Source organism: Carassius auratus, chromosome 36, assembly GCF_003368295.1.
Source record: "Carassius auratus strain Wakin chromosome 36, ASM336829v1, whole genome shotgun sequence".
Taxonomy (NCBI): domain Eukaryota; kingdom Metazoa; phylum Chordata; class Actinopteri; order Cypriniformes; family Cyprinidae; genus Carassius; species Carassius auratus.
Window position 1 is genome coordinate 15,890,912 of NC_039278.1, and position 66,197 is coordinate 15,957,108.

At 34.7% G+C, this 66,197-nt stretch overlaps 2 protein-coding genes and 1 long non-coding RNA gene across 3 annotated transcripts in view; 1 reads left to right on the forward strand and 2 right to left on the reverse strand.

Moving 5' to 3' along the window:
- The first annotated feature begins 893 nt into the window (after positions 1–893).
- Positions 894–2,339, forward strand: LOC113055711 (uncharacterized). Its single transcript, XR_003277565.1, has 3 exons — positions 894–984; positions 1,276–1,332; positions 1,719–2,339. It is a non-coding gene; the product is annotated as an uncharacterized LOC113055711 (long non-coding RNA).
- A 5,653-nt stretch (positions 2,340–7,992) lies between these two features.
- Positions 7,993–27,364, reverse strand: LOC113055408 (GTPase IMAP family member 8-like). Its single transcript, XM_026221707.1, has 6 exons — positions 27,304–27,364; positions 26,548–26,591; positions 10,234–10,902; positions 9,246–10,031; positions 8,853–8,957; positions 7,993–8,683 (listed from the first exon to the last, which is right to left on the reverse strand). Exons 2-6 carry the CDS (start codon positions 26,555–26,557, stop codon positions 8,550–8,552), a joined length of 1,704 nt encoding a protein of 567 aa, XP_026077492.1. The 5' UTR covers positions 26,558–26,591; positions 27,304–27,364; the 3' UTR covers positions 7,993–8,549.
- A 6,588-nt stretch (positions 27,365–33,952) lies between these two features.
- The window catches only part of LOC113055409 (interleukin-17 receptor D), a 43,446-nt gene continuing 11,201 nt past the window's right edge, over positions 33,953–66,197 (reverse strand). The window contains exons 2-13 of the mRNA XM_026221709.1: positions 51,885–51,948; positions 49,972–50,097; positions 44,573–44,691; positions 44,353–44,473; positions 43,516–43,560; positions 43,255–43,406; positions 40,106–40,171; positions 39,968–40,022; positions 39,773–39,883; positions 38,339–38,523; positions 36,071–36,986; positions 33,953–34,752 (exon numbers count right to left, since the gene is read on the reverse strand). Coding sequence (XP_026077494.1) covers positions 34,634–34,752; positions 36,071–36,986; positions 38,339–38,523; positions 39,773–39,883; positions 39,968–40,022; positions 40,106–40,171; positions 43,255–43,406; positions 43,516–43,560; positions 44,353–44,473; positions 44,573–44,691; positions 49,972–50,097; positions 51,885–51,948 — 2,079 coding nt within the window. The 3' untranslated portion in view covers positions 33,953–34,633. The remainder of the gene's footprint in view (positions 34,753–36,070; positions 36,987–38,338; positions 38,524–39,772; positions 39,884–39,967; positions 40,023–40,105; positions 40,172–43,254; positions 43,407–43,515; positions 43,561–44,352; positions 44,474–44,572; positions 44,692–49,971; positions 50,098–51,884; positions 51,949–66,197) is intronic.

The window sequence follows — 66,197 nt, forward strand, 5'->3', positions numbered from 1 at the left end:
TCCCTCTGGCGGTTGGATGAATGAATGGCGGATGCTGATGTTACAGAATGAGAAAAAATTAAAAAGGGTTTAGGCATAAAAACAAGTGTAATATTGCTTTAAATTGATTTTTTCCACACACAAAAAAAGAATAAATAAATAAATAAATAAAACGTTTTTTGTTTAACTTAATTACAATTTTGTTTTTGTTTAAAAAAATAAATATCATAACTTTTTTCCTGATTTATGGAAGAGACCCACCAAAATGTCATTCTGTGTAATATTCATGTCAGGCATATTTACAACAAAAATCAATTAATGACATATCAGCCCAAATACTAATTAGATGTAATTTTACATTTAAAAAATGTCACTATCCTAGGATTTGTCCATTTGTCAGTAATATTTTTGTACTAATTAAAGCACAATAAAATTTAATATGCTCCTGTATTCTTTTATATATTTTAATATGTACACGTCAGAATAAGCATGTATTGTGATAAGCAAAAATATTGTGTTACACTGAATGACAATCTAACATTATTTCAACCAAATTTTGACATTTTATTCTCTAAAAAGTTATTTGAAATGTTAAAAGTTCACTTTACTTGCATTTAATGTGCTTTCTATGGACATAAAATCACTTTTGTAAGTTTCTTTTCATGCAGACATCTTATAACGTCTTTGACCCACATACATAAAAAAAGCAGATATAAAATCTTCCAAATAAGATGCAAAATATACAGTAGATAATATCAAAACATTTATTTGAAGGGTATTGGGTGGGGCATGGGTTGAGGATGAGTCAGTAAAAAATTATTCATTGCAGGTCTTCTTGCTTTTTCTCTTTCACTTTCAGTTGATGCTCTATATATAAGGAGATGCAGAACTGACTAGACACAGATCCTGCATCGGTCCATCAAAGACCTACTGAGACTGAGAACTTGTGGCACCCTAAAATGTCTGAAAACTGACCATTAAGCTATAACGGGCATGATGGAAGTGGTAAGTGAATTTAAATAGATGGTCTATATTTATTGACATTAAAAAAACTTTTGATTTTTTTTTTACATTTACATAACACTGTATGTATGTCTAAATAATCCAATCTCTGTATATGGAATAATTAATGTTTGACATATTTAAAACATATATGAAATGAGTTTTTAAAACCAACGTGTTACATTTACAATGTTGTAATGTTCAGTGACAAATAATAAATTCATATAAAGTGTGTTTTTTTTCTAAATGTCTGTCTGTATGCACTGCATTAGAGCTAATTTGTTTTATTTGCAGATGATGACTCTGATATACCTTCTATCAAACAATTCCACCGTGAAGAAGATGAGAGGGGTAAGTGTATTGTAATAGCTGGTCTGTATTCACTGAAACTGACTTTGCATAAACTCTAAATTTTAGCATTTTTTTGTTAATTTCATTTTATGTATTTATTTACTTCTTACTTTTCTCAATGCAGTTTGTGATATGTTTCTAAATATTCCCAAAAAACAAATGTTATATATTAAATAAAAAATATAGTATTACTAACACACTATGAAGATGCAGGCAAACCTCAGACTGAATCACACCAAATACAGAAATATTCTCTCGCAAGGTTGAGTAAAACCAAATTTTTACATTTACAATGTTTAGTTCAAAATGGCATACATTTATATAAAGCTTTTCGAAACATCTGTGTCTGTTTACACTGCATTAAAACACATCTGTTTCTTTTGCAGATGAAGAATCTTCTACCAAACAGACGCAGAACCGTGACATTAATGAAGTCGCAGAGGCTACTGTAAAAAAGCCAAAAGCTCAAGATATGATATCTAGAATTAACACGACTGACAGATTGAACAGACAACAAAATACCATTCAGGTTGGCAATTATTATGTTAAAAATGAATCTTATTTTTCAGATTTGACAGACTTTAGATTATTTGCAGAAGTTGCACAAGCAGGACGAGCTCGTGCTGAATACAGCATATTTGAGGCAGAAACCAAAGGTCCAAGCGCCTCAGCTGGTGCTGGAGTCAGTCCGGTTAAAGTCGAAGCAATGGCTCGAGCTGAAGTCGCCAGTGCATCAGCTAGTGTCGGTCCAGTTGGTGTGAAAGTGGGACTTGGATTTGACACGGGTGCATCTGCTGGTTTGGATGGGGTGGAGGCCAAAATCCTGGGAACTGGATTCTCAATTGGTCAAAAAAACAGCATATCTGTTCTGGGTTCAGAAGCATCATGTTCAGTCATGTAGTCATAGAGGTATTAATTACCTTGGAATATTGATGTGTAACTTTTTACTACTGAACCATGAAGAAAAAATAATAATAATTGTAACCAGTTATAAAGCATAATTAGTACCGTCATTGATTTATAATACACAGAATTATACTTTAACAAAACAAAAATAATGTTGTTTTCAGATTTTATAATTCTACAAATGTCACGACTTTTGTTTTCATTTCAGAATAAATATTTGTATTTGATTATGCATGTTTATGGTTATTGCTTTTCTCTTCAGAGCTGTCATTCCAAGCTTTTATGTTAAAATAATGTCTTCACTTTGGACTTCTGCATCAATCGTAGAAGTCACCAAAATATCTTACATGCAAAGCATATCATTAAAGGAACAGTGTACCAAAAAAAAATTATTTTCATGACATGGAAACTGATTTGTGCTTTTGTTTCATCTAGATTGGATTATTGCAACTCATTATATTTGGGGCTGTCTAAAAACCTGCTCTCGGGTTGCAGCTAGTACAAAATTCTGCAGCTAGACTGTTGATGGGCACAAGGAAATAATCCAGTATTTCTCCGGTGCTGGCGTCTTTGCATTGGCTTCCTGTTGATTTTAGGAAATCAATCAATCAATCACCTTTATTTATATAGTGCTTTAAATAAAATACATTGCGTCAAAGCACTGAACAACATTCATTTGGAAAACAGTGTCTCAATAATGCAAAATGATAGTTAAAGGCAGTTCATCATTGAATTCAGTTATGTCATCTCTGTTCAGTTGAAATAGTGTCTGTTTTTATTTGCAATCAAGTCAATGATATCACTGTAGATGAAGTGACCCCAACTAAGCAAGCCAAAGGCGACAGCCAGTTCTCCTCTGACCAGACGAAACCAGTAGTTCAGTTCCAGGCTGCAGCAAAGTCAGATTGTGCAGAAGAATCATCTGTTTCCTGTGGTCTTGTACTGGTGATCGTCTGAGAAAAGGTCTTTACAGGGGATCTGTATCTGGGCTCTAGTTGTCCTGGTCTCCGCTGTCTTTCAGGGCAGTAGAGGTCCTTTCTAGGTGCTGATCCACCATCTGGTCTGGATACGTACTGGATCTGGGTGACTGCAGTGACCCTCTGACCTGGATACAGACTGGATCTGGTGGCTACGGTGACCTCGGAACAAGAGAGAAACAGACAAATATTAGCGTAGATGCCATTCTTCTAATGATGTAGAAAGTACGGTGTTATGTGAAGTGTTTCCGGTTCCGGTTCACCTAATTAATGCAGCCTAAAAATCCTTTAACGGATTTGGATATTAAAAGCATATTAGTATGTTATGTGTATGCCAGGTTAAAGAGATGGGTCTTTAATCTAGATTTAAACTGCAAGAGTGTGTCTGCCTCCCGAACAATGTTAGGTAGGTTGTTCCAGAGTTTAGGCGCCAAATAGGAAAAGGATCTGCCGCCCGCAGTTGATTTTGATATTCTAGGTATTATCAAATTGCCTGAGTTTTGAGATCGTAGCGGACGTAGAGGAGTATAATGTAAAAGGAGCTCATTCAAATACTGAGGTGCTAAACCATTCAGGGCTTTATAAGTAATAAGCAATATTTTAAAATCTATACGATGTTTGATAGGGAGCCAGTGCAGTGTGGACAGGACCGGGCTAATATGGTCATACTTCCTGGTTCTAGTAAGAACTCTTGCTGCTGCATTTTGGACTAGCTGTAGTCTGTTTACTAAGCGTGCAGAACAACCACCCAATAAAGCATTACAATAATCTAGCCTTGAAGTCATAAATGCATGGATTAACATTTCTGCATTTGACATTGAGAGCATAGGTCGTAATTTAGATATATTTTTGAGATGGAAAAATGCAGTTTTACAAATGCTAGAAACATGGCTTTCTAAGGAAAGATTGCGATTAAGTAGCACACCTAGGTTCCTAACTGATGACGAAGAATTGACAGAGCAACCATCAAGTCTTAGACAGTGTTCTAGGTTATTACAAGCAGAGTTTTTAGGTCCTATGATTAACACCTCTGTTTTTTCTGAATTTAGCAGTAAGAAATTACTCGTCATCCAATTTTTTATATCGACTATGCATTCCATTAGTTTTTCAAATTGGTGTGTTTCACCGGGCTGCGAAGAAATATAGAGCTGAGTATCATCAGCATAACAGTGAAAGCTAACACCATGTTTCCTGATGATATCTCCCCAAGAGTAACATATAAAGCGTGAAGAGTAGCGGCCCTAGTACTGAGCCTTGAGGTACTCCATACTGCACTTGTTATCGATATGATACATCTTCATTCACTGCTACGAACTGATGGCGGTCATATAAGTACGATTTAAACCATGCTAATGCACTTCCACTGATGCCAACAAAGTGTCAAACGCAGCACTAAGATCCAATAAAACTAATAGAGAGATACAACCACGATCAGATGATAAGAGCAGATCATTTGTAACTCTAAGGAGAGCAGTTTGAGTACTATGATAAGGTCTAAATCCTGACTGGAAATCCTCACATATACCATTTTTCTCTAAGATGAAAATGCATTTGATATTTAAACAAAGCGACGGAGGATGGAAAAATGAGAACTGTGTTGGGCTGAAACTAGCTAAAACACTTGCACCGTTCCTTGCGCAGCATTGCACCGGGTGTATGATAGGGCCCATTGTGTTACTACTAGTCCTCTGAGAACATCTCAGAGTTTTTGCTTTTACATGTTTGAAAGGAGTGAAATTATTTCCTGATTAAATTAATTCCATGTGAAGCCAATAAACTCAGGAACTCACACAAAACAGATGCCATGCAGCATGCAAAACCATAAAACAATAAAACCGATCTGGAGAAGAGATCTTTAAGGACAGTAAACAACACCTCATTCTCAATCTCAATCTCATTGTTCATTTATGACCCTCTTCTTCCCTCAGCTGATTTTTACAGCTGATTTGAAAACGTCTTTGTTTCTGTTCTGAGTATATAAGGGAAGTGACAAAACAATACTTTGGGAACCTGTAGTCAGAAAAACCCTCATGCAGTGTGTGAGAGTCTCTGGAGCATCCTTGTTGATCCTGGAACAACATTCCAATCAACCAATCAGAATTGATATATAACTTTTCAGGAAATATCTGTTTTAGGTTTACAATCAGGGTTAGGTGCTTCTACACCCTTGTTAATCGCATATAATTTCAAACTGATTTTAGGAATTAATTATAGGTAAAGTTAGGTTTAGGGGTAGGGTTTGGGTTAAGTCTAAATTCTTAGACAATAATGTTGATACAGGATCATCAAAAGATACTGGTCCAGGAACATGTTTTACTTGGCAAAATCAAGGCGACCCTTCAGTTTATAAGGCTCTTAATGATTTAACCATGCCATCTCTGAATGTCTTAAGGTCAGGTTTTTTTTAATCACTCATCATTAGAACCCATTTACACATGGCTTTCGATTCTGACTTGTACTTGCTCTAATGAAAATGCCATAATATAGTTCTTAAAAGAATAGTAATTATAATTATAATTATAATTGTTATAATAAGGCTAACCTATTATAATTTTTTTTATTAATCTGTACATCATTTGTTTTGAATAACAAAAGCCTGAACATTAACATGCCACAGTTGATAAATCTACAGGGAAAAATCTATTCCCTTAACAAGTGGTAGACCGATATATCACAAATGCCGATATATCGGCCGATATTTGCCATTTTTCAAATACTGGCATCGGCTGATAAGTTTAAGCTGAGAATGCGGCACCTGAGCACACACACTCTCTCTCTTGAATGGTTAAACAAAGGAATTAATGTAAACAGAAAGTATTATAACGACTGCTTATATATTATTAGTAATAGAAAGGCAAACATTATAATACTTTCTTGTTTGCAATGCTTTAAACTTTAAACTCGTGATGCATTTGCCCAATGTCATGTCATTTTACTGTGTGCTGTAAAATGATTATTATCCTCGCTTTATTTGAAAATATGATTCCCAATGCACACAAACTTCCCAAAATACGGAGTTCCCTGTTGGTTATAGTATTTACTTCCTTTTTAATTATATTTTTATTAAATATTTATTTGTGAAAATACTTTGTCATCTAAAGTATGTTTATTTTACACATTTATTTATTTTGTAATATTTGTCAAATTATTTTACATTTCTTAAAGGGGGGGTGAAATGCTATTTCATGCATACTGAGTTTTTTACACTGTTAAAGTTGGATTCCCATGCTAAACATGGACAAAGTTTCAAAAATTAGGTTGTACGTTTGAAGGAGTATTTTTGTTCCAAAAATCACGCTCCCGTAGAGCAGAGCAGAGACATTCACTGATCAGAGCGAGAGCGTCGCGAAATGTCACAAAAGGAGTGTGTTTTTGGTTGCCAGGGCAAGACAACCCTGCACAGATTACCAAAAGAGAAACAGCATTAAGGGACATTTGGATGGAGTTTATTTTTACAGAGCATCAACGGAGTTGTGCAAGTGTTTGTGTTTGTTCCCTGCATTTCGAAGATGCTTGTTTTACAAACAAGACCCAGTTTGACGCCGGATTTGCATATTGTTTATTTCTTAAGGATAACGCAGTCCCAATGAAAAAGGGTCACGATCGTGTGTTGGAACCGCAGGCGGTGAGTAAAACTGCTTCAAATATCTCTGTGTTGTTAACTTAGCTATCGGCGCGTAAGCACATCAAGTAAACAACATGCGATGTTGGCATCAAACTGCACTTTCCACATGTACAGCTTAAAAAAAAAAAGGAAAAAAAAAAGACGACATAAAGTGGAACCAAAACCGCTAAGCAAATATATACAGTTTCAGTACATACCACATAGAGACGTCGTTGCTGATGCTGCTCTTGTTAAATTTCAGCCTCTGGATCTGATTCTGGATCATAAATATACGCTGAATCTGACTGTTAGCCATGGTTTATATTGGATGTTTTTTCCTCACGGTAATGTCACAGCTTCCAAACACTCTGAACACAAAAGCTTACTCGCACTCGTGATTCTTTAGCTCCGCCCACACATCACGCCTCCAGCCGCTTGTGTTTTTCCGGGAAAAATCGGTACAGACTATCTTTCGCTTATAAATATAATAAAACTAAAGACTTTTTTGAGATATGAAGGATGCAGTACTACTCTATAGGTACTCAAGATTAACAGGATATTGAGTGAAAACGAGCAATAATTATATCGGCTTTATATCGGCTATCGGTCACCTGCTTTCCAAGATATCGCTATCGGCTGTCAAGAAAACAATATCGGTTGACCACAACCCTTAACAGATTATCTATTCTAAATTCTACAACAAGTTCAGCAAAATATACTTCAATAAATAAGCCTACAAACTAAAGTAATAAATTATTTTGGTAAAGGTGGTCAGTAGTAGTTTAAAAATATATTAATATATGTCAGTGCTGGTGCAAGTTTATGTTTTCTCCTCTTTTTAGTAATAGAATTTTTTAATATAATGTTCGACTTTCTCAATTGCATTTTAAAGTGGCAATATTTCAACAGAATTAAAATAGATTGCACATTTTACCATCAGCTTCACGATAGGAATGGCTGGGTTTGAATAATTAATTAATAGCCTGATTTTAGGTTTCTATTAACCATGGTATAAACATTGGGGCATTGTTCTGACTATTTTTGCTTATTAGAGGGCTTACCATACCACTTAGTATGGTCACTGAATCAGACAAGTCAACATTCATATCTATCAAAATACAGTAACCCTCTTTATTTCATAACTGACTTTAATGTATAATAAAGTGACTCGTGTGATGTGCGAACTCCTCTTTATTCTTTATTTTACTAAGCATACTAATCATATTGATCACTGTCATCTCCATTTTGTAACTCTTAAAATCTTTTCACTAATCTTTTCTGGAAACTTTAAACTTCTGCATCAGTCTTTTTCCTATTTATTCCGTGCAAGAAACTGAACATTATTTACAACATTACCTGTAATCCAGAGCCTCAGGACAAAGTTCTTCTACACATAATCATGCAATGATGTATTGTATACACAATTATATTATGAAATAAACTGGTAACAGGAACAAAGGAAACTGAAAATAATACTCAGGAAAATAGAACAAACAAACTAAAAGTCCATAAAAACTAAACTGAAACTAATCAAAAGACTGTTCATTCATTCAAGTTACTCATAATTTTCATGAAATTATAATATAAAGTGATAGTTTTTAGATATCTTACAAAATTATTCAATAGAAATATTAACATATTCCTCACATAATTATTAAATGCATTCAAAACAAATAGCTAGTTTGTATTTGCTATAAACTGCATGTGTATAAACATGTTTGAAGAGTGTTTCATTCTGCAAACTGTTCTTTACGTCTTTTTATGTCTCTGGGCTCTGGATCTTCTAGACTACTGATGATGGAGCTTGATCCACATCCAAATAAGTATTCATCACATCTTTGAAGCCACTCCGACACCTTCTCCCCTGAATATGAAAATGTGAGGGTTAGAAAATATGTTCTCTGACAAGAATATACATTTCAAGACATATTATCATTCTACATTAAATAAAAATTAAGAAATAAATATATACTTCAAGCAATGAAAATTCAGGTCAAGAAAACATATATTCTTAAAAATCTAAAATAACTCACCAGACGATGCTTTATTCTGAATGTCTAAGAGTGCATCCATTAAAATTACTTCAAATCTGCTTCCTTCTCTCCGTATCTTCTCCTTGAGATCGTCATCAGCTGAGACTGAAAAGAGGAAAGAGTACACAGAGTTTGTCTTTAGAAACTTCCTAACATATTAACATTTAAAATGTACTATGAAAAGTAAACTAATTGCTAAATTAGAATATAAGCTGTTCTTAGAAAAAAAACTATGAATGGCCAATCAATACAAAGGTAAAAAGCCTATTTAACTGTGTAATGATGAGACTGATGAGCTGTAAAAGGGGTGTATTGTGCTTGGTTCTAATTGCTGCTAACAGCTATTATCAGTATTGGTAAGGTAAATTGCAAGTAATTTTAATAATGACTTACAGACTGGAGGGTCTGACATGCTTCTGTGACTTTGGGCCTTTGACTTTTCACATGGAGTTAAATTCTTTATTTTACTTTTGATCCCATTTATCCTGTTGTTAAACTCCTGCTGTAGTAACTGCAGCACATGGTCCTCGTCCAGATTTATTTCTTCATCTTGTTGTATATCAGTATCATGAATGTTTTCTTCTTCGGCACACTGAGGTTTGAAGCAGAACAGACTGTTTTCTGCCACCATCTCATCAATCTTCTGGAACAACTCTGTGACTTGATCTCGGTTTTTCTTGTTTGAGTTGTCAAAGACGTGATATCTGTTCCTGCATTTCTCAACAAGCCACTGAAGAGCTTCACCCTCACTCTCAATGTGCTGCTCGACTGAGATGTCTGGGAATCTGTCGCCCCATGTGAACAGAACTATGGTGTGTCTCCAGACGTCTTCTCCAAGAGTGGCCATGTACTCTGTAATGACTCTTTTCAGTTCATTCTTGAATGAATTATCAATAGGAATCACAAGGATTATGGCGTGAGGGAACTGCATTTGTTGTGATTGGTCTACACTCTCCAGGATTCCAGCTCGTGCAAACTCTGGGTTAAATTTAGAAGAGAAATACTTCCACCAGCCTGGAGTGTCTAACACAGTTATTGTCCTGCCATTTACAAATGTACACTTCTGTTTGCTTTTAGGAAATATTTCATCATTGAAGATGGTGTTTCCGGTTGAACTCTTCCCAGACAAAATCCAACCCAGCAGAACAATCCTCAGTTCTGAGAGCGGAGCCACAGCGTCTTCAAGAAGAAACAAACATAAAAACTACAAAATTTATTATGAAAGTCATAATAAAGAACTGTGCAATGAAGTATGGGAATGATGTAGTAATCAAACCATGTGACATACTCTTATATTTGAGCTTTATTTTCAAAACTCCAATATTCATGAATTAATATAAATTAAATCCAAAAGTTGAACTGATAGTATGCCTGTACTTACTTATTTCTGTCAGCAGGTTTCTTTTGTCCTGCAACCTTTTTTGTCTGACTTTTGCTCTTCTTTCATTCTCATCCCTCTTTCTCTGAATGTCAAGCAGCGTGTCATCTTGTGTTTCAAAATGCTTGCCATTGTTTGCTGCCACAATATCATCAATTTTGACAAGTAGCTCTTTGACTGCATCACTTTTGTTTTTGAAATCGAACGCATGGTATCGTTTTCCACATCTCTGTAGGATCTGCTGCAGATCTTCTTGAATCTCTATGTGCTTCTCAATGGATTTGTCCTCTAGTGAAACAGCTCCTGTAAAGATCACTATTGTGTGTTTCCAGACTCTCTCACCAAAGAGACCAAGGTGTTCTTCAGTGCTGAGTCTGTTTTCTTCAGTAAAAGGCAAACTGAGATTAATGACTATGAGAAAGACGTGAGGCCCTGTTTCAGACAGGAAGACACTGCAAACCACTTCCTGTTTAACCACCTCTGGTGAGTCTTGCAAAAAAAGTTTCTCCCACCAACATGCAGTGTTGATCAGAGTTATCTTCCTTCCATTCACTTCACCCTCTCTCTTCACAGACTTCACAAAGTGTTTGACAGGCTCAACTTCACCTAAAATGCTGTTTATCACTGAGGCTTTGTCAGATTTCTGCCACCCCAGAACAACAGCTCTTATTTCTGTCAGAAAAGAAACATGAGGACATTGGAAAAATTAAACTTCAAATTCCCTTTTCAGTTGTACTGTGTTATTATTTTAACAAAGTAAAGTCTGAGGTCATTTAGCAAATAAAACAAACAAGAATTATTTTACAAACTATTCTATGGAGGTAAAATAATGACTAATCCATTTGAAACAAAAAAGCATGTTGAATAGCGTTATTTAATTAATGAATTGATAGTGCATTGCATTAACAGTGCATGCATTTTAATGCATTGTATTTTATTTTTATGGGCTGCTGAAATTCAACATAGTTGTATACAACCATGTCAAATTACAGCGCCTGTAAATACAACTCATTAAAATGCAAGCACTGTTAATGCAATTCTTTCCCCCATTTCAATTAGTGCAATTAGGCTACATTTTTGTTTCAAATACATTAGTCATTTATTTTTACTACCATACCATTCTGTCTGGTTTAAAATATAATCACAGTCAGACTTTTTTTTAAATGTGGTTAAACAAATTGGATTTTAAGTTGTGTTTCTGTCATTCTGGACATAACATTAATACTCAAAGTTACAATGGTGCACAAGATAAACTGTCAAGTATTCTGTTTTGTTTACAATAGAGAATGTATTAATAAACTGAGTCTTACCTTGTTCCGTCTTCCTTGTTTTCTTATGCATTATCCAAATTAAATCTTTAAGAAGGTAAAAAAGCTTAGTGAAAAAAAAGATTTTATTAAATAATAATATATTAGACTGACACCCAGGATGAATGCAAGTACACTTCAGCATGACAGGTTGGTGCTCAAATATAAGGCTGGAATACTTTAACCTGTTTCTTTCCACATGACTAAATGTGCTCTGTATAATCTTGTAAAATGCACGAGTTAAGAGATAAAAAGCTTTTATATACCTTATTTTGTTAATTAAGATACTTAATCTGACTTTCAGTTTAGCCATTCCTGAATGCAGCATTCTTTGACGTGTTGAATTATTTAATAATGAAACAGGAAGGCAGGGTGGGACATTAAATAGCCAATAGTGTTTAGTAAATGTTTAATCTAACCATAGTTGTAGTAAAAATACATTTTAAAAGATTCTCTCTATTAGATTTAATATAAAAACTATATCCAGCGTTTTCCCCATGACACTTAACTTAACACTGTAAACAATCAGCAATTACTGATGCACTTATTCAAATTATAGCTCTATTTATCCAGTAATAATCTCTTCACCCCTCAACCATCAAAAGAAAACAAAGATTTTAAAGGTTTTATCAAATTACTTACAGCAGAAAATGAATTAGCAATCCAGATGCAGGGCACAATGTTCATGTAAAAATCAAACTTCCTGTTAACAAGGCAAGACTATCACTTTACACGTTGTCTGCTTCAGAACAAAACAGGAAGCCTGGCACCAGAACTGTGACCAAAGTGTCGCTGTTGAGCAAACGTTCGCGTGCACACATTAGAGCAGACCTGTATTTGTGCAGTCTATGGAGCAGACGCTGAAGCAGAATGATCCACATCAGAAGAGCCGAGTGCTGTTGTAAAACATGTTACATGACTAACACTAGAGAAAACATACTTTGGACAAGCTAGATATTGTCATGAGCATCTAAATCAGGTCTTGTCAACTCTGGCCCTCGAGATCCAACTTGATCAAACTCACCTGCCTCTAACTCTCTACCCAGATACTTTAGCACTGGTTATAATTACCACATTCTGATTGTCTGATGAATGCAGACATATCTCCATTTTTATTAGTTTACTGTAATTACCCAATAATACTGAAGATCTTGTAGTGCTATCTGGGATATGATACCAAGGGCAAGAGCCTATATTATTTAGGCACTTAGAGGCTATAGTTTGACAGAATATTCTAACTCAACATGTTTATTTCTTACTCCTACACAGTTTATCACCCTCTTAATGACTTGATCTGTGCCATCTCTGAACGTCTGAATGCCTGTTTTTTTCACCACTTATCATTAGAACCCATTTACACATAGCTTTCGATTCTGACTTGAACTTGCTCTAATGAAAATGCCATACATTTCTCCTCTCCTCTCTCTTGCTCCAGTTTTTCACAAGTTCATCAAACAACTGTGGTAAGAATATTTCATCAAGCATGGTGAGTAATGGCTTTGGCTGCTATCGTTATTTGCACCTCTTGTCACATGTACAGTTTATCTATCTCTGTCGCAGATGAGGGATTCACATGTGATAAATGCAGGGAAACAGTTAGGCTGACAGAGAAGATTTCAGAATTAGAGACACACATCCAAACTTTAATTGAGGACAGTAAGAATGTTAGGGCTCTAGATATGGCTTTGGATGCGTCTAGCTCAGGGATTCCTGTACATTGTCCGGTTCCAGCAGAGCCCCTGCAGCAGGGCAACTGGGTGACGGTGAGGCAGCGTAGTCGTTGGGTCAAAACACCGCTCTTCTGTTCCGATCAAAACATTAAACAGGTTCTCCCCACTCAGTGATGCACCCACTGAGAAACCTGATGAAAGTGTTCTAGTTATTGGGGATTCTATTGTACGGAACGTGAATATAGAGACACCAGCCACCATAGTCAAATGTTTACCGGGAGCCAGAGCGCCTGACATCTTGGCAATTTTAAAAGTGCTGGCTAATGCTAAACGTAAATACAGTAAGATTGTTATTCATGCCGGCGCTAATGATGTTCGATTTCGCCAGTCGGAGATCACTAAAAATAACTTTAAAGAGGTGTGTGAACTTGCAAGCACGATGTCAGACACTGTAATATGCTCTGGTCCCCTCCCTGCTTACCGTGGTGATGAGATGCATAGCAGATTGTCATCACTCAATGGCTGGATGTCTAAGTGGTGCCCACAGAATAACATAGGTTTCATAGACAATTGGACGAGCTTTTGGGGCAGACCTGACCTGTTTAAAAGAGATGGTCTTCATCCCTCCTGGGGTGGCACCAGTCTTCTCTCTAGAAATATGGCAAATAGTCTTAGTGTTTATACTTGACTAACTGGGGCCCAGGTCAGGAAGCAGACAGACTGGCTAAACCGACCGTCTGCTAGCTGCCTCCCGTCACAGAGGTCAGTTAATTCTCAGCACATAGAGACTCTTTCACCTAGATATCACACTATAGAGACTGTGTCTGTTCCACGAACTAGAAAATACAAAAAACGTCCAAACCAAGTTAAGGTTAACAATTTAATTGAGGTTCAACAAATAAAAAACATGCAATATGGATAAACAAATGATAAAGCTTGGCTTATTGAATATCAGATCCCTTTCTACGAAAACACTTTTTGTAAATAATATGATAACTGATCATAATATAGATGTGCTCTGTTTGACAGAAACCTGGCTAAAACCTGATGATTACATTATTTTAAATGAGTCCACCCCCCAAGATTACTGTTATAAACACGAGCCGCGTCTAAAAGGCAAAGGGGGAGGAGTTGCTTCAATTTATAACAACGTTTTCAGGATTTGCAGGCTTCAAGTATAACTCGTTTGAAGTAATGGTGCTTCATATAACATTATCCAGAGAAACCAATGTTAATGATAAATCCCCTGTTATGTTTGTACTGGCTACTGTATACAGGCCACCAGGGCACCATACAGACTTTATTAAAGAGTTTGGTGATTTTACATCTGAGTTAGTTCTGGCTGCAGATAAAGTTTTAATAGTTGGTGATTTTAATATCCATGTTGATAATGAAAAAGATGCATTGGGATCAGCATTTATAGACATTCTGAACTCTATTGGTGTTAGACAACACGTTTCAGGACCTACTCATTGTCGAAATCATACTCTAGATTTAATACTGTCACATGGAATTGATGTTGATAGTGTTGAAATTATTCAGCCAAGTGATGATATCTCAGATCATTATTTATTTCTGTGTAAACTTCATATAGCCAAAACTGTAAATTCTACTTCTTGTTACAAGTATCGAAGAACCATCACTTCTACCACAAAAAGACATCTTCCTGATGTATCCAAATTCCTTAGCATATCATACAGTTGATCCTTTACGTATTGCTTGGAGGGAAAGTAACCTATCCTACAGAAAAGCATTAAAAACTGCTAGATCCGATTACTTTTCTTCTCTTTTAGATGAAAACAAACATAACCCCAGGTATTTATTCAATACAGTGGCTAAATTAACGAAAAATAAAGCCTTCCCACCACCACAGCAGTTATGACTTTATGAACTACTTTACTTCTAAAATCGATACTATTAGAGATAAAATTGCAACCATTCAGCCGTCAGCTACCGTATCACATCAGACAGTGCACTATAGACCCCCTGAGGAACAGTTCCACTCATTCTCTACTATAGGAGAGGAAGAATTGTATAAACTTGTTAAATCATCTAAACCAACAACATGTATGTTAGACCCTATACCATCTAAGCTCTTAAAAGAGGTGCTTCCAGAAGTCATAGGTCCTCTTCTGACTATTATTAATTCATCATTGTCATTAGGATATGTCCCCAAAACCTTCAAACTGGCTCTAATAAAAAAAAACACAACTTGACCCCAAAGGACTATTTAATTATAAACCAATCTCGAATCTCCCTTTTCTGTCCAAGATACTAGAAAAGATGGTATCCTCACAATTATATTCCTTCTTAGAGAAAAATGGTATATGTGAGGATTTCCAGTCAGGATTTAGACCATATCATAGTACTGAGACTGCTCTCCTTAGAGTTACAAATGATGTGCTCTTATCATCTGACTGTGGTTGTATCTCTCTATTAGCAGTGTTGGACAGTAACGCATTATTAGTAACGCATTACTGAAACGCAGTTCCATTTGACAGTAACTAATACTGTAACACATTACTTTTTAAATAAATTAACTCTGTTACCGTTACCATATGGTGCACTGTACATTACTTTTTTAAAAATTAATTTTGACTGAAGTGCAACCTAACCTGTTTGCAGCAGCGACGCATTGTAGGATTGGTGGATGCCAACCACTGTAAACACGAAGACGCATGGTGGCGTGTTTCCGTTTATTCAAGTATGTGCAGCAGTCATGGCGAGTCAAGGAGAGAGCAACACGAGTTTCTCAAAGTGGAAATATGCTCATTATTTCACTTTAGTTGAATTAGTCAAATGTAAGCTGTGTCTTTCTGGTTCGAATGTCCAGATTTCGTAAACCGTACCCTCGGTTTTTGAATCTGTACCCACGAATTCATAATCTGCGCGCACATTTGCATACGTTCGCAATCCGTTCCCATGGATTTGTAAACTGTAGCCTACTTATAGATTCATGCAGCACGCTCCACGTGTTAACATACAGTTTTAATGAATATTATTATGTGGAATGGGTCTACAGCAAAGTGTCTTAAGTGACTCTCTGTGTGTTTTTCTCATACAGGTGAAACTGTTGAAAACATGCAGCCTGTCTCTACTGTTGAGTCGCCGGCTTTCAGTCAGCTGCTCCTTATCATGATAACATAGATTTCATTTTTAAAGAGCATTTACATGTATGTGTGTGTATGTATGTTTCTCGAAATTGATTCTGAATAATTCAGATATGCTTTCATTTATTTATTTCAAAATGTTTTGTGTTATGTTGTCCATTTTTATGTTGTCCAGATCCTTTTCCTATTTGGCGCCTAAACTCTGGAATAACCTACCTAACATTGTTTCGGGAGGCAGACACACTCTTGCAGTTTAAATCTAGTTTAAAAACCCATCTCTTTAACCTGGCTTACACATAACATACTAATATGCTTTTAATATCCAAATCCGTTAAAGGATTTTTAGGCTGCATTAATTAGGTAAACCAGAACCGGGAACACCGGAGCTGTGGCCGTAAGGTCTCCGGTGCCTGTCGAGGCGGCAATCCCTGAACCCGGTGGTGGACACCGGAAGTAAGGGATGCTGTCAAGCTGAAGAAGGAGTCCTATCGGGCCTGGATGGCTTGTGGGACTCCGGAGGCAGCTGACAGGTACCGGCAGGCCAAGCGGACTGCAGCCCGGGTAGTCGTGGAGGCAAAAACTCGGGCCTGGGAGGAGTTCGGTGAGGCCATGGAGAAGGACTATCGGTTGGCCTCGAAGAGATTCTGGCAAACTGTTCGACGCCTCAGGAAGGGGAAGCAGTGCCCTACCAACACCTGTTGACCTCAACTGGGGATATCGTCGGGCGGTGGAAGGAATACTTCGAGGATCTTCTCAATCCCACCGACTTGTGTTCCGTTGAGGAAGCAGTGGCTGGGGACTCGGGGGGGCACTCGTCCATCACCCGGGCTGAAGTCATCGAGGTAGCTAAAAAGCTCCTCGGTGGCAAGGCACCGGGGGTGGACGAGATCCGCCCCGAGTACCTCAAGTCTCTGGATGTTGTGGGGCTGTCTTGGCTGGCACGCCTCTGCAACATCGCATGGCGGTTGGGGACAGTACCTCTGGACTGGCAGACCGGGGTGGTGGTCCCTCTTTTCAAGACGGGGGACCGGAGAGTGTGTTCCAACTATAGGGGGATCACACTTCTCAGCCTCCCTGGAAAAGTCTATGCCAGGGTACTGGAGAGGAGAATTCGGCCGATAGTGGAACCTCGGATCCAGGAGGAACAGTGTGGTTTTCGTCCCGGTCGTGGAACACTGGACCAGCTCTATACCCTTTCCAGGGTGCTGGAGGGTTCATGGGAGTTTGCCCAACCAGTCCACATGTGTTTTGTGGACTTGGAGAAGGCATTCGACCGTGTTCCTCGCGACATCCTGTGGAGGGTGCTCCGGGAGTATGGGGTCGGCGGCTCCCTACTTAGGGCTGTTCGGTCCCTGTACGACCGGAGCAAGAGCTTGGTTCGCATTGCCGGCAGTAAGTCAGACCTGTTCCCGGTGCATGTTGGACTCCGGCAGGGCTGCCCTTTGTCACCGGTTCTGTTCATAATTTTTATGGACAGAATTTCTAGGCGCAGCCAAGGGCCGGAGAGTGTCCGGTTTGGGGACCATACGATTTCGTCGCTGCTTTTTGCGGATGATGTTGTCGTGTTGGCATCCTCAGACCAGGACCTTCAGTGTGCATTGGGACGGTTTGCAGCCGAGTGTGAATCGGCTGGGATGAGAATCAGCACCTCCAAGTCCAAGGCCATGGTTCTCAGTCGGAAAAGGGTGGATTGCCCACTTCAGGTTGGTGGAGAGTTCCTGCCTCAAGTGGAGGAGTTCAGGTATCTTGGAGTCTTGTTCACGAGTGAGGGAAGGATGGAACGTGAGATTGACAGACGGATCGGTGCAGCTTCTGCAGTAATGCGGTCGCTGTACCGGTCTGTCGTGGTGAAGAAGGAGCTGAGCTGTAAGGCAAAGCTCTCGATTTACCGGTCAATCTACGTTCCTACTCTCACCTATGGTCATGAGCTGTGGGTCATGACCGAAAGGACAAGATCCCGGATACAGGCGGCCGAAATGAGCTTTCTCCGTCGGGTGGCTGGGCGCTCCCTTAGAGATAGGGTGAGAAGCTCGGTCACTCGGGAGGAGCTCAGAGTAGAGCCGTTGCTCCTCCACATCGAGAGGAGCCAGCTGAGGTGGCTCGGGCATCTATTTCGGTTGCCTCCTGGACGCCTACCCAGGGAGGTGTTCCAGGCACGTCTCACCGGGAGGAGGCCCCGGGGAAGACCTAGGACACGCTGGAGGGACTATGTCTCCCGGCTGGCCTGGGAACGCCTCGGGGTCCCCCCGGAAGAGCTAGAGGAAGTGGCTAGGGAGAGGGAAGTCTGGGCGTCTCTGCTTAGACTGTTGCCCCCGCGACCCGGCCCCGGATAAGCGGAAGATGATGGATGGATGGATGGAGAACCGGGAACACTTCCCATACCATCCAATGTGCTTGCTACATCATTAGAAGAATGGCATCTACGCTAATATTAGTCTGTTTCTCTCTTATTCCGAGGTCACCGTAGCCACCAGATCCAGTCTGTGTCCAGATCAGAGGGTCACTGCAGTCACCCGGATCCAGTACGTATCCAGACCAGATGGTGGATCAGCACCTAGAAAGGATCTTTACACCCCTGAAAGACAGCGGAGACCAGGACAACTAGAGCCCCAGATACAGATCCCCTGTAAAGACCTTGTCTCAGAGGAGCACCAGGACAAGACCACAGGAAACAGATGATTCTTCTGCACAATCTGACTTTGCTTCAGCCTGGAATTGAACTGCTGGTTTCGTCTGGTCAGAGGAGAACTGACCCCCAACTGAGGCTGGTTTCTCCCAAGGTTTTTTTCTCCATTCTGTCACCGATGGAGTTTCGGTTCCTTGCCGCCGTCGCATCTAGCTTGCTTAGTTGGGGTCTCTTCATCTACAGTGATATCATTGACTTGATTGCAAATAAATGCACAGACACTTTTTAAACTGAACAGAGATGACACCATTGAATTGAATGAAGAACTGCCTTTAACTGTCATTTTACATTATTCACACACTGTTTTCCTAATTAATGTTGTTCAGTTGCTTTGACGCAATGTATTTTGTTTAAAGCACTATATAGATAAAGGTGACTTGACTTGACTTGACTATGTGGGTGGATTTTGTGTGTGTCTCTCATCAGCACTGATTGTTTCATGTGGGCGTCTCCGTTAATTGTTCATCTACACCAGCTGCTACTCATTACCCCATCCCTACTTATTGCCCTGTCTTTCGTCTTGTGTTTGTCAGAGCGTTGTATGCAGTCCCTGTGTTTATGCCTGGTCTCCCATTCCTGTTCTTTGTTCTTCTCATCGTTGGATCGTCTTTGTCTTCTGAACCCCATCCACTCCTCACCTTCCACGGATATCACCCTTCACCTCCACAGCTCGATCATCTCAGTTCCTGTGTCACGCTCTCCTACTGCCTCTCCTCACCGCCACGTCCTCGATCACCATCGGACATTGTCACTCCCCGGATCGCTATCAGACTTCGCCTCACCTACCTATCATCCTGCTTCATGTTACTTGTTTGTTTGACTGCTTTATGAAAGAGAGCTGGAAGAGAGTTATGGGTGTGGGAGAACTGAGACCAATGCTGTGCCTCATTCCACTCCCTCTCAGAAGAGCTGAAGAGAGTTTTTGACCGGGCAGTGGCCATCAAAGAGGCGGCCCGAGAGCACACGGACCTCAAGCAGGGGAATCACTCCATGGCAGACTATTCCATCCAATTCCGCACCTTGGTGGCCACGTGCAAATGGAACAAGGAGGCAGACAATGTCAGACGAGTGCTCTAGAGATTACTAGAGAATGGGCTTTTTGTCAAGGCGGAGAAATGCGTATTTCATGCACAGTCTGTTCCCTTCCTAGGTTACACCATCTCGTCTGAGGGAATACGTATGGATCCTGACAAGGTTAAGGCTGTGATAGATTGGCCAAGTCCAGATTCCCATAAGGCCCTACATCGGTTTCTGGGGTTCGCCAACTTTTATCGGCGTTTTATTTGCAATTTCAGCCAACTAGTCTCACCTCTGACTGCCTTGACCTCCCCCAATATTGCGTTCAGGTGGTCTAATACAACCGAAACTGTATTTTCCAACCTCAAGAGCCGCTTCATTTTGGCTCCCATCTTAGTAGCCTCTGATCAGTTTGTGGTGGAGGTTGACGCATCAGAGGTGGAGTAGGTGCAGTTCTTTCCCAACGTGCTGCCTCAGATGACAAGATGCATCCGTGCACGTTTTTTTTCTCATCGATTATCTCCTGCTGAATGTAATCATGACATTGGTAACATTGAGTTATTGGCCATCAAATTAGCATTGGATGAGTGGCGTCATTGGTTGGAGGGGTCGGGGGTACCTTTTTTTTTTTTTTTGGTCACTGTTATTTTTCCCTATCGTACCGCCTGGGTTCCAAAAAACGTCAAACCCAATTTTGTTTGTCACGTCTTTTTGACTCCCAAGTGTATTTTACCTGAGAGTATAGTCATCTCATCACTCATATGGGAGGTCGAGTCAAAGGTCAAACCGGCATAAGAAGGGGTAACGCCTCCGCCTGGGTGCATGCAGAATCCGTTGTTAGTTCTGGAGTTACCGTCCGACATTTTTCAGTGGGGTCACTGCTCCAATGTCGCTTATCATCCAGGGATGAGCCACATTACCCTCAGCCAAGGAGATAGCGGTTATTGTAATTGATCACATCTTTTGGTTACATGGCCTCCCGGTAGACATGGTTTCTGACAAGGGATCCCAATTTGTGTCCAAATTTTGGAAAGAGTTTTGTAAATTATCAGGAGTGACGGTTAGTCTGTATTTGGGTTGTCATCTACAGAGCAACGGTCAGTCTGAGCAGGCCAACCAAGGTTTAGAGAGAACGTTGCGATGTTTAGTCTCCAAGAATCCTTCTTCCTGAAGTCAACTACTCTCTATGGTTGAGTACCTTCATAACTCGCTACCAGTGTCAGTCACGGGCCTCTCCCCATTTGTCCCGAGGTGCCAACGCACGTGGACCAGAGCCCGCGACACTCTGCTCCAGGTGAAGGCACGCACCAAGGCCAAGGCCGATCGCCACCATTCTAAGCCTCCCGTATGCATCGTGGGTCAAAAAGTGTGGCTTTCTACCAACGACATCCCGCTCCGTTCGGTTTCTAATAAATTAGTTCCCAAATTTATTGGCCTGTTCCCTGTCACCAAGGTTATTAGTCCGGTGACTATCCGCATCAAACTACCTCCAGCGTACAGGAGGATTCATCCCGCCTTCATGTGTCCAAAATTAAACCTGTGTTTTATTCACAAATTAACCCACCCACCCTGGTTCTGATTCGTAGATGGGGAACCCACCTATTCAGTCAATCGTATTCTTGACTCGAGACAGAGGGGACGAGGATCCCAGTACTTGGTGGACTGGGAGGGTCACGGTCCGGAGGAAAGGAGTTGAATACCTACTAGGGACATACTGGATCACTCCCTGATTGATGATAACAATCGACAGGTAGGGTCGTCTGGGAATGACAGGAGGCATTCCTAGAGGGGAGGGTACTGTCACGCGGTTTGACCTTTGACCTCATGCGGGCATCTCCGTTAATTGTTCATCTACACCAGCTGCTACTCATTACCCAATCCAAACTTATTGCCATGTCTTTCATCTTGTGTTTGTCAGAGTGTTGTAAGCAGTCCCTGTGTTTATACCTGGTCTCTCGTTCCTGTTCTCTGTGTTCTTTTCGTCGTTGGATTGTCTTCGTCTTCTGAACCCCATCCACTCCTCACCTTCCACGGATATCACCCTTCACCTCCATGGCTCGCTCAGTTCCTGTGTCACGCTCTCCTGCTGCCTCTCCTCACCGCTACTTCCTCGATCACCATCGGACATTGTCACTCCCCGGATCGCTATCAGACTTCGCCTCACCTACCTATCATCCTGCTTCATGTTACTTGTTTGTTTGACTGCTTCATTAAATATCATTGACTTGCACTTTCTTCCTCCCCTTCTTCCGCCATTACAGTTAGTAATAGAAAGGCAAACAAACATTATAATACTTTCTTGTTTGGCATCAGCATTGAACAAATACTCATTTATATAATTTTCTGATCTTCTGAAATTTGCTTTTTTTTATGCAGCATGATCGCTTGTTCTCTGTGTGATGGTCGGTCCGTGTGAATTTAATGCTTTAAACTTTAAAATTTAAACTTGTGATTTGAAATTATGCATTTACCCATTGACATATTTGTCATTTTTTTTATTGTGTGCTGTATATAAAATGATTATTATCCTTGCTTTATTTGAAAATATGATTTCCAATGCACACAAACTTAATATGAAGTGCCCTGTTGGTTATAGTGTTTAATTCCATTCTATTTTTATTCAATATTTATTTGTGAAAATACTTTGTCATCTAAAGTATGTTTATTTTATACATTTATTTAATTGTTTAATAGCTGTCAAATTATTTAAAAAGTAATAATTATATCGGCTTTATATCGGCAATCAGTCCCCTGCTTTCCAAGATATCGGCATCGGCATCGGCTGTCAAGAAAACAATATAGGTTGACCAATGACCACTATCCTTAACTATTCTAAATTCTACAACAAGTTCAACAAAATGTGACGCAATAAATTAGCCTACAATAAAACATTATAAATTATTTTGATAAAGGTGGTCAGAAGTAGTTAAAAAATATTTTAATATACATCAGTGCTGGTGCAAGTTTATGTTTTCTCTTTTTAGTTAATGTGCATTTTTATATAATGTTCGACTTTGTCAATCACATTTTAAAGTGGTAATTTATCAACAAAATTAAAATATATTGGACATTTTACCATCAGCTTAACATAGGAATGGCAGGATTTTTATAATTAATTAATAGCCTGATTGTGGGTTTCTATTAACCATGGTACTGTATAAATATTTGGGGGTTGTTCTCTCTATTTTTGCTTATTAGAGGGCTTACCATAGCACTCAGTACGGCCACTGAATCAGACAAGTCAAAATTCATAGCTATCAAAATACAGCAACCCTCTTTATTTCATAACTGACTTTAATGTATAATAAAGACTCGTCTGATGTGCGAACTCCTCTTTATTCTTTATTTTACTAAGCATACTGATCATATTGATCACTGTCATCTCCATTTTGTAACTCTTATAATCTGTTCACAAATTATTTTGGAAACTTTCTGGAAACTTTAAACTTCTGCATCAGTTATTTTCCTATTTATACCATGCAAGAAACTGAACATTATTTAAAGCATTACTACCTGTAATCCAGAGCCTCAGGAAAATTTTCTTGTACTTCTTCTTTGATGTTTTATGGTTTGCAAACCCATGCACTTTTAGTGCCAGACAGTTAATTTAAACTGGTTCATTTCACTAGTTCGTTCACATAATCATGCAATGATGTAATGTAAACACAATTATATTATGAAATAAAATTTTAACGGGAACAAAGGAAACAGGAAATAATACTCAGAAAAATAGAACAAACAAACTAAAAGTCCATACAAATTTAACTGAAACTAAACTTGACTGTTCATTCATTCAAGTTACTTAACATTTTCATGAAATTATAATATAAAGTGATAGTTTTTAGATATCTTACAACATTATTCAATAGAAATATTAACATGTTCCTCGCATAATTATTAAATGCATTCAAAACAAATAGCTAGTTTGTATTTGCTATAAACTGCATGTGTATAAACATGTTTGAAGAGTGTTTCATTCTGCAAACTGTTCTTTTTTACGTCTTTTTATTCCTCTGGGCTCTGAATCTTCTAGACTACTGATGATGGAGCTTGATCCACATCCAAATAAGTTTTCCTCATATCTGTGAAGCCACTCCAACACCTTCCCATCTGAATATGAAAATGTGAGGGTTAGAAAATATGTTCTCTGACAAGAAAATACATTTCAAGACATATAATCATTACATAAAAATTCAGAAATAAATATAAACTTCGAGCAATGAAAATTCAGGTCAAGAAAACATGTAATCTTAAACATCTAAATAACTCACCAGGCGATGCTTTACTCTGAATGTCTAAGAGTGCATCCATTAATATTACTTCAAATCTGCTTCCTTCTCTCCGTATCTTCTCCTTGAGATCGTCATCAGCTGAGACTGAAAAGAGGAAAGAGTACACAGAGTTTGTCTTTAGAAACTTCCTAACACATTAACATTTTAAATGTACTTTGAAAAGTAAACTAATTGCAAAATTAGAATATAAGCTGTTCTTTTCCTTTTTTTGCATGGCAGAAAAAAAAACTATGAATAGCCAATCAGTACAGACGTAAAAAGCCTATTTAACTGTGTAATGATGAAACTGATTTTCTGTAAAAGGGGTGTAATTGTGCTTGGTTCTAATTGCTGCTAACAGCTATTATCAGTATTGGTAAGGTAAATTGCATGTCATTTTAATAATGACTTACAGTTCGGAGGATCTGGCAAGCTTCTGTGACTTTGGGCCTTTGACTTTTCACATGGAGTTAAATTCTTTATTTTACTTTTGATCCCATTAATCCTGTTGTTAAACTCCTGCTGTAGTAACTGCAGCACACGGTCCTCGTCCAGATTTATTTCTTCATCTTGCTGTATATCAGTATCATGAATGTTTTCTTCTTCGGCACACTGAGGTTTGAAGCAGAACAGACTGTTTTCTGCCACCATCTCATCAATCTTCTGGAACAACTCTGTGACTTGATCTCGGTTGTTCTTGTTTGAGTTGTCAAAGACGTGATATCTGTTCCTGGATTTCTCAACAAGCCACTGAAGAGCGTGACCTTCACTCTCAATGTGCTGCTCGATTGAGATGTCTGGGAATCTGTCGCCCCATGTGAACAGAACTATAGTGTGTTTCCAGACGTCTTCTCCAAGAGTGGCCATGTACTCTGTAATGATTCCTCTCTGTTCATTCTTGAATGAAGTATCAATAGGAATCACTAGGATCATGGCGTGAGGGAACTGCATTTGTTGTGATTGGTCTACACTCTCCAGGATTGAAGCCCGTGCAAACTCTGGGTTAAATTTAGAAGAGAAATACTTCCACCAGCCTGGAGTGTCTAACACAGTTATTGTCCTGCCATTTACAAATGTACACTTCTGTTTGCTTTTAGGAAATATTTCATCATTGAAGATGGTGTTTCCGGTTGAACTCTTCCCAGACAAAATCCAACCCAACAGAACAATCCTCAGTTCTGAGAGCGGAGCCACAACGTCTTCAAGAAGAAACAAACATAAAAACTACAAAGTTTATTATGAAAGTCATAAGAACTGTGCAATGAAGTATGGGAATGATGTAGTAATCAAAAAAAATGTGACACACTCTTATATTTGAGCTTTCTTTTCAAAATTCCAATATTCATGAATTAACATAAATTCAATCCAAAAGTTGAAATGATAGTATGCCTTTTACTTACTTATTTCTTTCAGCAGGTTTCTTTTGTCCTGCAACCTTTTTTGTCTGACTTTTGCTCTTCTTTCATTCTCTTCCGTCTTTCTCTGAATGTCAAGCAGCGTGTCATCTTGTGTTTCAAAATGCTTGCCATTGTTTGCTGCCACAACATCATCAATTTTGACAAGTAGCTCTTTGACTGCATCACTTTTGTTTTTGAAATCGAACGCATGGTATCGTTTTCCACATCTCTGTAGGATCTGCTGCAGATCTTCTTGAATCTCTATGTGCTTCTCAATGGATTTGTCCTCTAGTGAATCAGCTCCTGTAAAGATCACTATTGTGTGTTTCCAGACTCTCTCACCAAAGAGACCAAGGTGTTCTTCAATGCTGAGTCGGTTTTCTTCAGTAAAAGGCAAACTGAGATTAATGACTATGAGAAAGACGTGAGGCCCTGTTTCAGACAGGAAGACACTGCAAACCACTTCCTGTTTAACCACCTCTGGTGAGTCTTGCAAAAAAAAATTATCCCACCAACATGCAGTGTTGATCAGAGTTATCTTCCTTCCGTTCACTTCACCCTCTCTCTTCACAGACTTCACAAAGTGTTTGTCAGGCTCAACTTCAACACCTAAAATGCTGTTTATCACTGAGGCTTTGTCAGATTTCTGCCACCCCCAGAACAACAGCTCTTATTTCTGTCAGAAAAGAAACATCACATCATTGGAAAACAACTTTTGCAATTATTTTTATAAAGCAAAGTTGGAAGAGATCATCTTGCAAGTAAATAGTACACAAAAATATTTTACAAACCACCCTGTGTAGCTAAAAATATAAAAATTTGATTTTGAAAAATAAAAAAATCTTACTGTGAACTTTACCTGCTTTCATCTCCCTTGCCTTCTTACGTGTGATCCAAATAAATCTTTAAGAAGGGGGAAAAAACTAGCATGAAATATAAAAATATACTAGTCATCCAGGAAGAATGCAAATATACTTCAGCTTTATGGGCTGGTGTTTAGAAACAAGGCAGCAGTATCTTAACCTGTGTGATTAAATGTGTACTGCATGTAATCTTACAAAATGCATGAGTAAAAATATTTGATTGATAAAAAGTAAAAAAAAAAAATTTTTAGACTCTTTGTTAATTTATCATTGATTTGACTTTAGATTTAGATTCACCGTCTCTTGAAGAATGCAGAATTATTGTGGTGAAGTAGAACAGATACTTCCTGTTTTTCTGTGTTTACCATCATTTATCATCTTGTCACAGCCAAACCGATCAAGATACCAAACATCCATTCATAATTTAGCATCTTCATTTTCTTGGCTTAATGCTGAACAAAGAAAATTCAACATGACTCCAAAATAAGTACTAAATTTGGTACATATATGTCTAATGTTTATTTAGGTAAAAGGAGGCACTACAAGACCCCCCGCCGCACCTTGTCAAAAAGCCAAAAGTTTTAAAATCAAAGCAAAGCATTCAAAACCTTGAGAATAATAATAATACTGATAATAAAAAAAGTAAAAGTGCCTTTTGCACTTTCAATGCTCTCAGAAAACTGCCATGTTCAACATATTAAAAAATCTGTGTTAAACACTTTTTATTAAAACATGTAAGTCTCACATCTCACCTGATCACGCTCCTGAAATGACTAACAAGTATCTGACAGACAGCAGCTAAACTCAGCTCTTCAAAGTGAAACCAAAATATCAACGTGAACATCAGTCATTCCAAAATAAAAGTCACAGAAGAGCAGCATCACTGCATCATTTGAAAATAAACAGTTCATCCAAAAATGAACATGATGTCATTATTTCACAACCTCATGTCTTCCTAAACCAAAAACTGGTAGTTTACATAAATATTACACGTAGACAAGTCTTTCAGAAATACCAACTGCTGTATTATTAGCCTGATTAAATACATGTTAAATCACTAAAACACAGTTTAATAAAACACAAAGATTCAAGGCTTACTATGAGAATTAATTTGCATACTTATTTATTTTTTTGACACAAGACTAAATTCATGCACCTCAAAGAGCTAAATATATAGGCTATTAAGTAAGTGCAATTTGAAAATGACAGCTTATGAAATGCTTCAGAAATATGAGACAATGATAATAATGCATATTAACATGCAATTATATAATAACTATATAATAACTATATCAAGTATATAATGAGACACACATTAAAGCACATACTGCTGACTGCATTTCACTATTAGAAATCATCATAATGTTCAGGCACACTGATCTGACAGCAGGCGTTTGGGAATATAATTGTTTCCTGGCATTGCAATGAAAGAGAAGGAGAAAATGTGCAAAGAAAAAATGTTAACTGCTTTGCTACAATTCAAATATAATACAAGACAAAAAAAACTGACACCATATTTACACAAGCAATTAAAAAAATTAAAAAAGCTTCTTTTTGAAACACCCATTCACTGCTATTATAAAGCTCGGAAGAGTCTATTTTTTATATTCCTGCAATTGGATTCGTCTGAAAGAAGAATGTCATATATACTGTAGACCACAAATTCATATGTGTTTTTTTCCGGAAAACCAAAATATTAAGATCGATAGTTTCGAAGGCTTCAGTCAAGTCCTATAACATTAGATCTGACAAGACTCCAGAATCAGCATTTAACAATATAACATTTTTCAATCCTTAAAGTGCTGATTCTGTACTATGTTTTGTCCTAAAACCAGATTGAAAAACAAAACCAAAACCAAAACTGAATTATTTTCCAAGAATGATTGTAGTTGAACTTTATCCTGGCGTACACATAACACACTATCACTTTCTCATACTATAATTCAAATCCTGTTAAAGGATTGTTAGGTTGCATTAATTGGATCAACCAGAACCAAGTATTCCCACACTTCCCAAAACACCCAATGCACTTGTTACATTGTAAGAAGAATGGCATCTACGCTAATATTAGTCAGTTGAATTCTTATTCCAAGGCCAAGGACAGATCCCCTGCAAAAACTTTGTCACCTTAACGGCCATTGGCACAAGACCACGGGAACCAGGCTTTGTACACGCTCATGCTTTGCTGGATTGATTTCTGAAGAATTCTTTAAGCATCTCAAGAACCTTTTTTGTGGAATAGACCAATTACAAAAATCCCTTTTGGTACTCTTATTTTTAAGAGTGTGAGTGTGTGTACGCATGTGTGTATCCAGATGTTTGTTTAGGAATCTCTCATGCTCATTCATGCTTAAAATAGATTGAGGATTTACTTCACAGAATGAGAAAGTGAAACAGTTGATCCACAAGGACTTGTCATTGTTTGACTCATTGTGTGGGTGTTTAGTCTTTCTGAGTCATTAGTGTATTTCTAGCAAATAACAGATCAAATCAGCCATAAATATTATTATAATTTCAGTATTTATAATTTAATATTATATTTTTACTGTGCAATAAAATTATATTATAATTTAACACACCAGAAGCAGCTAATCAAGGTGTTCAGGGCTACTTGATAATTACAGACAGGTGTGTTGGAGCAGGGCTGGACCTGAAGTCTAGGACGGGTCTAGCATAGCCAGACCTTAAGACTGATGGATGTAGGTCTGGAATCTATGGCAGCTTTCATTGGCTAAGGCCCAAAAACAAAACAAAAAGTTATGCACATAAAAGTTATTAATTACTACAGCAACAGCAGAGTATTTTTTCAGAAAGAAACATCTTGGGTCCAATTCGATTAATATTAAAATGAAGTGATGAGTGATAAAGATGCTGATGTTGTTGGTTCTCTTATTTTAGATTTTATAATTGTACAATTGTTGAGATGGTTGTTTCTATTTGGATTATATTTGGATATGCAGGTTTGTTTAATTCGATTACGCCAGCAGCAGTTTGGATGCAACAATCGCAAAGATTTCAGGGTGACACCAAAACTGCAAAGACTTCAGATGATGCCAACCTGGGATCAACATACAAAACTGTCACGTATTATCCTTATATTGTAATCGAGAACAAGCTATATCTGTTGTCTAACATGCTTGTGTGTATCTACTTAGCTGAACACATAATCTTAACTAACCATATAATGTGCTATACATATTATATACGGACATTGCTCTGATAGTTCATCTCTGGCTTATTACAGAATACCCCTTTTTTTTTACTATAAAAGAAGAATGGTATTTTAAAGCTGCTTAAAAGCAATATGTATTGTGAAAAGTGTAATACAAATAAACCTGAATTGAATGTTTATTGCTTCTCTCTTCAATACAGTCATTCCCATTGTAACTGTGTTCACAGATCTTTCTGGAGACTTTTAATATCAGTCCTTCTCTATTTATACAATAATCTAAAAAAAAAAAAAAAAATTATATATATATATATATATATATATATATATATATATATATATATATATAATTTTGTTATAATTAATAATAATTATAACAATTATTTTGTTCAAACAATAAGGCCGCAGCTGTGTTTGTCTCAATTAATTTCCAAAAGACCTGCATAAGTGTTCATTCATAACTACTGATGGCAGAAATTAAGCTTTTTGAACCTTCAGATCCACTGAACCAATTGCTTGGTAACGAAGGCTTTGAAAATGTATTGCATGTATTTAAAGCAATCCACAATCTATTCTAAACATTATATCTCCTTTTCCTTAACTAGGAACTCAATTTCAATTTGGCACTTTTTTCTATAATTGTCTTCGGTTATGTGACCACCAACAAAAATGCAAGATTTGGGTGTATTTTTTTATTTTTTTTTAATAATTATTTCATCCTTATGACAAAAGATAATTAGGTTGAAAGTTCTATAGCTCTTAAAACTTACAGACGTTTCTAGCTTTTACATTTCCAGAGTTATGAACCAAATGCAAAAGTGCGTACAGTATTATAGAACTACGATCCAGAATCGTCTTCATCTAAATTCAAGGTCAGGAGCAGCTACTGATGAAAATACAAAATACAATTTGTTATTCAATAATGTTTCAACTTTATAGGTCTATTACTAGCTTTGCTTTGAAACTGCAATCGACCATTAGAATTCAAGATTACATTCATTTTACATTGCATTGCCAAATATTTATAGTGCATGTTCTTGGAGTTGGGGTTACATGACTGTGATTATGGAATTGTGATATGGAATGTAAAAATGTTAATTGTTAAAAACTTATTGGTGATTGACCAAAGCAAATGGCTCTGATTTTATTTTATTTGGATGTAACGTATATGTGAATGCACAAATAAAGCATGTATTCATTAGAAAGCATCTGTATCATAATCCTCAGATCCAGTCAGATACAATGATCTGACAGCAGATGTTTGGGGACATAGTCATTTCCTGGCACTGCAATAACAGTGAAGGAACAGGTCATGATCTGAGAAAACAGACAAGAACACATCAGAAATGACTACAGTATTTAAGAGCTCCCAACTTTAAAACACAGTAGTTAAGAAAGCTAGAAGTATATTTATTTTTAACACATGTTAAAAATAATGAGATCAGTTAACAAAAATTCTAATTGTTTTACATGCAAAATATTTCATTTAATTTATGTATTGATTTTTTATTTTTTTTATTTTAGTTGTTTTGGAAATAATGCAAATAGTACATATTGGTACATTGCATATGCCTAAAATATATGTGCATAACCAGTTTAAAAAAATATATATATGTACAGATCATTTTTATTAATATTTAACTAAAAATACAATAAAAAAATATATTCAATTACACATTAATTAATTTACATGCAAAATATTTAATTGGACAAAATGCAAGTGTATATTAACATTTAACTAAACCACCAAAAATGATCTATTTATGTAAATATGTAAATTCAATCACACATGAATTAATTTTCATTTTTAATTATCTTAATTTTTTTATTGAACAAAATGCAAATATTGCATATTAACATTAATTTACATGCACAATATTTTATTTGATCTTATTTCATTAGACAAATGCAAATAGTATTTAACAATATTTACACTGGGGTGCAAATTGCATATGCCTTAAATATTTGTGCTTAACCAGAAAATGTAGTGCTTTTCACTTCGTTTCAAGAAATAAATATTCTACATTCACAAAACACACTGAAAATACAAACTCTGAACTCTCACATAACTATTATTAGATGTGATTTCTCACCGTTGCATTAGACTGCAAAGCACAGTCGGTCAGATTCACACTGGTGTGATTCTCACAGACGGTCTGTTCAGCTCGTATCTGGAGCATGTATTTAACCCTTGCAGGAGGATAGAGCTGCAACAAACACAATATTACACAAATACATCAGAAGAAAGGAGAAGTACGTTATATGATGATCTTGACTCTTACCTGAGCTGTGTCTGATAAGATATCCACCACTTTAAAAGCATAAGGGTAGCTACTCATGTGATTATGGACGTCCATGGCAAAGTTTGCAACCTTCATGACATTATGGTCGTAATCTAGTTTCAAACTGTCTCCTGTGACAATAAAAGCTGAGAAGATGGACGCAAAAAGAGTGAGAATGCAAACCATGTTGGCAGGTTGTGAATCAACAAAAGCAAAGGCAAAATCATCTGGGTGGGTGTATCAGTAAGAGGGTGGAGACATTAACACACCTCTATTTATCTGCTGCATCCTGCTGAGGGACTGACGCTCACGCTCGAGTTCAACACTGACTCATCAAACAGAAAACATGTTCTCATGTTCTTCACTGCAGCTGCACTGATGTGTTTACACCATCTTTCAGGTCACATGACCAGACCAGCTGCATGCATCAGGACCCGACACTGAGCAGCCCACAGCATCTCCTGCTTAAAAAGACTTAAGCATTGATTCTTTTTGGCTTTAGATGGTCTAAACTGCTTCTGAGCACTATAAACTATCAATCCAAACCACTCTGATCAGTATAAGCCGGGTGGAGCTAGCTGATGAACCACTCCAGGCTGGTTTGAACAGCAGGCAAGTGTTAATATTTGATAGAAATCATCCACTTGTGCATGCTGTGTTAACTTAACATGTCAAACTGAAGAGCACTGCTGTTTTGTCTTTGAAAACAAATTCCTTGACTTTGCACTGGACATCTTGGAGTTTTTCTTAACCCTTTCTATGTCTTCTGATTTCCTTTAGCATTTTATGTGCACAGAAAGTTCATTCTTTGGGACTGAGGAGCTCAAACAAGAAGAGTGCAGAATCAAGAAAGCTTTAAGTACTTAACTTCTGACTGAAAAGGTTAACCTATCAGATTACCACAGCTTTTATTTTCACTCGCTCAAGATGAGCAGCTGGTAAATATTTACTTGTTTTCCAGGTTTATGGCTGAATAGGGAACCTCACAATCTGGAGGTCATTGCAGATCAGTGGCCAGTCATTATTTGCAAACCACAAGTTCAGGTAACATTATTTTACAGGTCCAGATATCTATGGTTCTCCGTTTAAACAAAACTAGCCGTGTTTTAACAGCAAACATAGTTTAACTCTGGTAATTTAGGTAAACCAAGACATGTGTAAAACTATACTTTATAGACAAAGCTCAGTGCTGTAACTGTAAACTTAAACTATTAAAACCCATTTGTGTTGACTGATATAAATCTGAAATAAAATAAAACAAAAATTACATGGAAAACTTCACTTAAGGAAAATTCAAACTTGGCAACTAACTGAAATAAAATTATAAAAAATAAAAGTTGAAATACTAAAAATGATTAAAAAATAAAACTGAAATAAAAAAATTAAAGAATTTTTTTTAATAACACTACAAAATATAGAAATAAAAGCTATGACAAATTACTTATATTATTCATTTTATATATATATATTTTTTTTTTTGTCAAAAAAGCTAGAGGAGGAGATTTCAACACATACAGCATCTATTCATAGAGCAAACACAGCCTGAAAATCTTTCTGAACACACCTGGTGTGATTTATAATGATGCACTCACATCACTGGCAGGTACACACTCTGTTCGACATCAAATTGCCGTAATTGACGTAATGAGAGAAATAGGCCTTTTGTGTTCAATAGAAAAACTCTGATCTTTGAGTTGAGCTCATGAAAAATGGGGGCAAAAACAAAAGTGTTGTTTATAATTTTGTTCAGTGTATATTATTTCATTTTCATCACTTAAAATGTCACATCTAAAGATTTTAGTCCCTTCTCTGTTATTTCTTTCTATATGCATATTTTAGCGCACTAAACCCACTGTTAGTATATATTTACAGTGTAAACCATAAAGAAATCTTTAGATTTTAAGCATATTACACATTTCAAATACAGGAAACTTCACGGATAACTCATAATCAATGCATATAAATCTTAGTTTTATTAAGTCATATCTCCTACATTAGAGTACTATAAAACAGTACAAAGTTTATATAATGTAGAAATCACATCTAATATTCTAAAACAACAATTAAAAAAAAACTGTACAAAACCTGGATAAACAAAGTACACAAGTAAAACTCATGAAGTTAACAACATGACACATCTCATTTTTTTAGTTTGTGCTTCCCTTTGTCATAAAAAACATTACCCCTACTCTAATCTCTTTATGATGCGGTCCTTTTAAAACTTATTAAGCCCTAAAATCATTAAAAAGCTGTCGATATGCTTTTAAAATCGAACGTAAACTCTGAACAACCCCAAGCACGCTAATGCAATAAATAAAAGTGAAATTAAAATGTTAAAATGACTCACATTCAGCACAACCCGCTCATGTCTACAGCTTCATGGCACTTTTAAGGCAAGAAGGTCTGGATTTTGTAGTAACATACACAACAGACACGGATGCATGCTAAATACACAACCACTTTGGTTAAAAAGCGCCTTGACAAAACACGTGCCTGCAGTTTTCAGACACCTCAATGTTCAATCCCTTCCAATCTGTGAAAGGTTTTCCCTGATGAGGGATTTTGAAGACTTGTCTAAGTCTGTGGTGAGTACAGGAATTAAAGTGGCGATGCAGTTACAGCTGAAGGCCACTAGGTGGAGGCAGCGGCTCTGAGTCCTTCGCTCTGATGGATGATGTGATGGAGCTCTGCTTTGCATATTGTAGAAGCTGCGCAGTGCAGAGAGCTGACAGCAGGGGGCTCCTCATCACCTAAAAAACACAATCACAGGGTTAAAAAAAAAAAACTATTCGCAAAGTATAATCTAATAAAAGTAATTAGTTAGCATTTAAGTGATACAGTTTAAATGTAATCAAACGTATCAATAAAGAAATATATTACTATTGCATTCATAAATATGATTTAATAATAATTATTATTTTTTACCACTGTTATTGTTACTGTCAATAAATAAAAAAAATTAACTAAAATTAATTAATCAATAAAGAAATAAATTACTATTGAAATAATAGTACAGTACTTTAAAATAAAAAATGAATGTTAAATAATATTTATAATAGTTAACAGTCAGTTAAACTTTACAGTAAGTTGATGTAACTAATAAAAATACTACAATTGCAATCGTAAGAACATACTGTAAAAAAGGTATTTATTATCTATTTCAAAATCATATTTAAATTGTATTATTTAAATTATAAAATGTAACCAATTAATTAAAAAAATAAAAATATTATTATAATTATATATATATATATATATATATATATTTTTTAAATTTTACATAGTCATTTAATTTATAATAAAAATTATGAATATAAATATATATGTAATATATGTAATAAAAATATACAATATTACTGCTGCACTGTACAATAAAATTATATTATAATCATTATTATATTCAAAATATGTTTATTTTATAGTTATTTAAATTAATCTAAATTTAGAATGCAATAGTACTACTGAACTGCAAAATAAGATAAAACATTATTTCACAGATTAACAGTAAAATTACAATACTAATATACACTACTAAATATGGATGTCTTCATTGGAAAGATGGTTGACATTGCACTTTCAAATGCAAAATATTGCATATAAAAGGCCATATAAATAATTTAAAAAAAAAACACAACCCTATGTGAAGCTCAATGAACTACTTAGATGTCAGAATATATTTAAATTGCATATATTAAAAAATGTGCATATATATATGTGTGTGTGTGTGTGTGTGTGTGTGACCCTGGAGCACAGAAGCAGTCTCTGGGGTATTTTTGTAGCAATAGCCAAAAATATATTGTATGGGTCAAAATTACTGATTTTCATTTAATGCAAAAAATCATTAGGATATTAAGTAACGATCATGTTCCATGAAGAGATTTAGTAAATTTCCTACCATAAATATATCAAAACAGTATTTTAGTATTTTAGTAATATGCATTGCTTAGAATTCATCTGGACAACTTTAAAGATGATTTTCTCAATATTTGGATTTTTTTTCCATGGTCACATATAAATATATACAACTAAATAACATATTTATATCTGCTAAATGTGTTATATTCCTACCAAGTCCTGAGGAGGAGGACACGCTGTCGGCCAGAGACGAGTTGTCGGGGTCCGGCGAGAGTCCGTCCATCAGTGGGATGGAGAGCTCGGAGGACGGGACGGACGAGTCGTAGATCCCCGAGTCTCTGGGCATCTCCACCGGACTGACCGATCCGTCGGGACGAGACGAGCCCGCGTCCTGATGAGACGAACCCTCCCCGAGATCCTCCTGAGACAGACTCCGAGACAGCGTCAGGACGTTGCTCCTCACGGGACACTCGCTCTCCGACGGGTGTTTGAGCTTCACCTCGTTCAGGACGAGCCCCGAGTCCAGCTTCTCTGGAGGAGGGAGGCGTTTATTCGGGAGCGGAGGCGGCATGAGCTGCTTCTGGAACCAGTCGGGCTCCTGCTCCGCGAGCTGGTGCATGTTACAGATGGCCACGTACAGCGAGCGGCCCGATTTACTGCGGAAGTAGTTGCGTTTGCTGACGTTGGGCGGCTGTGGCTCGCGGTCGGTCAGACTGAGCTGGCGAGAGTGGAGCCGGGCGAACAGAAGAGGAAGCTGGTCCATCAGTTTGTATTTAGGCGCCAGGCTGAGACAAGTCGGTATGTCGCTCTCGTGAGAGTAGTCGAAGTACACCGACATGAAGCGCGAGAGGTCCGAGGACTTCTGATGCTCCTCTCTGAGTTTTTCTGAGATCATCGCTGTGGCCACGATGAACAGGTCTCTGTTTCCGGCGGAGGAGTCGGATGCGGTCGGTTCTCGGTTGTTCTCCTTCGACGTGGCTTTGCCTTTACGGTGGCGTTTCTCCACGAAATACTTCAGGCCTTTGGAGCAGACGGTGATGATGAAGTGAGCCTCGTCGATACGCCGGCTCAGCCACGACATCTGACCCTCCTTACAGATCTCCAGGTGCTCCCAGAGATCCAGCGCCACCTGAGCGTTCACACACACACACACGCAGACACACACACACACACACACACAGAGACACACACACACACACACAGACACAACACACACAGAGACACACACACGCAGACACACACACATGCACGCACATACGCAGACACACACACACACACACAGAGAGACACACATTAGACACATTTGAAACTATTTTACTGTATAAAAAAATTATGATATTATTAGCATTGTAATTATTTTATAAAAATATTTAAAAACTAAACAATAATATATATATATATATATATATATATATATATAGTAGTGTAAAAAAAAGAGTATTTAATAATCATAAATACAAATATTTAATTGTACTGTTATATAAAAAAATAAATAAACGATTCAATAAATAAATGTTACTTTAATAATACTATTGTACTGTATTTAATAATAATAATAACATATTTAATTAAATTATATTACTTTATATAGATAATACAAATTATTATTATTATTACTCAAAATATTTTATTTTGTTCATTATTTAAACAAAAATAAATCAAGAAACCTACAACTGCAATAAAACTGTGATAATAATACAACACTGTCCAACAGAAAACAAATATTTAGTAACATTGATATCATAATTTTAATTTGACAAAACAACAGTAAAATTACGATAATACTATTTATGAATGTCTTGATTTCTTAGCTTTTAAAACATTTTTCTTTTATTTTGGTGGAAAATCTCTGAGAGACTTTAAAGCTTGTTAGTTAATAAATAAACAATAGTTCATTGAATTAGTGCAAGTTAATTCACTGTGCATAAAACTAATGTTAAATTATATATATATATATATATATATATATATATATATATATATATATATTTCTTTTTTATGCAATAGTAAATGTTGAAATTTACAACTAATATTACTGAACATTGTAGAAGTATTTATTATTATTGTTAATGTTAGATATAACTTGAAATAACTTGGGTTCCTTCTGCCACTAGAGGGCGTCAATGGCAAACATTTCAAACCTGTCAAACTATTTTTAGTCTCTTCTGCTCACCAAGGTTGCATTTGTATGATCAAAAATACAGTAAAATTTTGAAATATTATTACAATTGAAAATAACATTTCTATTTGAATATATATATTTATTTCAGCATCATTACTCCAGTCATCAGTGTCACATGATCTTCAGAAATCATTCTGATATGCTGCTGGAAACTGATACATTTTATGTTTCAGGATTCTTTGATGAACGGAATGTTCAGGGGAACAGCTTTTATTTGTTTTGTAACATTCTAAATGTCTTCACGGTCACTTCTGATCAACTGAATGCATCCTTGCTGAAAGTTCTGAACCGAGCCTGACCTCACAGCCGCAGAAGTCCTGCAGGAAGAAGGCGAAGCTCTGGACGACGGCCAGGTGTTTGGGACAGTCTCTGCTGGAGTAACAGAGGAAGATCTTGGGTCTGGGCCAGGGTCTGTCTGAGCTCAGCGCTGTGGTCTGAGATGAAGACTCGGAGCTCTCCTCGTCCAGGTGGGAGTAGATGTTCTCTGCAGAAAAATTCAGATCAGAGACGGGAATCCAACCAGGATCAAATCAGATTTGTAGCGAGTGGAAAAAAAGCACATTTATTGTTTCCATATGATGAGAGCTGCTTTTAGAGCATTGGAAGAACTGAAAGTAAAGCCTAATTTGTCCATGTTAGAGAAACAGATGTTTTTGTCTTACATCACCCCCCAAATCCACCTTCACAAAAATATACCATGATAACCATATTTTAGCATAGAATACCAGTTATTGAAAAAAATCCCATAAACTTGGAGGCTTAACGCATCTAGAGCAGGATTATTTTAACATTATATTGTATTGTAAAATATTTCCATTTCTTGAAATGTAACGGTAAGGTTCAAACCATTAAAAAATACTAGTCATTATTTTACATAAAATAAACCACTGAAAATAACATTCATTTTTTATTTCAGCAGGTCACTAAAACCATAAAAAATTATTTTTGTTACTTCAAATAAAATGAAAATGTGTTTCAGCTAGTTTTTCATTCATTTAAATAAAAGTTAACTGAAATAAAACAAGTTTTTTATTTTATTTTATTGTGTACCTTGAAATACAGTAAAAAAGTTAACTAAAACTAAACTACAAAAAAATAAATACATTTTTATTTCAGGTAGTTGACTAATGTTAATGTTTCATTAATAAATGAAAACTAAAACTATAATTACTATACAATTTATTTGTTATTTCATCTTCTCAATTACTATTACCAGTAGTATTTATTATTTAATATATTTATTATTATAATATTATAATTCTTATAATATAAATTATTATTAATATTAATAATAATCATCATCAGAATAATTCCAAAAAATGATATAAATACATATTTAAAAAATTGCATTGGTAATAATTATTTACATTAATATTAGTAAATAATAATTAATAAGTACTACTACTAATAATAATAGTAATAATAATATATTATAATTATTATATTAGTTATTATTATTAGAATATACATTTTATATTTTAAATTATATTTTGGAAACCAAGGTGTTCTATGAGGTTTTAAGAGGAAAATCTTCACAAAACATTGGAAACTGAGCATCATTTGCTTCTGTAGGATGCCTTACACATGAACACTAAGTTAAAACGAGCAGAGCTGCAGCAGAATGGCGTGAGCGCAAACGCTGAGACTCCATCGCGCATTAATCCTCATAAATGCCGTCAGATTACAGAGATCGTCTTACAGAAACCCGAGCCTCACTAATGCCGGACACACACCTTGCTGTTTCTTGCGACACATGACGGTGAAGAGAGTGGCGAAGGCTGACATGATGACCAGCGGGACGGTGATGGCCATGGCACGGATCGGTCCGGCCCACGGAGAATGCACTGAAACAAACACAAACAACATCTGATCAGTGCCAAAACAGACGCTAAACATTCAAAAGAAATAATACGAGCGAGTCTTTTTACCTTGGCTCACGTGGTACTGCGTCTGTCTTCTGGTCGTGTTGTTGTCATCGCGAAGCTGCAGGAATCACAAAGCAGATTAGCTGTTAAATTGTTCAATGAAACTCAATTAACTGCGCGTGAAATGAATTACGCTCAAACCTCAATTGCGTAAGTTCCTGGAGTGACGTCTTGTAAAACACATGTAGTTTTGGGACCATTTTGCTCCTGCAAGAAAAACGGAGACATTGTTACAAATGTGCAATGCATTTTATTTTTTAAAATGACATGCAATGATAAAATAAGATCTGGGTCATTCAATAAACCAAGAGCTACTTGTGGCTTTCATTAACAAATCTTGAAACAACTTTAGAGTAATAGTTCATCCAAAAATCATGAACACTTCCTCACCAGATCATCTGAGATGAAGACGAATTTGTTTCTTCATCACATTTGGAGATTTTTAGCATTGCATCACATGCTCTGCAGTGAATGGGTGCCGTCATAACGAGAGTCTGAACATCACAGTAATTCACACCACTCCAGTCCATCAGTTAATGTCTTGAGAAGGCATTTTTAACATCATACTGTTACTTTCAGCTAAAATAAAACAGTTCCTCCAGTGAAAAAGTGCATCTTCTGTTGTCTCTCACATCAAAACCAAGCCACATATTTGTTTAGGCTTGTAAACTGTGCTTGTGATCCATGCAGATTTCTCTCCTGATTCAGACCAGAGCACATTATTATGGATTATGAACTCACATTTTAGCTTGAAGCAACCTTAATGATGGATTTTTTTTCTTACAATCATGCAGCTTTTTTAATTGATGGACTGGAGTGTTGTGGATTATTGTGATGTTTTTATCAGCTGTTTGGACTCCCATTCTGACGGCACCCATTCACTACAGAGCAAGTGATGCAATGCAACATTTCTCCAAATCTGATGAAGAAACAAACTCATCCTAATCTCGTATAGACTGAAGCAATAAGCTCCGTGAAGCCGTGGTTTACAGTGAATTTATAACAACAAAGCGGCATTGTTAGTTGTTATAAATTTACTGTAAACCACAGCTTCACGGAGCTTTTATAAAACGGTTATTCCACGGTTATTATTAGTAAGGTTTCACAGAATAAAACAGAGCAAATAAAGTGTAATCAGATTAATTCAAACAATATTCCTCCACCAAACAATGTAGCTCCTCAGAAACAGTTGTGGTTCCAAAAAAAGTGGTTGCCGAGCAACACACAAACGTAAACAAAGGTGTATGTTACTTTGTAGCATAATTTACAACAGCTTCAAACTTGGCTCAGCCAATCAGAATCAAGGAGCGGAACTATCAGTTTTATAATAGGGTTCCTATTGCACTCAGTTCGAAGCCTGTGGTGGGAAAGTGAAACGATATCAATGATCTCACAGAGATCCATAGAGCGTCTGAACTCTGGAATCCCCCGTTGGTGGCGGCGCTCACCTCAAATTTCACCTCTTTCTATTACTGCTACAAACAATGGCACCCGGCCCGGCCACAGATATGACCACTGTGCTCTTCTCAAAAAGCCAGGACAATGATTTACACCCTCTGATAGGAAGAAGATGTGAATAACACGGTTCAAAAGAACCAGGTCGTGTTCCAAAATGACACAAATATGAAACACCTCATGCTGGTGTTGAAATAATAAAACCTCTAAGTGAAATCAATCCCGACATCGTGATTCCAAGAGAATAAAGACTTTGCTTCAGCAAAAGCCTTTCAGAGATAACTCACGAAACACCATGAAAGTGCACATTTAATCATGGAGGGAAATGTATCTTTCCGTTGTTAATTAGCAATTTAGTGTGTCAGTTATTTATTTTTAAATAAAATTAATGATGAACTTTCAATACTTATTTTCTCAAATACTATTATTAGTAGTATTTATTATTATCTATCATATAATAGTTATGCTAATTATAACAACTATTATGAAACTAATACATTATTAATACATATTTAATTCACTGCATCAATAATAATTATTGACATTATTATTAATAAATATTAATTAATAACTACTGTTTATTATAATAACAGTAATAACAATTTAAGCAAAATTTTATAAATCAAAATAATTTTTTTGAAATTTTGCAAAATATCAATAATTATTGAAAATGATTACATAAAATATTATTATTATTATTATTATTATTATTAGAATATTCATTTTTATAATTATTATACAATTTATTTGTAATTTGATCTTCTCAGTTACTATTAGCAGTAGTATTTATTATTTAATGTATTTATTATTAATTATAATATTATCATTATTATAATATTTATTATTATTAATTGTAATAATAATAATCATCAGAACAAATCTAAAAATATATAATGAATACACATTAAAAATTATTGCATTGATAATAATTATTTACATTATTATTAATAAAAATAATTAATAAGTACTAATACTAATAATAATAATAATAATTAAAATAAAAATTTGAAGTATATAATATTAGTTATAATTATTATTATTATTAGAATATAAATTCTTATATTATACATTTTATTTGTAATGTGCATTTTTGGATTTCTATTACTAGGATCATTTATTAACTTTACTATTATTATTATTTATTAGATAAATAAGTATATTATTAAATTAATTAATAATGATGATATAATCACTCATTTATATTCTTGTCACATGTCTTCAAAATATGTCTTGGGCTTCCATTTCTTTACATTATTTTTTTTTTTTGGCTAAACTCTCAATTGAACGCCGTTTCTCTGTATGGAGAAGAGCAGCTTGAGCATACAGTCCTTCTCACAGAAGAAAGAATGTCAAATGCATTTAAATGACACAAGGGTAGGTAAATCTTGATCTGTTTTCAGCTAAACTATCCCCTGAAGAACCCAAAATACATGCCCTTTGCAAAAAAAAAAGAAAGACAGATAGCCGTCTCCCAGCACACTTTCTAAGTGACAGAGCGCTGCTGTAAAAGCTCTCTGCTCTTTACATCTCCGTCTCTAACACGACCAAAGCGTGGAAAGCAGCAGAACACGTCCATTTCCCAGAGCTGCAACTCACCGGAGAAGACTATGTATGATTCCAGCTGTCTGGGAAGAGCATTAACCCTGAACATCTCACGTCCAGCTAGAAAAACCGTGTGTGCAAAGCTAACAGTATGCAAACAATTACAGTGCAATTGTGATGCAAACGTGCAAATGATCAGGAAACACTCCTCGGAATGACATAAGAGTGAGCATTCGGGGTGAATTACGAATGCAATCCTGGATTTTCCAATGCAATTACTGTAAACTGCTCACAGGTTTGCAGCGCTTGAGTCTGAAGGGTCCCTCCTGTCGGAGCTTGTAGTACAGGTAGTAGATGGTGAAGCCGAACGTGGAGGGGGCGTGGTCAAACACAACATGCAAATTAGATCCGAGCTGAGAAACATTCAGCATCTTGGGCTTCCAGACTGTCAGGGAAGAGAGAGAAAGAAGAGCACGGTTGGTTTCGGCTTCGTTAGAGGACACTGTTTCACAGATCGATTGGATTTGACATCGTTCTCTCTCTAAAGAACTCACATGGTTTGCAGACGAGGTTATCTGGCCCAAGAAGCACTTCACAACCTGGGAAATACACAAGGAATAAAGCAGAGAAATTACTTTTTGCACAATTTTTTCCAAGCAGTCAAGTCAGTTTAAAAATGCATTAAGTAAAAATATGATTGTAAAAATAATAATAATTATATTTTATAAATTATTTTAATTATAAATATTTATAAAATACGTTGTGAAAAATATAAATGTCTAATAATAATAACAACAGCAACAAATTATATATTTTAAAATAAATTATACAATTATTTTATTAAATTGATGATTATATTATAAACACTCAAATATACATTTGTCATTTTGTGTACCATATTATTACATAATGAAAATATATATAAAAACCTCAAATTAATATTTATATATATAACATAGTAATAAAAAATAAAAGATACATATGAAAAATAAATTATATTTATAAATCACATTTAATTATAAATTTGTAACCCTAACAGGATGTGTTTTAATTATTTTTAAAACTACATTAATTTTAAATAAATAAAAATATTTATTTTCCAAAAGCCTAAAAAGATATGGCAAGATATTTTTTTAGAGTATGTTTACTTCTGTGTAAAAAAAAAAAAAAAAAAAAAAAAGATCCATCATTTATTTATCCATTAAGCTAGAAATATAAGACAATAACTAATAGTAAATAATAAGTAATTTCTCATTTTGTGTACCATAATATTTTTAATAAATAGTTTTTTAGTAGCATTAATATTTATAAATATTGAATAATAATAATAATAAATATTTTATCATGTATTTTTTTTCTAAAAGTAGGACAAAAGTAGGCTTAACACTCACTGTTAGTGCGCAGAAAAGACGGCGGAAAGAAGCTGTCGTTCAAGAAGGTGGGAAACGGTACGATCCGGACCATGAAGTCCGTCTCAAAGGTGAGACCGGTGAAGGGCTGTGAGCTCATCCTCTGGTGGAAAAATACGAAACGGTGCCAAACAGATGAATATGAACATACAAATGAATTCCCACTGAACTGCGTGTCGAATCTAAAGCATGTCATACTTACGATGGTTTTGTAAGAGAAGTTGAGCTGTCGTGGATCCTTCAGGATCATGTGCTGGCACTGCTTTCCCTCGGGATTCTTGTCCTCCAGATACACTCTGAATCCCTTCACATGCTCAATACCTAGCATCGATTAAAGGGGATTAGATCAAATAAAAGCACTGATATCAATCCAGATGATTGCAGGACACCTGTGCAACCGATGGCTTTGAAAATGCATCAATTATCAACCAATTCATGTTTGCATTGTACCAAAAAAAACATACTAAAAAGCATAAAAAAGGATATATTTTTGCATTTTATTTTTTCCTGGAGACACTTTTTAATATAACTCAATGATTTTTGCCCCAAAAATGTAAGTGTAGTTTCAGATAATTTCAGATAAGATTGTGTTAACTGATGCAGTTCACATTTTTTGAGTAAACCACATCCTAAAAAGCATTAAAATTGCCTTTTTTTTTGGACTTATGTCAGTCAAAGTGTATTGGCTCAAAAATGTAAATGTAGCTTTTCATGGCCATTTTTCACTCTTTCTGATCTGAATAAACATGCTGTTTTTGCTACTGTACCTTTAAGATACTCAGATAGACTGTGAAATTCATACTTATCGAATAGATCCCAGCCTAAAAGCATTAAAAGACTTATACATTTTTTTGCTTTTTGGAGCTTTTAATGACCACTTTCACCCTTTCAGATCTGAATAAAACCGGCTGATATGCAACTGTGCCTTCTGTTCACAGATGCATTTTTAGATCAAATCACATCCTTAAAAAGCATTAAAAGGAACACGTTTGCATTTCTATTTGTATTTTTTTGGACCTGGTTTTAAATGTTAGTCAAGGTTTATCGTCTCAAAATATAAATATAGTATTTTATGGCCATTTCCACCCTTTCTGACATGTATAAAAAGGTTGTTTTTGCTACTGTACCTTTAATATTTTATATTATAGAATCAATAACATACCAAAAAGTATTAGAGGACACATCTTTGCAGTTTCTTAATTAACTGATTTATTTAGGGACTATGGATGAAAAGAAGCCAATTTGGCTAAATCTGACATATGTTTACATTTGTGTGCAGTGTCTCTCATTTAATAAAAAAAAAAAAGTTATATATAATATTTATTTTAATTTTTTATTATTATTATTAATTAAATTATTTTTTATTTATTTATTTATTTATTTATTTATTTATTTTTTTAGATAATGTTTAATGACTCAATGTTGGAAATGTAGCTTTTTACTACCATTTCCCACCCTTTCGGACCTAAATAAACAAGCTGTTTTTGCTACTGTACCTTTAAGATTCTCCGTTAACTGGTGCAGTTCTTGGACAAAGCACTGAAGATGCAAATATAGCTGAAATGTAGATTTTTACATCTTATAATAAGTTTATAAGATCGGAAACACCAAAGACAGCTGTAAACCTGCTTGAGTCCCGCCATTAACTTTCAGGACTGGGAACTGCATGAAACTGTTCCATTTTTTTTGAACCATCCTTTCTTTCCCTCGGTTTCTTTATTTTATTAGCACCTCAGAAGACAGAGCGGACGGGAGCGTGCGTGCCAGCCGAGCGTTCCCGTGCCCTTTAAAGTGTGCCAGCATGCCTCCCTTTAATTAGATTTGGGTCTTATCAGTTGCAGAGGGAAGAGGGGAGAAGAAAAGGCTCCCGCACACATTCCGTGTGGTTCTGATTACCGCTGCGGGGAGCGGCCTGATGGGACGGGTGTAACTCCACACCTCCACCAGCTCACAGATATCATCAAGAGAGAGCCGCCCCGTCACACACACCCTTCAAAAACACCAGAGAAGCTGGAGAAAAAGCTGTGGAACCGGTTGAGCGTCTCGTTTTCCTTCAGCTCTTGTAGAGGGTTGCTTTAAGTAATCAAAAATAATAAGTATTATGAACTAATAATTTTTAGCATTTATTAATCAAGGTTGATGTCATTTCTAGTAATGCACTGATGATGTTTTCAGTTGATGTTTCAGTTTCAGTTGATGTGTGAACAAAACTTCACTAAACATTCAAGCATGTTTGAATAAATGTATGCAATGAAACAAGTTTGTATTATATCCGAAGTAAAAAAAAATTTTGAGTCAAAGATTTTTTTTTTTTAAAATTATAATAATGTTTTAAATGATTGGAAAGAAATTATTAAAGATTTAAATGCATAAATTAAGTTGATTATTATTAAATTTGATTAATTAATTGAAACATTATTTTAGATTTTTTTTGGGGGGGGGGGGGTGTATTTTTGGCTAAATTAAATCTCTCTCTACAAAAATGCATTTTGGTTCATCACTATTAAAATATAAATTTTCATTTTATGTACAAACATATAATAACAAAAACAAAAAAGAGATTTCTAAATAATATTAATCTAGATCATGGATTTTCAAACTTTTTTTTTTTTTTTTTTAACCTAAAATCTGCAAGAGAAGCATCTTCTGCGAAATTAATATTTCAGTAATTAAAAAACAGATTTTACACGTTCATGGTTCTCTAACAATGGTTAATGGTCACATTAAATGAATAAACAAGAGCTTTTTTATGCATATTTACATATATAAAAATAGTTTTGCTCTCAAACACAGTATAATTGATTTAATTAAAAAGACACAAATGTGACTACATTTGAAACCAAATGCTATTGCTTCTGGTTTGTCACAGAACGGAACGAAAAGAGAACTGATGAAGATATTTTTTGTCCTTTTTGGAGGTTAAAACACATTGCTGGTCACAATAAGCTTTCATTGCATGCAAACAAGCATCTTCAAGACCTTTCTAAAATATCTCTGAGGATGAATAAATGATGCATTTTCATTTTTTAGGTGGACTGTCCCTTTAAGCTCAGTGCATGAGGACAGGCCCCACACCCAAGGCTTTCTTCTTTGAGTTTCTTTAATATACACCTGAGCTGTGTCAAGTCCTGCCCCAGTCAAAAGGATTAACCTCCAGCGAACAACAGGCCACATTGTCCCACTCGTCATCCGAAAGCTCGCATTACCAAGTTCAATAGCGCCCTGGCAGACGGAAGCGAGGGACATCCCCGTCTTTCTCTCAGCCACACACGCACACATTCCTCCCAGGACAGAAATCACAGCACTGCTGTGTGCCGATCTCTTCCCGTCCAGTGCACGGATCCGTGAGACTGTCAGGGCTGAAGAATAATGCGTCCCGGGAGGAGGGAACCTGCGGCTTTGATCAGGAAGAGCAGGGACTGTCTTTGAACAGCCTTTCTTTGAGCTCTTGTTCCATTCTCTCCAGACAGGAGATGGACTGAGATAAATCACCCTCATGTGCAACCACCTGTGCAACACACATGCACTTTACAATGCGCTTTGTTCTGGGTTTGTGCACGCTAATGGAGAGAGCAGGCGCGCAGAACTCTGTTTCAGGACTGTGTGGAGACACAAACTTCTCCAAACTGAACCACAAACAGTGACCAGAATATTATTTTCACAGCAGGTCAACTTCGCCATTAAGAATCTATTTTGTATTTTTTGTGTTTATGTTTTTGACAGTAGTTTCTTCTGCTCATCAAGCCTGCATTTATTTGATCAAAAATACAGAAAAAGAATGTAATATTGTGATATATTATTACAATTTAAAATAATTGTTTTTAAATGAATTATACTTTAAATTATAATTTATTTCTATGATGCAAAGCTGAATTTTTAGGATCATTATCACATGATCCTTTAGAAATCATTCTAATATGATGATTCATTATCAAAGCTGGAAACAGTTCTGCTGCTTGATATTTTTTCAGAACATGTGATACTTTTTTAGGATACTTTGATGAATAAAAAAATAAAAAAATAAATAAAAAAGAAGCTATGTTTTTAAAATATAAATATTTAGCAATAACAATATACACTACTGGTCAGTAATTTGGGGTCAGCAATTATTTTTAAATTTTTTTTTTTTTTATAAAATCAATACTTTTATTCAGCAAGGATGTGTTAGATTGATAAAAAGTGATAGTAAAGAAAATATATTATTAGAATATATATTATTATAATTTTTTTTTTTTAATAAATGCAGTTCTTTTTAACCCTTTATTGATCAAATATATTCGACAGCAGAACTGTTTCCAACACTCATAATAAATCAGAATATTAGAAGGATTTCTAAATGATCATGTGATCGACTGATGTTACATGTGACACTGAAGGCTGGAGTAATGATGCTGAAAATTCAGCTTTGCATCACAGAAATAAATTATTTGTTTAAAGTATATTCAAATAGAAAACGAGTATTTTAAGTTGTAATAATATTTCACAATATTACAGTTTTTTCTGTATTTTTGATAAAATAAATGCAGGCTTGATGAACAGAAGAAACTTCTTTCAAAAACATTAAAAATAGTAATGTGTCCAAACTTTTGGTCTGTACTGTATATATTATCAGTCTTTATTATAGGACAAATTCACACTAAGTGCAACTACTAAAAAAGCAAAAATAATTAAAATATATAGATATAAATATACACAAATATAAGTAAAATTTAAATCTGCCAAAAAATTAACATTTTATATATATATATATATATATATATATATTATTTATTTTTTTGTTCTAAAATCCTGTCAAATGTGCACAAATGACTAGCTACTACTGAATATTGTAGAAACATAATTTTCTGTAAAGTTGCTTTGTAACGTTTTGTTTTGTAAAAAGCGCTGTACAAATAAACTTGAATTGAATTGAATATATATATATATATATATATACATATATATGTATATATATATATATGTATATATATATGTATATATATATAAGAAATTAACCTAAAAGCAAATAATAAGAAAAAAGTAAAAAATGGGAAATAAAGTATAAAAATACAAGAAATATATATTAACATATATAAAATCTAACAAATGACAGTGCAAACTAAAGTGCAAAAAATGAAAGAAAAAAAATTGAAAGAAACATTACATAAATTATCAGTAGTTATTATTTAAGACAAATTCACACTAAATGCAAAAAATAAAAAATGTAAGTGCAAAAAAAACAAATATTACTATATAAATATATAATAGAACAAATTATACTTAATGCAACTAAGTGCAAAAATGTAATATGTATTAAGAAATACACAAACATAAACATGCATATATATACACACACACACTTTGTTTTGCATATATTATTTGCATTTAGTGTAATTAGTCATACACACACACGCATATGCCCACCCTTCTTTAATATCTGACTAAATGCAACAATTCTTGGTTGCATTTTAAGTGAATCTGCTAGATAATACAGTCTGATGTCACCCTAAATCTGAACCTCTTTGTGATTACGTCATGTCTCTTTACGACTGTTGTTAACTGCTTTTGCAAATGTCGGGTGTTTCAAAACAGTTTCTCCAACACAGCTGAGAAGAAACCTACCGAGCGGGCTGGCCATCCAGTGGACCACCACAGCCGCCTGACTGTCACAAGACAAATGAGTGAAGCTGATGTTGTTCACTTCGTGGATGGCGTGTTTCCCCAGCAGATTCCAGTTCAGAGAGCAGTCTAATTGGGACAGAAAGAGCAGGAACACAAAGAGAGAGAGAGAGAGAGAGTCAGGCAGTGTTTCTCAGTGAGAACATCGGAGAGATTCTTTGGCAAGCGCCGAGAGAAAATATGCAGCAATATTTATGTGAGGAGACGCTCTTTCCCTCCCCCTTCCTTCCTTCCTTGCTTCTTTCTTTGACTCGTCTCTTTCACCTCGCCGGCTGCAGATATAAGCAGGTATAGGAAGAGGAGCAGCCCTTTGTGTCCCCCAAACCCCATCGCGTTATTATTTTACCCAATCCCTATTGTGATGCTAACCAGAATCTGTGTTCCCGTTCAATCACACACAATGGAGACTGAATGCCGAGGAGAAACGGGGATTAGCTACAGGATGAGAAACTTGACTTCTCACGGACAAGAGCTCACCAAGCTTGACTGAGACAACTTTTGGCATTTACAAGAGAATAAATGCTATATTAATCCAAGCAGAGAGAATCAATTAGGGTGAATCATACAAAGAACATTCCCGGTTCATATTCCACACCGAAAATCACTTTATATAACATTTATATAAAAGAATACATTGTTTTAAATGGAGAGAGTGTCATTTCTTTGTCTCTAGCGTCACCGAATTGAACAATAATGACTGTTTTCAAACAGGTTGCGTAAATACCCTTCCCTGCTTTCTATTGGCTGGCAAACCGATAGTCCCGCCTCAATCTCATGCGATTGGTTAAACCAATGTTTCTCAAATAAATTTAGCAATGTTGCGACGTTTTGAGAATAAATACTGCAACGTCAAAAAATGTGACAAACACAAAATTTAAAGAAAGTTAAGAATCTTTTTTTATTGTTATTACTTTAGACATTGTTTTTAGTGAAAATTAAGCACCAATTTTTTTCTTATTAAAATAAAAAAATTTTTTTTTTGGAAAATTACAATAATTTAAAAAAAAAAGTCATTACCATAATGCAAAATAAATAATTATATATTATTTAAATTGTAAAGATCAATCAATATCATGTGTACTGCCTTTCTTTAGCTGATTTAAATAAAAATATATATATTTAAATTTTTTCACAAACAATTATCATAATGCAAAATTAAATAAAAATTGCAGTGTTGATGCATTAATGTAGTATGTGTACTGCCTCTTTTTAATTTACTATTTTGTTTATTTTAATATATGCAGATTTAAAAAAAAATATTGAAAAAATATTTTCCTAAACAATTCTTATTACCATAATGCAAAATAAATAATTAAATGAAGTTGTAAAGTATTGATGCATCAGTGTAATATTGTACTGTCTTTTTATTTTATGTTTTGGTTCGTTTTACTTAATGATTTAATTAATAAGTTTAAAAAATAATAATTTTCCCAAACAATTTTCGTTATCATAATGCAATTTTAATTCACACCAAATTTAGTTTATTATGCTTTTATTTTTAATTTCTCGCTGATTAAAAAAAATTATTAAATCAATCACACACACACACACACCTTTATATATAAATATATATATAATTTATCAAAATGTATCAATAATGCTTGAATAATATAGTATAATAGAGTATCCAATGAGAAAATAATATTTTTTTGGGAAAATAATATTTTTTGAGTTTGTATTATAAGAGTTTGTTTTGTGATTTGAGAATGAAAGCATCCAGATGCAGTTTATGAGACTTTTAAATAACATCAAAATCTTAAAAGAACTGATGGGGGTCAAAATAAAGTTATTTTGTTTGTGCAAAATAAGATTATTAACTGTACAGTTAGACACGGTCTGATAATAAAGCATCTTACTGTCGTATCGAAACGTGACTCCGAGTTTGCGTCCGCTGTCGTCTGCGCTGGAAAACTGCGTTCCCTGCAGAGAAAGAGAACGGGACACGGTTTAGAAAATGAATGAGACATGAATGCAACATCTGAAGTTGACTGTAAAGGCAGCGTTGAGGCCGTGCAAGAGAAAAAACAGCGACTTGTGTAATAAAAAAGAGAGTTCAAGCCTTGAAAAGCAGCAGCACTTCATGTGGTGACAGCCGAAGCACACAATCCCACAATTATGAGACTCCTGGCACTCAACAACACAGCGCTCGGTGCCAAAAGACTAATATAACCCTGTCGTAACGCACAATACAGCACGGGCTGACCCAGAATCAGCCGTGTGATTCTCAGGTGAGATAACGAAGGGACTCCAGAGCAAAGAAGTCAAAACAAAACGCTTGCGTGACAGACGCTGCGTGAGACTCCAGCTCTGTTATCAGTGTGCAAGATCAGGCCGGATGTCTACAACAAAAAGAAAGATACATGAAACAGGGATTATCAAATAAAGCCAGCGTATTTCAAGAGAAAAGTCAGGGGTGAAGGATCCTTGCAGACATTGAGTGACACTAAAGAGACCTTGTAAATCACTAAAGTGATCTTATCGTCTTCCTCGTCTTATCTGGGATAAAGGAAGTCATCTGACATTGTTGGACGACACACGATTCACTCCGAGCCAACAGACGAGAACTAACACAACCTCAACAATAAGATACAAAAGCATGCAAAACAAAGAATATCAGTGATCGCAGGATACTTGTTCAGGATAGTTATCGCTAAATATTTATTTTGAAATTAAGATGTTCAACAAGGACCTCCCATGCTTGAGTGAAAATATTTGCATATCCTTGAATCGGGGTATATTTGTGTTTTTTGTGTTATAATTAGATGAGGCTTTGTTAAATCACTAAAACTAATATATAAATCTTAGAAAGTTTGAAAAAAAAGTTAAATGCTTTATATATATATTTTTTTAATTATGCAATATGCATTTCTAAAAATAATATTAATAAAATATTGTATTTGTTATATAATTTTGTTAGGAATATTTTTGAACATACGCTGTTTATTTGAGCTGCCATTTGTCTGTTTCAGTGTTTATTAATCACAGTATAATTTAATATTACAGTTTTGGGTAATATTTTGAATTAGTTTTTATTTTTTATATTTTATTTTTCAGTTTTTTTTTTATTTTTTATTCAGTAATAATGTTGATTTAAAAAAAAACTTTTTATTAATACCATTTAGGTTTTATTTATTTTTATTTGAGTTTTTATTTATTTTCAGCTTCCAACTTCAGCTGCCACTTCAAAAAATTATTTTTACAATGTATACAAGGGACAAAATGCATATTATAAATGGATTAAATTAGGACACAATACAGAAAATTACTTTATTTTCAAACATTTTACCATGGTAAAACTGTATTTTTAATCAATAACCATGTTAATACCTAAATACAGTATCTTATTGAAAATATAACAATGACAGCCACTGATTTCTTAGTTATTATTGCCCTGTAAAATGAAAACCGTCAAAACGATACAAACACACCTCATAAATTGCATCAGCATCTGTATCAACACATAATGCACCTGTCTGTGTCACTCTGAGAAAGCAATGTTCAATGCTGATCTGTTTTTATCCAGGATTGGAGCATCTCTACTCCCCGTATAATAAATTTTTTCTCCAAACACATAAATCATTGGGAGCTTTCCTGCAAAACGCCCCACTGGAAACCTCAACAACCACAAAACAGACAGACTTTTCTGCTGCCAGTCCAGTAAACGTTAAGGATATTTGTCTTACATTAGAATAAACTATGCAGCTATGCATCAGGGGAAACTGCAGACTCGTTGCTTGGCATAAATTGCTTGCGGGAAACTGCTGGTTAAATGATGTCTGCAATGGTAAGTGAACAGATCTGTGGACTTCCTGAACTAAAATAATCCAGCAAACAACCTAATTTAGCAAAAGCACTTATAATTAATGCAAACCGATCAGTGAGCTGCTACTAAACACATGCACAAGAGTAATCAGACTTAATGACATCCTCTGCCCCATTTCCACAGGATGTGCACTGATGAGGGCGTGACCTCTTGACCTGTGTCTCGCTGACCCTGTACCTGGACTCGATGTACAGCTACAGACAAACAGACCAGGGTTATTCTGGACTATTACAAATGTTTGTGTTACTTGAAATAAAGCTGAGAAAATTAGATAGAAAAAATACATTATTTTAGATAATAAAAATTACAAAAGACCATAAATTTACTTAATTCAAATTTGTATGTTAAATGCTAATAATAAAACATATAATATATTAAAAAAAAAAAAAAAAGACCAAAGAAATATAAACATCTACAGACAAATAGAACAGGGTAAAAATATATATATATATTTTTTTTTTTTACAATTTTAAAATTAAATTAGAAACTGGACATAAATTAAAAGTAAAAAATCAATGAATTCTAAATAGTAATATTTAAAAAAATCACAAAAGCACAAATACTTTGACAAATTTAAACCGTGTTGAAATATGTTTAAAGTACAAAAGTTACTAGCTGAAAAAAAAATTAAAACAGAACTAAAAATAAAATGAAAATAAAGTAATTAAAACAAATTAATAAAACAAATCTTGCTAAAAAAAATGGATTTTTTAAAATAACTATTATGTATATTTATATTTTTAATAAACTGAAATGTGTCCTTGGCAATTATCTAAAAAATTATTTTAAGTCCTAAAATTACTAAATGGAAATAAAAAATAAGACCGAAATAAAAATTTTTTACTTAAATTTGTAATATTGTAATATTACAAAATATAATAAAAATTTCAAAAGCAAATAATTTAACTTACTAAAATGTAAACAAAACTAAAAATATATAAAAATTTTAACTAATTCAAATATTGATAAAAACTACTAATAATAAAATAACACTTAAACAGACATGGATGTTAAAACAAATAAATAGCATTTAAAAAATGAAAAAGGCTTTGTTTTCTAGTTTTCAACAAACCGTATTAAAGTATTAAACTTCAGTTTTGTGTTTCAAAAACATTTTCCTTCACTTTTCTCTTTTCCTCTTTAAAACCTGCAGTTCCTGCTCAGGACGACTTTTACTGGGAAAACTCTTCTGGAAGTTAATGAACTGAGGGGAATGAAAGCACAAACTAATTTGGCTCACAGCCCTTGTCCTCTCTATTAAAACGAGAGATTTTAGGAAGCAAAACCCATTTACTGCCAGCAGGAGGAGGCGTCAAGTTAACTCCTCATTTAGCAGCAGAATAAAGTGAGAAGGTCTGAGCTCCAGAGCAGCACTAATGGCTCCTGGCCTGCTGTCCTGGGGCCCAGCGGGGTCCTGAGGGTCACAGCGGACACACAGACAGCTGCAGCTAATCAGAGACACTGCAGCTCTCTTAAAAAGTGTGTTTAAGCATTGCTCACAAAATATACCATTGCAACTATCATCTCCACCAAAACAAGACATGCATCGCTAATGCTCATAGATAGGGTTAGTCATTTAATGTATGCATGAACCATGGACATGCATGAAATCACACAAGAGGTGTTTTATTGCTTTTAACTTGTATGCATTTCGCAGATGCTTTTATAATGACTTACACTGCAAGGTTTGTGTTTTATCAGTTCATGCGGTACTATTTGAGCTACAGGAATGTGGCCAGATTATTACCTGAGATGAGTGGAAAAAATCCCAAAGACTATATATATATATATATATATATATATATATATATATATATATATATATATATATATATTATTTTATTTACAAAATGAATCCATTATCTATAAATTCTAGATATTAAAATGATAACATATGTTATGTAATTAATTTTAATTTAATTAAATTCTTACTTTTTAAATGTTAAGATCTTTTATTCATGATCTGTGTATATATATATATATATATATATATATATATATATATATATATATATATATATATATATATTTTTTTTTTTTTTTTTTTTGGCATGACATTAAGTTTCGGAAACATTTTGCTTTAATAACTGCATTAATAATATTACATATATTTATTATTTTATTTAATGTATTAAATATACGTATTTATTGTCATGCAAAATATATATTTGTGTCTGCAAAAACAGATAAAATAACTATTAAAATTATATTTTATATTTGATTATATATAATATTTATAATGCATATGTTTACATGTGTTAGAATTATTTTTATTAATATATATGTCATTCATTTTATCAATAGCTAAGATCATCAATAGTACACTTTTTGAGATATATATATGTGTGTGTGTGTGTGTGTGTGTGTGTGTGTGTGTGTGTGTGTGTGTGTGTGTGTGTGTGTGTGTGTGTGTGTGTGAGGAAGGAAGGGGGTCCAGGATGTGTCACAATGCCTCCTAACGAGCCCGTCACCCTCTCCCCGACACCCTTTTATGACCCTCTCCTTCCCTTCGTCCCTGAGGGCCGTTTGTCCCGCTGAGAGGAGCAGGAGCTGAAGACGTCTCGCCCTCCTTGTGCTAAAAGCCCCAGCAGTCATTTGGCATCCTAAAACTTCAAATGGACAGTTTGCTGCGACTGGGACCGTAAACTTGCTGCATCCCAGGAGGCAAATGAGCAGAACAGTTGCCCGTGAGGTAAAGCAAGCAGGTCAGACGGCGGTCAAACAAGGGTCCCCACGCTTTATTAGGCCTTGTTAAGTGATTGTAAAAGAGGGAAGAATATGTGCCTTTTGTTTAATGACTGGGGTCATTAAATGCACTGTGGAATGTCCAGTCAAGACAAATCTACAATTACAAAACATAGCATGGTCAAACCTATGCACCGCTAAAGCATACCATGCACGTCTGCAGACCAATGCAATAGGGTAAAACTATGCTTTTATGGACATATTACTACATAATACTACGTTTTTCTAAGCATACATTATGATAAGAATGTAATATTGTAATCTGAAAGATGATTTTGCAGCCCAGCACTAACTAAAATATACCAAAAAGCATAAAGTTACAACCTTTAAATGAAAGTACCATGTTTTTTGGACATGTACCATTGTAATGTTATGATGAAATGTGTTATATGTTATCAGTATTTTGTTTATTTATTGTTTATAATTCTTAGTAGTTTTTGCTTTGTAGTTCATTTATATATATTTTGAATCAGCTTTAATTTTTTTTTATTTTTTTTAAAAATCTTTTTACATTTTCAGTGTTTTTTTTGTTAAATTTTTTTCCAAATTATTTGGGCGTTTTTGTCATTTATAGTAGTTTTTGTTTTATTAATATTTTTTAATTGTGTGTTTTGTCATTTTTAGAAGTTATTTTATTAATTTATAGATGTCTAGTTTTTATTTATTTTTATTACAGTTTAGTTCAGTATTTTTATTTTTATTTTAGTTATTTTAGTATATCAAGCTTACCTAAATTAAAAAAAGAAATGAAATACAGCTGAAATACAAATTATATATATATATATATATATATATATATATATATATATATATATATATATCAGTTCATGTTTATTTTATTTCAAGTAACAATTTTTATGGTTTTAGTTTTGGTTAACCATAATAACACTGGTTTGGGGATGGCACGATGTTTAAACGTTTTTGAAAGTAGTCTCTTCTGTTCACCAAAGCAGTATTTATTTGATGAAAAATACAATAAAAACAGCAATATTGTGAAATATTATTAAAATTCTAAATAACTGTTTTCCATGTGAATATATGTTAAATGTAATTTTTTTCATGTGATCAAAGCTGAATTTTCAGTCTTCAGTGTCACATGAACTGATCTGCTGATTTTCTGCTGTGCTGCTTCATATCTTTGTTAAAAATGTGATAAATTTTGTTTTTCAGGATTATTTTAAGAATAAAAAGTTTTTAACATTATAAATGTTTTTGCTGTCACGTCTGATCAATTGAATGCATCCTTTGCAAATAAAAGTAACAATTTCTTTAAGACTTCAAACATTTGAACAGCACTGTATTATTACATTAAGTGTGCCATGCTACTAGTAAGGGTCACACACACACACACACCTGGCACGTGCAATAGATTATATGAATGAGATTTAGCTCAGTATTGTGTGGATGAGGGATGTGAGCATGTCTGAACAGAGCTGAAGCATCCTGTCGAACCCAACCAGGTGTTCCTCCTTCCACAAGAATAATAACAGTAATTAAATCATCCCAAACGAGGAAAAACTTCACAGCATGGGAGCCTGGCTCAGGCTTTTATGCATTTATTTCCTTTTATGTTTTCACAAAAGACTGACTTCTCACGGCGACCACAGAGCAACTGCATTAACCCTATAAAGCCTGCTGTATTAGACTTAAAATGCAAATTTGAAAACTGTCAGACAATCCACTCCACGCCTTCTGACTGACTTTATCATCAAGTAAAAGGCTTTTAGTCGAATTCTACAAACGTCCTCCTTCAGCTTCAGCTTCTCGTGTTAAATCTTGAGTGATTTTGATCAAGTAAAGGTCGGAATAACGTCAGTAGCAGCGGAGGAAAGATCTTCACAAGCCTCCAGAACATCTCACATCTTCTGAGGAGCCTTGATTTCTTCAGCTCTCAGTCAGCGGTGGATTGCTTTGCATTATTTCAATCTCATCTTTAAACATATTATTGGAGATGTGTGACGACTGCCATTTAAGCATTTTATGTAAGTAGTCATCAATCTCTTCAAGCAGCCTCTTCATCATTTCAGATTCAAGTAAAAAAAAAATTATTTAACATTTAATTTGTGTATTATTTTAACTTGTTTAATTTGATATTTTATTGTATTTATTTACTATTAGTTTTATTTACTTTTTATGTTTATTTTGTCAAAATTTTACACTTTATTATTATTTTATTTGTTTTTATTTACTTTTTATTTATTCATCATTTATTTGAAAAATGTCATTATTCTGCATAATGCATTTTCTTTTGCAAAATTTCAAAGCATATCTGATTTTATATATATATAGACCTTTAGACAAATTTTTTGCTAAATTTCAAAGCATATCTGATTTTTTAGACAAAAAAAAAAAAATTATATATATATATATATATATATATATATATATTTTTTTTTTTTTGTCTATAGGTCTAATAACAGTTTCAAAAATAGATTATTCTGACCATTATTTCATGTGTCAGGCTTTGCAGGGTTAATCTGGTAAACTGACTCATTCTGAAATGTTAACTTCTCACAATCCAATCCAGGCATAATCACATTTTACACAAAGCAAGCAGTGTGAAGTACCTGGTCTGACTTGTGTTTTGGCATCTAAGCTCACACATGAAGCTAATTTAATGAGAACGCTGCCAGCTACGTTACACGTGTAGATGGTTTTTCTTAGGAACCCAATTAGCTGTAGCCCATACGGAGACAACAGCAAACAGGCCAGCAGACCACACTTTTTTTAAAGGGAAAGCTATTTGTTTGATCCTTCACTGCTCCATCAATCTTCTCCCATCCGACTCTGGACAGGAGCGTGCATGCTGCGGGGGAGAGAGAGCATGATGGGAAATCTGACCAGTGACCATCAATCAGAGGGACACTGCTGCTATTCTTCAGACAGGGATCAGGAAGAGGACGGATGATCTCTCTAGCCTGAGAACTTACTGAATTTCCCAGCGGCGTTTGTCAGGATTACACATGAATCTGACACGACCTGCATCTCGCTGCTTTCTGTTTCTCAGAACGGACTGGAGTCTTTTTACAAGAAACAAACTGCCTCATATGCATCCCAGATGATGCAAATAAACAGCATGAATAAATATCACAAGAATGGCAGAAAACAGCACTTCAGTCAAACCAGACACTAAAACTTTTGCTGTATGATTTGGAGAGGAGAATTTTTTAAAATGCTATTTTTTTTTTAGCGTTCTGGGTTTGTTTTTAACTCTTAAACAATATTTACATTTGTAAGTATTTGATTTAATGTGTTTAAAAAATTTTAAATTCCGTAAATTTTTTGCAATAAAGTTTTACATTTCGTATTTTTACGAAATGGATTATTAAAGTAACTAAAACTACAACCATACAAAAACATGTTCATTACTTGAAATAATATATATATGTGTGTGTGTGTGTGTGTGTGTGTGTGTGTGTGTGTGTGAATATGTATGTGTATATATATATATATATATATATATATATATATATATATATATATATATATATATATATATATATATATATATATGTATATATATACACACACACAAATTTTTTTTATTCAACTTCTTGTTTTTACTTAACTTATTTTATTTCAGCCAGTCACCAAAACAACATTTCTCATTTTCATTTAGTTTAACTTGATGTACTAAAATAAGTAAAACCCAAAAATAAAATAAAAATCTACATAGACATAATGAAAAATAAATAAATACATAAATAAATAAGTAAATAAACCCAAGAAATAAATAAAAACATGACTTTAACCTTCCTTAAACCTTGACTAAAATTAAGATGAAAATATTTATAAAAATATATAAAAACTAATTAAAAAAAACTATGACAGTCTCTCAATGATTATAAAACAAACTTAGTTCTAACAAATTGAAAATTTGGTTTAATTCGCAGATATCAACTAATATTTTAAATATTAAATTATATACATGTATATAAAAAATATACTAATGACTAATATACAAATTAAACAAAGCAAGAAATATAACTAAAAGACTATTTCTAAATTGCAATACAAATATACTGTATATATGATCATGTAAAGCAACGTTTACTGTCAGCCGAGTCACACGGAGACACAGAAAACACCAGTTCATGAGCTGCTCAGGTATAAATCAACACAATGCCACACTTCGCTCTGAAATGCACATATATTTGCAGCCTTTCTGATTTGATAATCACACTAAGCCATAATCACAATTTAGATTTTGCACATTTTTTTTGTCTAATAAATTTGCATGCATAAACCTGAAATAATCTAAACAAGCAGTCAGACCTACACGAGCCGCCACACAAGCGATATAGCACGCTCCAGAGCTCGTGGACTAAAGGAAGTCATGTGATAAATCCAGATGTTAAAAGGACTCTCCATCACTGTGTTTGTCTCACGTACACTTATGATATTGAGCTTCAGATATAGCTGATCTGCTCTCGAGGGGCTTGTGGCTCAGCGCTGTGAAAACAAACACAACTTCTCACTGTTTGACCAATAAACTGCTTGGAGAATAAAAGAAACAAAGCAAGATTAGCACGGGCTAGATTTGATCTTTTGTGATGGGGGAAATCTGTAAATTCACTCTATTAACTTTAACACGTGTTCTTGAAACTTAAATAACCAAAAGTGGAAAAACTGATTTAGTCACTGCTTTAGCAAACTCAACATTGAGGTTTCGCTCCATACAGAACAATCCAACACATTTCTAATGGATGAAAAAGTCCTGTCTTGAAAAATGTAAATTTAATTTGTTTATTGGTTAACATGTTTACAATCAGGTTGTACATCTGTATTATTACATAAAGTTCAAAAAAAACTATATAAAACTATAATCATATATATATATATATATATATGTGTGTGTGTGTGTGTGTGTGTTTATATTATGTACAATTTCAAACAAATAAAAAAATCATAGCTTTTATAAATTTTTAAGACTTAATTTAAATATCACATAAAATCTAATAAAAAAAATATATATATATATATTTATTTATTTATTTATTACAATAAAATAAATAATTTAAATTACAATGAATTACAATTTTAAATGAATATATATATATATATATATATAGTCTTATATAAACAAATTGTTGAATTAATTGTTAAAATTTATTATCGGCTATTGTCCATTATTATATAATTATATTATTATATAAAGCTCTAACAAACTGTTTTATTTTTTAACTTTTTTTTAACTTTTTTTATATATATGGCATGTAAAACTTACGTTAACAAAAAGGCGGCTCATTTCTATGGAAGGCATTTTCTGCCAAATTTAAATAAATAAATTAAATGATTAAAATGAAAATTAAAACCAGATTAACGATTTCATTACAGAAAACTGTACGCAAAATATGTGACAAAATTGAGAATTAAATTAAATGATTTCATTTTCACAGTTACATCCCTGTCAAATTGAAATATAAAATGCAATTGGTGATTTCACATTTGATTTTCAATACAGTCTAGAGGCAAGACTGCCAATATTAAAATGAAAAGCCAAACGTGAAAAATAAACTACAAATGCAGTTTTTACAAAACTCTTTATTAACGCTCACGCAATAATGGTGACACAATTCAAATTTAAATGTAAATTTTACTTTTCATTTTAACTCCTCTTTTATTTAAGTTTTCGTTTTCATTTTCAAAGACAACCTGCATGCAAATTATATGTTAATGAGTGGGTGTGGCTCAATTACGCTGTTTCGTGGAGGAGCTCAAATGGCGGTTATGGCCACTAGCAGCAGAATTAAACCAGCTAGCAAACATTTCGGATGATGATGACTTCATTTTGCTACGAGTTGAATCTATATTGGATACACTTGGACATTTTGCAGCCGTCACAAACTCCGATGTCGATCCTCGAGTTATAATAGTCTTAGTGAGGTTGTGCATTTTCCGGGGAGTCTCGTCGGCCAGTTTGGTAAAATTGGCAAAGATATTCACAGATTCGACTTTTCCGGATCAATAACTCGCGAGCAAAACGTTTTTGGTACACGAATTATGCCTCTTTTTACTCGTAGTGATGTAGTAAACGAGCTACAAGCGAGTTTGCCTGAAACAAGCTTTCTTCCGCTCTGTACAAAATACGTTGATCTCAATGCGCTGGCGTCTGAGAGACAAGTCCTAAGGGACCGTCTGCAAAGTGCGAAACGCGAAAAAGGTTACTAATAAAATACTCAATAACTTCACAGTAACACACTGTAGTGTCACCAAATTCAGTTCACACATCACTGCTCTCCTGCTGCTTATACTACAATGTTGGTTTTAAAAATAGTTGCTTTTGCACAATTTTACGATTTTTTTTATTATGAAAACGTCAATAACGTTACTGTAACACACTGTACTTTCACCAAATTCAGTTCACACATCAATGCTCTCCTACTGGTTATACTACAACACTTATATTGAAAATAGTTGCTTTTGCACCATTTATATGATTTTTTTTAATTATGAAAAACAGTTAATAACTTTACTATAACACACTACTTTCACCAAATTCAGTTCATACATCACTGGTCTCCTGCTGGTTATTCTTCAACAATCATTTTGAAATTAAATGATGTTGCACATTTTGTATTATGAAAAATAATTAATAACTTCACCGTTATGGAACATAATAGTTAATAACTTTAATGTAACACACTGTACATTCATCTGATTCAGTTCACACATCACTGCTCTCCTGCTGGTTATACTACAACTTTCATTTTGAAAGTAATTGCTTTGGCACAATTTTCATGCTTTTTTATTATAAAAAATAGTTAATAAATTCACCATTATTGGACATATTAGTTAATAACTTTAATGTAACACACTGTACATTCATCAAATTCAGTTCACACATCACTGCTCTCCGGCTGTTTATACTACAACTTTCATTTTGAAAGTAATTGCTTTGGCACATTTGTTATTACTTTTTATTAAGAAAAAGGTAAATAACTTTACTGTAACACACTGTATATTCTTTAAAATCAGATCACACATCACTGCTCTCCTGCTGGTTATACTACAACACTCAAATTGAAAATTATTGCTTTGACAAATTTTTTTATGATTTTTTTAATTATTAAAAATAGTTAATAACTTTACTGCACTGTATATTCATCAAATTTTTATTAGTGTTTTTATATTCAAAACAAGTGCTGTAGTATAACCAGCAGGAGAGCCGTAATGTGTGAACTGAATTTGGTGAAAGTACAGTGTGTTACAGTAAATTTATTAACTGTTTTGCATAAAAAATCATAAAAAATGTGCCAAAGCAATTACATTCAAAATGAAAGTTGTAGTATAACCAGCAGGAGAGCAGTGATGTGTGAACTGAATTTGGTTGAAATACAGTGGGTTACAGTAAAGTTATTAACTATTATGTTCAATAATGGTGACTTTATTAACTATTTTCCATAATAAAAATCATAAAAATGTGCCAACGCAATTACTTTCAAAATTAAATTTGTAGCATAACCAGTAGGAGAACCATTATGTGTGAACTGAATTTGGTGGAAGTACAGTGTGTTACAGTACATTTATTAACTATTGTTCATAATTAAAAAAAATTCATCAAAAGTCTGCCAAAGTAATTCCTTTTAAAATCAAAGTTGTGGTATAAACAGCAGTAGAGCAGTGATGTGTGAACTGAATTTGGTGGAAGTACGGTGTGTTACAGTAAAGTTATTAACTATTATGTTCAATAACAGGTGAAGTAATTATTTTAAATAATAAAAAATCATAAAAAATTTGCAAAAGCAAATACTTTGTAGTATAACCAGTAGGAGAGCATTGATGTGTGAACTGAATTTGGTGAAAGTACAGTGTGTTACAGTAACGTTGTTGACGTTTTCATAATTAAAAAAAATCGTAAAATTGTGCAAAAGCAACTATTTTTAAAACCAACATTGTAGTATAAGCAGCAGGAGAGCAGTGATGTGTGAACTGAATTTGGTGACACTACAGTGTGTTACTGTGAAGTTGTTGAGTATTTTATTAGTAACCTTTTTCGCGTTTCGCACTTTGCAGACGGTCCCTTAGGACTTGTCTCTCAGACGCCAGCGCATTGAGATCAACGTATTTTGTACAGAGCGGAGGAAAGCTTGTTTTCAGGCAAACTCGCTTGTAGCTCGTTTACTACATCACTACGAGTAAAAATAGGCATAATTCGTGTACCAAAAACGTTTTACTCGCGAGTTATTGATCCGGAAAAGTCGAATCTGTGAATATCTTTGCCAATTTTACCAAACTGGCCGACGAGACTCCCCGGAAAATGCACAACCTCACTAAGACTATTATAACTCGAGGATCGACATCGGAGTTTGTGACGGCTGCAAAATGTCCAATTGTATCCAATATAGATTCAACTCGTAGCAAAATGAAGTCATCATCATCCGAAATGTTTGCTAGCTGGTTTAATTCTGCTGCTAGTGGCCATAACCGCCATTTGAGCTCCTCCACGAAACAGCGTAATTGAGCCACACCCACTCATTAACATATAATTTGCATGCAGGTTGTCTTTGAAAATGAAAACGAAAATGAAAACTGAAATAAAAGAGGAGTTAAAATGAAAAGTAAAATTTACATTTAAATTTGAATTGTGTCCCCATTATTGCGTGAGCGTTAATAAAGAGTTTTGTAAAAACTGCATTTGTAGTTTATTTTTCACGTTTGGCTTTTCATTTTAATATTGGCAGTCTTGCCTCGAGACTGTATTGAAAATCAAATGTGAAATCACCAATTGCATTTTATATTTCAATTTGACAGGGATGTAACTGTGAAAATGAAATCATTTAATTTAATTCTCAATTTTGTCACATATTTTGCGTACAGTTTTCTGTAATGAAATCGTTAATCTGGTTTTAATTTTCATTTTAATCATTTAATTTATTTATTTAAATTTGGCAGAAAATGCCTTCCATACATTTCCTCAACGTGTGTCTCCAATTTCATATTCCAAAAAGATTTATTTTCTAGGACAATCAACTTTGTGTATGCAATCGGGCCTTGTTGTTATTAATCTCTTTTATATGCAACTTTCATGTCTCACCAATAACACAAAACAAATCTCTAATGGGACGCTTGACTTCACAAAGGCCTTTGTTTGTCTTGAGGAAACTCTGTTTACCAGAGGAGGCTGATTGAGTCGACATATTTACAGTATGAAACATAATACAAATTAGTCATGAGTCACACTAACTTGCATTCAAACTATAAGTTTTGACATTAAAAACAAAGCGATTGAGTTTCCTTCCGGCTGCAGGTGATCATGAGGCATTAATGAGCAGGTATCAGATCCTTCATCTGTGTAATTACAGTCATCATGAAGCACGTCTACAACGCAGCTACAAACATCCTGACGCTCAGACACAAGAGCACCTGAAGGAGATCCCAAAAGATGGAATGAAATTAACTATTTTAATGCTACGTCCATATCCTTTTAAAATCTAATTCAACGGGTTGTTGGATAATGAGATAAAAAAAAATACATTCACCTTAAACACATAAGATTTAAATGATTTCTGAAGATCATGTGACACCGAAAATATAGCTTTAATCACAGAAATAAATTACAATTTAACATTCAAATTGAAAATAGTTACTTTAAATTGTC

Coding starts and splice junctions, on each gene's coding strand:
- LOC113055408 (XM_026221707.1), bottom strand. Junction 10,032..10,233: donor AAACCTGCTGACAGAAATAA/GTAAGTACAGGC, acceptor TTCTTCTTGAAG/ACGCTGTGGCTCCGCTCTCA. Junction 8,684..8,852: donor TCAGAATAAAGCATCGTCTG/GTGAGTTATTTT, acceptor TTTCATATTCAG/GGGAGAAGGTGTCGGAGTGG.